The 72,089-nt window shown below is 34.6% G+C and overlaps 2 protein-coding genes across 2 annotated transcripts; both read right to left on the bottom strand.

The window, feature by feature from the left end:
- Window positions 1-33,229: 33,229 nt before the first annotated feature.
- On the bottom strand, window positions 33,230-41,956 carry LOC142224367 (uncharacterized). Its single transcript, XM_075294138.1, has 2 exons — window positions 41,729-41,956; window positions 33,230-34,630 (listed from the first exon to the last, which is right to left on the bottom strand). The coding sequence occupies exon 2, from the start codon at window positions 34,626-34,628 to the stop codon at window positions 33,666-33,668; it is 963 nt and encodes a 320-aa protein (XP_075150253.1). The 5' UTR covers window positions 34,629-34,630; window positions 41,729-41,956; the 3' UTR covers window positions 33,230-33,665.
- On the bottom strand, window positions 34,689-39,995 carry LOC142225157 (uncharacterized). Its single transcript, XM_075294933.1, has 2 exons — window positions 38,073-39,995; window positions 34,689-37,781 (listed from the first exon to the last, which is right to left on the bottom strand). The coding sequence occupies exons 1-2, from the start codon at window positions 39,993-39,995 to the stop codon at window positions 34,689-34,691; spliced, it is 5,016 nt and encodes a 1,671-aa protein (XP_075151048.1).
- Window positions 41,957-72,089: the final 30,133 nt, after the last annotated feature.

The raw sequence follows: 72,089 nt of genomic DNA, 5'->3' as shown, positions 1-72,089 counted from the left end.
TTAGACTTTTACAAGAATATTGGATAGATTTCGCCAAGATAGATGGTCAATTGTGGGTTGTGAGACATTATTTGGCAAAATTGGCCGACATTTACACAAGTCGGGGCCTTATCTAAATCTCAGCCATTCTATGGAAAGCCTGACAATACAGTATGTAGGATTTGACTAGACAATGAGGAAACCATCACAGTATTTTGCCCATATCTGCTTTATAGGGAAAGGTTTGAAGGTTAAAGGTTGGCTGATAAGTCCCCGGTCTGACATATAGATGGCGTCGCTAGTATTAAATGCATATTATTTTTATATATTACCAAGCTTCAAATGATTCGTGTCAAAATTTGAGATAGAGCGTCTTTTCTGAAACAACTTTTGTTATTGTGAAAAAAATGGAAAAAAAGGAATTACGTGTGTTGATAAAATACTGTTTTCTGAAGGGAAAAAATACGGCGGAAGCAAAAACTTGGCTTGATAATGAGTTTCGGGACTCTGCCCCATGGAAATCAACAATAATTTATTGGTATGCAAAATTCAAGTGTGGTGAAATTATCACGGAGGACGGTGAACGCAGTGGACACCCGAAAGAGGTGGTTACCGACGAAAAAATCAAAAAATCCACAAAATGATTTTGAATGACCGTAAAATGAAGTTGATCTAGATAGCAGAGGCCTTAAAGATTGTTGGTCATATAATTCATCAATACTTGGATATGCGGAAGCTCTGTGCAAAATGGGTGCCGTGCGAGCTCACATTTGACCAAAAACAACAACGTGTTGGTGATTCTGAGCGGTGTTTGCAGCTATTAACTAGTAATACACCCGAGTTTTTCCGTCGATATGTGACAATGCCTCCATCACTACACTCCTGAGTCCAATCGACATTCGGTTGAGTGGACAGCGAACCGTCTCAGAAGCGTGGAAAGACTCAAAAGTCCGCTGGTAAAGTGATGGCCTCTTTTTTTTGGGATGCGCATGCAATAATTTCTATCGATTATCTTGAGAAGGGAAAAACCATCAACAGTGACTATTATATGGCATTATTGGAGCGTTTGAAGGTCGAAATCGCGGCAAAACGGCCCCATATGAAGAAGAAAACAGTGTTGTTCCTCCAAGACAACTCACCGTGCTAGAACGATGGCAAAAATTCATGAATTGGGCTTCGAATTGCTTCCCCACCCACCGTATTCTCCAGATGTGGCCCACAGCGATTTTTTCTTGTTCTCAGACCTCAAAAGGATGCTCGCTGGGAAAAAATTTGGCTGCAATGAAGAGGAGATCGTCGAAACTGAGGCCTATTTTGAGGGAGTACTACCAACATGGTATCAAAAAATTGGAAGGTCGTTATTTTTTTTTATTTTATTTATTTAATAATTTGTAAAACTAGTACAAAAAGATGATACATCTTATAAATTACAGTACTAGATTCATGTTCTATCAGAAATAATGTGTAAATGTGTTGGTGTAGGAGGAAACATATAAATATTAATAAAGGGTGATTCTTTTGAGGTTAGGATTTTCATGCATTAGTATTTGACAGATCACGTGGGATTTCAGACATGGTGTCAAAGAGAAAGATGCTCAGTATGCTTTGACATTTCATCATGAATAGACTTACTAACGAGCAACGCTTGCAAATCATTGAATTTTATTACCAAAATCAGTGTTCGGTTCGAAATGTGTTTATCGACAAATTTTGTTCAGCGATGAGGCTCATTTCTGGTTGAATGGCTACGTAAATAAGCAAAATTGCCGCATTTGGAGTGAAGAGCAACCAGAAGCCGTTCAAGAACTGCCCATGCATCCCGAAAAATGCACTGTTTGGTGTGGTTTGTACGCTGGTGGAATCATTGGACCGTATTTTTTCAAAGATGCTGTTGGACGCAACGTTACGGTGAATGGCGATCGCTATCGTTCGATGCTAACAAACTTTTTGTTGCCAAAAATGGAAGAACTGAACTTGGTTGACATGTGGTTTCAACAATATGGCGCTACATGCCACACAGCTCGCGATTCTATGGCCATTTTGAGGGAAAACTTCGGAGAACAATTCATCTCAAGAAATGGACCGGTAAGTTGGCCACCGAGATCATGCGATTTGACGCCTTTAGACTATTTTTTGTGGGGCTACGTCAAGTCTAAAGTCTAGAGAAATAAGCCAGCAACTATTCCAGCTTTGGAAGACAACATTTCCGAAGAAATTCGGGCTATTCCGGCCGAAATGCTCGAAAAAGTTGCCCAAAATTGGACTTTCCGAATGGACCACCTAAGACGCAGCCGCGGTCAACATTTAAATGAAATTATCTTCAAAAAGTAAATGTCATGGACCAATCTAACGTTTCAAATAAATACATTTTATGCGTTTTTTTTTTAAAAAAAGTTATCAAGCTCTTAACAAATCACCCTTTATAAATATAAATATGAAAAATTATTTAATATAACATTTTTTTTTTTTTTTTTTTAAATTGAATATTTCGATAAGTTAGCAATATTTTATATTGTGAACAGATTGTTCAACAGTTAAGAAAATATTTTAAATAATTAATTTTTAAAGCGGATAGCATTGCTTGTAGTTTGCAGTTTGAAGGGTAAGGAGTTCCAAAGACGAGTAGTGTATATGAAGAATTGCCTTTCGGATACTAGTGATCGTATCATAGGATGTATTATTTTCAGTCCTCTGTTCGAACGGGCAAACTGGATACAGTTATAGAGGTTTGGTGGGCTTTTAGTATAAACTATTTTATGAAGTTGAACCAGACATTTTACTTTCAACAGGTTTTCGAATGTAATATTGAATATTTTATAAGCATACTCTGATATTCGGTCATAGCGTCGCTTGTTGAAAATATATCGAGCAATGTTGTTGTAGGCAATTTTTAATTTTTGGGAGTCTGAATAGTTTGAGCTTGCAAAGATTTCACATCCGTACAAAAGTTTTGGAATTAGATATGTTTTTGCTAACAACATTCGAATGGGTTGCGGCGTACTTGTCCGAACAGACCATAGATTACGTAGCATTCCGTGAACATTTCCGACTGCGCTAAGAATATGATCTGACCATGTAAGTTTTGAATTAAATATTATTCCCAAATTCTTATGCGATTGAACAAAATCAATTGCAACATTTTCAATGCATAGTCTGGTAGAGATACATTCAATTTCCACTGTTTTAGTTTTTGCTATAGCCAAATATTTAGTTTTTGAGGGATTTAAATGGAGACCATTATTACGAGCCCAATTTTGTATGAGATTTAGGTCTGAGTTTATATCATTTATGCATGATTCAATAGTGTGTATGTGGGCACTTGTGTAAACTTGTACGTCATCAGCATACATATGTAAGTTACATGTTTGTGGTATTTCCGTCAAACCATTGATATAAATAGTGAAAAGAATTGGACCAAGGATTGATCCCTGAGGAACTCCTCGGGATATTTTATTAGGCATAGATCGTTTGTTGTTTAAAAACACTATCTGTGAGCGGGATTTAAGATATGATGATATTAGCTTGCAAGCGTTTTCAGAAAAAAAAGAATAATTTCTAAAGTTTGGATAGCAGTATTTTATGGTCAACCGTGTCGAACGCTTTGCTATGATCGAGAAGTACTAGAAATGATACCATTTTTTCATCAAGTCGTTGCCATATGGTTTCTACAACTTTGGTGAGCGCTGAAATACAGTTTCTTTGCTTCCGGAATCCAGATTGTTTTTCAGATAGAAGTTTAAGTTTGTCCATGTATTTTATTATCTGCTCATTCATTATGCGCTCTAAAACCTTTGAAAGAAAGGGTAATATTGCAATTGGTCTGAACTCATTTTTAGATTTAGGAGGTGGTATATAATCGTTGTATCACTCTTGAAGGGAACTATGTTGAATAATTAAAACGAATTTTGGTAGACCGGGGACTTATCAGCCAATCTGTTATCTAAATCTGAACCGATTGGGCTGATATTTTGTATATTTTACAAGAGCCCCAAAATATTTGGTTGTGCGAAATTTTAAGCAAATACGTTAATAAATACGGCACTTATGACCAGATCGGTAAGACTCGGTGGCAAATTTGAGGAGGTCGGACTTAAACTGTGAGCTGTACTTTGCACCCAAAATTACATATACATACAGACAGACAGACAGACAGACGGACATCGCTAAATCGACTCAGAATTTAATTCGAAAACGATCGGTATACTAAGCGCTGGGTCTCAGACTTTTCCTTCTTGGCGTTGCATACAAATGCACAAACTTATTATACCCTGTACCACAGTAGTGGTTAAGGGTATAAATACAGTTTGCGCGGCTGATATTTTGTATATTTTACAAGAGCCCCAAAATATTTGGCTGTGCGAAATTTTAAGCAAATACGTTAATAAATACGGCACTTATGACCAGATCGGTAAGACTCGGTGGCAAATTTGAGGAGGTCGGACTTAAACTGTGAGCTGTACTTTGCACCCAAAATTACATATACAGACAGACAGACAGACAGACGGACATCGCTAAATCGACTCAGAATTTAATTCGAAAACGATCGGTATACTAAGCGCTGGGTCTCAGACTTTTCCTTCTTGGCGTTGCATACCAATGCACAAACTTATTATACCCTGTACCACAGTAGTGGTTAAGGGTATAAATACAGTTTGCGCGGCATTGTATGCGTGCCAAAATCTGTTTGGGTAACACTGGGGAATGAAAACCTCCCTCATCCGCAGGCCTTTTACAGCAGTTGTACAACCGGTAGCTACCTATGGATGCCACGTCGGAATTATATGCGGATATTATTTATATTTGCTCGATCCAAGAAAATTTCGATAACTTTTTGACCACATTTTTTTTCTGGATTATTCTACAATGTTATGTCCAACATTAAAAACATTAAACTATCTCAATTCGGACAATATTTAATTTGTGGTGCCCACATAGCTCACATGTCTAAGATTGACAATACGGTCATATCGTCGATTCAACTGGAGCCAATAGTACACAAAGGTAAAAATCCAAACTGTCTATGAGTATTATGTATCTTCCCTGAGGTTTTATTTTTTCGAAGAATTTCCTGGATTTTTTATAGCCTGGAAAATCTAGCTGAAACCATTCAATTCATTTAAGGTTGCCAATGGTATCAAATGTACTGATACAACATTGAAACATTCTTGTTTTTGTGAACGCTATACAATACAGGTATGCTGGTAGGCATGACTACTATATGGAAAAGCTTTATTTCACACACACACACATACAAAGATGCACATACACTTATACCATTAAATTTGAACCAATACTCGTACTATTGCCATTGTACTTCAGTCCAATGGAAATTTATTTTATGATTATTTTGCGTGAGGTAATATTTATTTGCCATGGGAATATGAAAGAAGAGTAACAGAAAGAGAGAGAGGGAGAAAAAGAGTGAAAGGCAGTAGATTTTTATCCCATTCAGTAAATGCGGAATCTGGAGTAGAATAAGTACATAGCTACTGCACTGGCTAATGGTACGAAACTGGTCTACTGGCTAGCATCATCGTCATCATCGCCATCATCATCATCATCGTCGTCGTCGTCGAGCGAAACTTTGCGGCAATTACAATGAAAAAAAAAATGGGAAAACCAATCCCTTTGCCTCCGATTCAAGGTAAATGCTTGAAGTGCCTCGCCGCACTTTCTGAGGTCGAGCAATAAATCTGTGCATGTCAGCGTATTATTGTGTTCGATTTATTTGTGGCCAAAAACTGAACTGGAAATATTGATGATGAATGATTTGGCCATTGAGTAATAGCGCGGGATGATGATGATGATGAGGAGGATAGGACTATGATACTCAAGCCATAGACCTGAAGAGGCTGTAGTCTTGGCCACGTAGAAATCGGGGTGGCGTAATAAAATGATTTGAATCTTTAATGGAACATAAAGCTTTCTTGCTTACGCAGCAGAAAAGATTAATCGTACTAAGATGAGAGTTATTATGCTTGCTGACTGATTTGCTTCCCTACCTATCAACCTATCTACCTATATTTCATACTTGATGGCCTCCAGGAATGACATTGTATGTAGGAGAATTGGTTTTGGTTCTGTAGCTGACAGCAACAGTATTGACTCACTGTTTACCGCTGACAAATGCGAAATTATATTTTGATGTATTAAGAAGAATTCCATTGGAAATCAAAGATGATGGCAGTGAAAATATATTGGAATTTATTCTGGGTTGATAAGAAGCTGCACGTGGTTAATCCCATTCCATTTTCTACTTTCCCAAGTTTTAATATTATCTAAAAAAGAAAAATTGGCATAAAATTGTTTATGAAAAAAAGAGAATATGATCATCACCAAAAAAGAAAAAAAGGTTTAAAAACAATAAAACAAATAAAAAAAGTCGAAAGTTGGACTAGGCTGAATGTTATGTACCCTCCACCATGAATTGCGTTGAAAGTTCTACTAAAGACTGTCATCTAAAATAGAATTATTTGCATTGTTACCGATGCCAATTTATATTAAACCTTCTTAACATTGTCCTCTAAATTATAAGTTAGTCCATATGGATACTACACAGAAAAAAATATCACCAAAATATTTCCAATTAAAAAGTTAATTGAAGTTGAAATTTTTTTCAATTAATAAATTAATTGGTACAATTAACTTTTTAATCAAGATAGAAACATTAAGTTAATTAAGTCAATGATTGAACATTTTAAAATTTTTAATTAAAAAGTTAATTGATACAATTAACTTTTAATCAAATTCGGAAGACTAAGTCAGTTTATGATGATGATGAACATTTTTTTTAAATTTTTAATTAAAATTTTTTTCAAACAATCAATTGTTAATCCAAATAAAATTTTTAAGCCAATTCAGAATGTAATTGAAAATAGTTACCTTTTTTTAATTAATAAATTTAATGAGTTTTGCAATCAACATCAATTAAATTTTTAATTGAATCAATTAAAAAATTAATTGAAATTTGGCAATGAAATCAATTAATTTTTTAATCAAGAATTTTGTCTATGCCCAATTAAAACTGTGATTGATACTATCATTTTCGTGATTGAAGACATTTCAATTAAAAAATTAATTGGATCAATTAATTTCGTGATTGAATCAGAAAAATTTTTTTTGTGTGTATGTTAAAGATTTGCCAGAAATAAATTCCTATATAAGCCTCTTTAGTTTTTGACCATTTCATAGGAAGGAGTCAAAAAATAATTATGAGCCGATATAAACCACTATTCGCATGGTAATTAGAGAGGCAAATTTAACCCGTTCGGTTGAAATTTGTTCCTTTATGAGGCTTCCGAAGTTAAATATTGGGAAGTGGGTTTATATAGGAGCTATATACATATCATTTTGAAACGATATGAAAAATATTTTGCACGGTTGTTAGAGTGCGCAGACGTACGTAATACACAAGGTCTGTCCAGAGGCTCCGTAGATCAAATATTGGAAACGATTTATATCTGGGCTATATGTAATTATGGACCGATATTGACCAATTTGTTAGAGGGCATTTACGAGCATCACTCATCTAATTTCAACTGGATCAGATGAAATTTTCTCCTACAAGAAGTTCCGGAGGTGATATCGTGGGATTGGTTTTTATGGTCCGATATTGACACACTTGGTTTTTATCGACTTGGCTTTTATGGTCCGATATCGACTCACATTATCACCACGACCCAGAATATATCTACTTCATGGGGTCTGCGACCAATCTTTTGTTGCGTTACAAAAGGAATGACAAAGATCGTATACCCCTATCCTTAGGTGGAAGTATCAAAAATCTTTCCTTGTTCCAAAGATTTAGTCATTAAGCTAATGATATTGGCATTGATTCCAAGCCAATGAAGCGGAGAATTGACAAAAGGATATCCTTAAGCCACAAATCTCTTTTAAATTTCCAAATTCAGACTAGAAACTTCGCAATAGTTTATTTATGATTTATCGCTTGATATATATGTATTCGAAGTTTAGGAAAATTAGAGTCATTTTTACAACTTTTCGACCAAGCAGTGGCGATTTTACAAGGAAAATGTTGATATTTTGACCATTTTTGTTGAAATCAGAAAAACATATATATGGGAGCTATATCTAAATCTGAACCGATTCCAACCAAATTTGGCACGCATAGTTACAATGCCAATTCTATTCCCTGTGCAAAATTTCAACTAAATCGGAGTTAAAAATTGGCCTCTGTGGTCATGTGAGTGTAAATCGGATGAAAGCTATATATGGGAGATATATCTAAATCTGAACCGATTTCAATAAAATTTGGCACACTTGAGTACACTACTAATTGTACTTCTAGTGCAAAATTTCAACCAAATTGGGGTAAAACTCTGGCTTCTGGGACCGTATTAGTCCATATCGGGCGAAAGATATATATGGGAGCTATATCTAAATCTGAACCGATTTCAATAAAATTTGGAACACGTGACTGTAGTACTAATTGTTCTTCTTGTGGAAAATTTTAAGCAAATTAGGGTAAAACTCTGGCTTCTGGGGCCATATAAGTCCATATCGGGCGAAATATATATATGGGAGCTATATCTAAATCTGAACCGATTTCTTCCAAAATCAATAGGGTTCTATTCTGAGCCAAAACACATACTTGTGCCAAATTTGAAGTCGATTGGACTAAAACTTCGACCTAAACTTTGATTACAAAAATGTGTTCATAGACAGACGGACACACGGACATGGCTATATCAACTAAGGAGCCCACCCTGAGCATTTTTGCCAAAGACACCATGTGTCTATCTCGTCTCCTTCTGGGTGTTGCAAACATTTGCACTAACTTATAATACCTTGTTCCACATTGCACAAACTTATTATACCCTATACCACAGTAGTGGTGAATGGTGTACATATGGCAAATATAAAGCTAGAGCAATTTTAATGCAATTGTACAAAATAGAATTTCTGATTTATCAGACGATTCATATGTATTCGAGATATATGACAAGTTGAGTAGTTTTTACAATTTTTGCTACTTAGCAGTGGCTGTTTTAAAAGGATATTGGTTAGTAGAACTCACCAAGATATGTGGTCAATTGTGGGTTGTAATATATTATTTGGCCAAGTCGGGCGATATTTCCACAAGTCGGAGCCTTATTTAAAACTCAACCGTTCTGTGGAAAATCTGGCATTACAGTGCGTAGGATATGACTAAGATATGGGGAAATCATTACAGAATTTTGTGTAAAATGTGGGTATTTTGGCCATATTTGCATAAACCGGAATAACAAATATATTGAGGCTTTATGTAAATTTTAATCAAATTAGATCAAAATTGACACACTTAAATATAATATTAAATACGTTCTCTGTGGAAAGTACCGAGTCAATTGGAGGAAAATCCCATTGAAAATGGGTCTTCAAATATGATACATTCTACCATATTTGCACAACTCTGGCGTACATATATATCTAAATCTGAACCGATTTTGACTAAATTTGGCATGTATAGTTAGAAAAATAGTTCTGTTATCTCTGCAAAATTTCACGTAAATCGGAGTATAACTTTGGCCTCCATGGTCATATGACTGTAAACTCAACGATACTATTAAGCGTACTCTTTGTACAAAATTTGAAGCAATTCAGGGCAAACCTCTGGCTTTTGAGCCCATATAAGTTAAAATCGGACGAAAGATATATACAGGAGCTATATCTGAATCTGAATCGATTTCTACCAAATTTGGCAAACTCAACGATACTATTAAGCGTACTTTTTGTGCAAAATTTGAAGCAAATCAGGGCAAAACTTTGGCTTTGGGGTCATAGAAGTGCAAGTCGGACGAAAGATATATATGGGAGCTATATCTAAAGTTGAACCGATTTTAACCAAATATAGAACACTTAAGGATACTATTAAACGTACTCCTTGTGCAAAATTTAAACAAATCAGAGAAAGCCTCTGGCTTTTAAAGCCATATAAGTGTAAATCGGACGAAAGATATATATGGGAGCTATATCGAAATCTTAACCGATTTGTTCGATATTTTGCATATTTTACTAGAGTCCCAAAACATTTGGCTGTGCGAAATTAAAAGAATAAACGTTGATAAATACGTCAGTTAGGACCAGATCGGCGATAAATATATATGGCAGCTATATCTAATTCTGAACCGATTTTTCTTTCAAAATCAATGTCGATTGTCTTTGAGCCAAAGTGAAATTCTGTGCCAAATGTGAAGACGGTTGCGCTTAAACTGCGAGCTGTACTTTGTACACAAAATTACATATACTCAGAATTTAATTCTAAGCCCATCGTTATACTAAAAGATGGGTCTACGACTACTATTTCTGGGCGTTACATACAAATGCACAAACTTATTATACCCTGTACCACAGTAGTGGTGGTGTATAAAAGATTTACATGGGTGCGTATTACTAATGTAGTTGCCTTGTCCTACAGTACACATACGCTAGGTGGTACAAATGTTTTGGTAGTTTGCTTAACCCTCTGTATCATAGTGTAGATTGTAGGCAATATACCGTTCGAATGCCTCAAAATTAATGGAAATAACTTCTTTAGCTCAATCACGCACTGTATCCCGTGGTTTACATACTGAGCTAATAAACTTGCAAAAATAGAACAATTATGTGGCACTATTTGCTGGAAATTGACATTTCTTTATTGACTATTGGTATTTACGAAAAAGTGCCGATTTGCTGTGACTTCAAAACATAATAAAAAATTGTTGTGCTTGTGTTTTGTGTGTAATCTTGATAAATTGGAGAGGTAAGTGTTTGAGCTTTATTGCAGAATGTTTTTTTTTAACAATTTTTACGTTTTTTTTTTTTTTGTTTTTGGTGGCAAATAATATTTGGCAACACTACCAATTTGTGAGAGTTTCTCTTCAAATAATAAAAATAAAAAAAAATCATACAAATCGGAGTTCATGAGTGATAGAGGGTTAATTGTAAAGGTTGATTTTTTAAGAGATAAAAAAAGACTAATGAAAAAATTGGTGTTGGGATTTCTTTCATTAACATATTTTATTTTTGAAAATTTTGTTTTTATACCCTCCACCTTAGGATGGGGGGTATATTAACTTTGTCATTCCGTTTGTAACACATCGAAATATTGTTCTAAGACCCCATAAAGTATATATATTCTGGGTCGTGGTGAAATTCTGATTCGATCTGAGCATGTCCGTCCGTCCGTCCGTCCATCGTCTGTTGAAATCACGCTAACTTCCGAACGAAACAAGCTATCGACTTGAAACTTGGCACAAGTAGTTGTTATTGATGTAGGTCGGATGGTATAGCAAATGGGCCATATCGGTCCACTTTTACGTATAGCCCCCATATAAACGGACCCCCAAATTTGGCTTGCGAGGCCTCTAAGACAAGCAAATTTCATCCTATCCGGCTGAAATTTGGTACATGGTGTTGGTATATGGTCTCTAACAACCATGCAAAAATTGGTTCACATCGGTCCATAATTATATATAGCCCCCATATAAACCGATCCCCCGATTTGGCTTGCGAGGCCTCTAAGAGAAGCAAATTTCATCCGATCCGGCTGAAATTTGGTACATAGTGTTAGTATATGGTCTCTAACAACCATGCAAAAATTGGTCCACATCGGTCCATAATTATATATAGCCCCCATATAAACCGATTCCCCGATTCGGCTTGCGAGGCCTCTAAGAGAAGCAAATTTCATCCGATCCGGCTGAAACTTGGTACATGGTGTTAGTATATGGTCTCTAACAACCATGCAAAAATTGGTCCACATCGGTCCATAATTATATATAGCCCCCATATAAACCGATCACCAGATTTGACCTCCGGAGCCTCTTGGAAGACCAAAATTCATCTGATTCAGTTGAAATTTTGTACGTGGTGGTATATGATATTTAACAACCATGTCAAAAGTGGTCCATATCAGTCCATAATCATATATAGCCCCCATATAAACCGATTCCGAGATTTGGTTTTGGAGCCTCTTGGAGGAGCAAATTTCATCCGAGTTAGTTGAAATTTGGTACGTTGTGCTAGTATATGGCCGTTAACAACCATGCCTAACTAGGTGCATATCGGTCTATAGTTATATATAGCCCCCATATAAGCGACCCCCGTATTGCAATTCTGGCTCCCTACGTACCGTGCAAAAGTCCATATCGATTTGTAATTATTTGTAGACTTACCTACACCTTCTTTTTTGTCTAATGTATACCACGTATGGACTAACACACAATTTAGAAAACGAATTAAGATACCACAACCCAAGTAATTCGATTGACGCAATCCATGGTGGAGGGTACATAAGATTCGGCCTGGCCGAACTTACGGCCGTTTATACTTGTTTTTTCTCGGATATTTCGATACACGTCTCGTGATCGCCTACAGCAACAAATTTACTATCAAATATCAAAATTTTAACAATTTAACAAAAGGAACATTCACAAAACTCGACTACAAATATATAGACTCCACCAGGACTAAAATAAAAAAAGATTTTCTGCCCACAAGTCCGACCAAAAAAATGAAAGAGGACTTTGAAACACATTGGCCACTACAGGACATATTCCAAATTTCAAGAATGTTTAAATATTGACAATCGAACAGGACAACAAGCTCCCATAGTACTCCCACTGACGAATGTATGAATTACAAAATGTTTAAATTGCGCGAGATGAATACCGAAGGTATATTGTAAAGCTCGACCGAAGCTTCAGCTTCGGCCAAAAACCGATAATCGGACACACGTTTGTCATGATAATATCAAACTACTGAATTTTTAATACTAAAAAGTCTGTTATTTCTAAAATCATATTATAGGACATGCACTGAATTACCTTATATATGGGAACTGTATCTAAATATTAACCAAATTTGGCACATATTGCTATAGATTCAAGTCTACTCTCAGTGCAAAATCCAAGTAAGTCGGAATGAAACTTTGACTTCCGGTGCTCGGGCGTACGATATATAGCTGCTACATCTAAATCTGAACCGATATCAACCATATTTGTCATACCTGACGAAACCATTAGTTTTACCCTTTGTGCAAAATTAAAAGCAAATTATAGTGAAACTCTGGCATGTGGGGCCATTTGAACGTATATCGGGCAAAAGATATATTTGACAGCTATATCTAAATCTTAGTCGATTTTGATCAAATTTGGCAAACATTGAATATTAATTATATTATGTCTTTAAAATTTCACATAAATCGGAGTAAACCTCTGGCCTCTTTGGTCCTATGAATGTAAATCGGGCGAACGACATATATGTGGCTGCTATATGTAAATCTCAATCCATTTCAACCAAATTGGCATACTAGGCGACACCATCAGCTGTACTTCTTCTGCAAAATTCCAAGCAAATCGATATGAAATTCTGGTCTCTGGGGCCATATAGATGCATATCGGGCGAAATATATATGTGAGAGCTGTATCTAAATCTGAACCGACTTGGCTGATATTTTGCATGTTTTACGGGACTTGCAAAACATTTGGAGAAGGTCGGTTCATAAACACGTCAATTATGAATGAAATTGGTCATTGATATATGTGACAGGTATATCTAAATCTGAACCGATTTTTTCCAAAATCAATAGCGGTTTTCTTTGACCCGAACAAAGACCCTATGCCAAATATGAAAATGATGGACCTTAAACTGCTAGGTGTACTTTGCACACAAAAATACATATATAGACAGACAGACATAAGGACATTGCTAATTCAACTCAGAATTTAATTCTAAGTCGATCGGTATACTAAACTATTGTTCTCAGACTGCTCTTTCTTGGCGTTACATACAAATGCACAAATTTATTATATCCTGTACCACAGTAATGGTAGGACGAACATCACCGTTTTGATTCTGATTAAAATCCCATGTGCTAGAAAATATTCTGGATTAGTTGGATATTCTGCACATCTTTGAATCCCATTTATATTGTTGCAGCAATAAATATACTCTAGAAACTACAGTTCGCCCCTCATATATGTGGAATATGAAAGGGACAAATTTCGTTAAAGGTCATCATGCCAATTAGTGAGACTTACCAACTTACAAAAAAAAAACATACCACTACTACATTGTTAACATAAGTATAAACAATTACGAACATGTTAAACTATTAAAACAACTATTTTATATGTTGTATAGTGCTAAAATAGAATATAAAAAAAAAGAAAAGAACAGTGATAACTTTTGTAAATATCTGTTGTGAACAATTCACCCAAGCTAATCCACAACCACATTTTGTATACAGAGCCATTTGAGCGCCTTTATTGACTAAAGCTACAATCAAAGGACATTTAATGCTGAGTCATTTTGTTTTTGTTACATGTGTGTGTGTGCAAGTAGTAGGGCAAAAAGACCAAGTTTGACAACTAAAATATTTATTTAATAAAACTTAATTTAACAACATGTCAGTTAACACAAATACATTGGCATACATAAGGGGTCTAAATAAATACTAAAATAGACCATATATGAAATGGTCTGGCATGTTATGCTCGTATACAGAAATGAAAAGTAATGAAACAAAAACAATCATAATATATCTGATTAGTTGCACTGTGCAATAGATGGCATAGAAAATGGTATTCTCACTTGTGCATTAGAAACAAGATATAATGGAAAAAGTTCGCAGTAACAATCAAATTCCGAGGTAAACTAAGACTCGAATCAGATGCTCGCCACCAAATTATGTCGTAGTAATGGTTATATAATGACTTTATCTAGCGGTGTTTGTCCGTCATCCTAACTTTCGAATCAGACGAGGGTCACATTGGATCACTTTTAGGTATAGCCCCATGTAAACTGAATCCCAGTTTTGTATTCCAGAGCATCCTGGTTCCAATATAGTACGTGCTGTTAGTACGTGTCTGCTAAAAACCATATAAAATAATTCGACCAATATTTACTTTTGAGCAAAGTTGACCCGATGGGGTTTAAATTTAATATAAACAAGTATATACGGCCGTAAGTTCGGCCAGGCCGAAGCTTATGTACCATCCACCATGGATTGCGTAGAAACTTCTTCTAAACGCTGCCATCCACAATCGAATTACATGAGTTGGGGTAACGCTTACCGATGACAAGGTATCTTAAAACCTCCTAAAACTTGCCGATGGCAAGGTATCTTAAAACTTCCTAACACCGTCTTCTAAATTACAAGGTAGTCCATACGTAGTATATATTAAACTAAAAAAGGCCTATTAAATACGTATATAATTAAGTTTAAAGTTTCTATAAAAATAAAATTTTCACAACATTTTCTATAGAAGTAAAATTTAGAAAAAATTTTCTACAGAAATAAAATTTTGACAAAATTTTCTATAGAAATAAAATTTTGACAAAATTTTCTATAGAAATAAAATTTTTACAAAATTTTCTATAGAAGTAAAATTTTGACAAAATTTTCTATAGAAATAAAATTTTGACAAAATTTTCTATAGGAATAACATTTTGACAATGTTTTCTATAAAACTAAAATTTTGGTAGATTATTTTTGGCTCGAGTGGCAACCTTGAATATGAACCGATATGGACCAATTTTCGTGTGATTGGGGATCGGCTATGTATAACTATAGACCGTTATGGACCAATTTTGGCATGGATATTAGCGGCCTTATACTAACACCACGTTGCAAATTTCTACCGGATCGGATGAATTTTGCTCCTCCAAGAGGCTCCGGAGATCAAATCTGGGGAACGGTTTATATGTGGGCTATATATAATTATGGACCAATTCTTGCGTGTTTTTTATAGACCACATTCTAACACCATGTTCCAAATTTCAACCGTATCGGATGAATTTTGTTCCTCCAAGAGGCTACGGAGGACAAATCTGGGAATCGATTTATATGGGGGCTATATATAATTATGGACCGATATGGACAAATTTTTGCATGGTCATTAGAGAACATATACCAACACCATGTACCAAATTTCAGCAGAATCGGATGAAATTTGATTCTCTTAGAGGCTCCACAACCCAAATCGGGGGATCGGTTTATATGGAAGCTATATATAATTATGGACCGATGTGGACCAATTTTTGCATGGTCATTATAGAACATATACCAATACCATGTACCAAATTTCAGCAGAATCGGATGAAATTTGTTCTCTTAGAGGCTCCACAAATTTGAAATTTGCTTCTCTTACAGCGATCGCAAGCCAAATTTGGGGGTCCGTTTATATGGGGGCTATACGAAAAAGTGGACCGATATTGACCAATTTCTGTATGGTTGTTAGATACCATATACTTACAGCATGTACCAAATTTCAGCCGGATCGGATGAAATTTGCTTCTCTTAGAGGATCGGCAAGCCAAATTTGGGGGTCCGTTTATATGGGGGCTATACGTAAAAATGGACCGATATGACCCATTTGCAATACCATCCGACTTACATCAATAACAACTACTTGTGCCAAGTTTCAAGTTGATAGCTTGTTTCGTTCGGAAGTTAGCGTGATTTCAACAGACGGACGGACGGACATGCTCAGATCGACTCAGAATTTCACCACGACCCAGAATATATAGGGTGATTCTTTTGAGGTTAGGATTTTCATGCATTAGTATTTGACAGATCACGTGGGATTTCAGACATGGTGTCAAAGAGAAAGATGCTCAGTATGCTTTGACATTTCATCATGAATAGACTTACTAACGAGCAACGCTTGCAAATCATTGAATTTTATTACCAAAATCAGTGGCAGAAAATCCGCTTTTTTATCGACAAATTTTGTTCAGCGATGAGGCTCATTTCTGGTTGAATGGCTACGTAAATAAGCAAAATTGCCGCATTTGGAGTGAAGAGCAACCAGAAGCCGTTCAAGAACTGCCCATGCATCCCGAAAAATGCACTGTTTGGTGTGGTTTGTACGCTGGTGGAATCATTGGACCGTATTTTTTCAAAGATGCTGTTGGACGCAACGTTACGGTGAATGGCGATCGCTATCGTTCGATGCTAACAAACTTTTTGTTGCCAAAAATGGAAGAACTGAACTTGGTTGACATGTGGTCTCAACAAGATGGCGCTACATGCCACACAGCTCGCGATTCTATGGCCATTTTGAGGGAAAACTTCGGAGAACAATTCATCTCAAGAAATGGACCGGTAAGTTGGCCACCAAGATCATGCGATTTGACGCCTTTAGACTATTTTTTGTGGGGCTACGTCAAGTCTAAAGCCTTCAGAAATAAGCCAGCAACTATTTCAGCTTTGGAAGACAACATTTCCGAAGAAATTCGGGCTATTCCGGCCGAAATGCTCGAAAAAGTTGCCCAAAATTGGACTTTCCGAATGGACCACCTAAGACGCAGCCGCGGTCAACATTTAAATGAAATTATCTTCAAAAAGTAAATGTCATGGACCAATCTAACGTTTCAAATAAAGAACCGATGAGATTTTGCAAATTTTATGCGTTTTTTTTTTTTTTAAAGTTATCAAGCTCTTAACAAATCACCCTTTATATACTTTATGGGATCTTAGAACAATATTTCGATGTGTTACAAACGGAATGACAAAGTTAATATACCCCCATCCTATGGTGGAGGGTATAACAAGTAAGTAAAGTCTAAAGTCGGGCGGAGCCGACTATATCATAAATCGTATTTCCATATTTAAGAAAATTAAGGGGTAGATGTTTATGGGAGTTTTTATCACAATCGGAAGAGAAATGTCTTATATTGAGAGCTATAGTTGATTCTGAAACTACAGTGTTAGTATTCCATACTGAGTCCGTTTTTAAACCCTGCACCACTTTTTTGCTTAGACGCATTTCTCTAATATAAAGTTTTTTTCCTTGTCCAAAAGTCGATAAACTTTTCATTGAAGTCGTATTGTCCTTATAATTAAGTATTTTGACTTAAAAATGGGTATCATACATGAAAAAAAAAAATTGGGCTAGGTCAACTTGTCTTTAAAAATTCAGAAAAATTCTTTAAAATTAATAAAATTGTCTTTAAATTTGTTGTCTTTGTGCATCTTGACTACAAAGCAAAAAATTTTTCAAATATAGGACATGTTTTTCAACACTTTTTTTACTTTTTTTTAAGACGTTTTTTACTTACTTAGCACAATTTCTACTGGAAGTCGAGTGTAAATTTGGAGAATAAAGTTGTCGTTAATTCGGGTTTAAAAGACTTTGATAGAATATTAAGAAAAAAAGCTGAAAAAATGAAAAATTAAAATGTACACAAAACCCAAATTTAAAAGAGAATTGTGTCCTAAAAGTATCCTTACTTTTATTCTCCGCTTCTTTGGCTCGGAATCAATACCAAAATTTGTATAGTAAAGACAAAATCTTTGGAACCGGCATGCTTTTTTTAGTGTAGATCCACATTTTCGATACCATATCTAATTGGTCTGATGTGTTGGGTGCTAAGGTTTTGTTTCCCAATACATAAATTTAAATCGGGATCGATCTGAAAAAAGTTGTTAGATTTCTACAAAATCTATCGACTTAAAATTTAAGTCGGCTAATGCCATGGGTTGGAACGCTATGTTGGTTAAAAAAAAATATATGAAACATTTAAATCTGCAGAAATTTTTAGGCAACACCGCAAAGGTGTATTTATGATTTATCGGTCGATAGATATGTATTAGAAATAAAGGAAAATTTGAGTCACTTGTACAAGTTTTCGACTTAGCAGTGACGATTTTATAAGAAAAATGTTGTTATTTTGGCAATTTTTGCCGAAATAGTCGTGCCTTTAGAAGAACTTCCAAATTTTTGGCTGGGTCAGTGCATAAAAATAATATTTTTTTTAATGAAAAATAGGTTTGATTGATTCAACTAAAAAATTGTGCGAAAATAAATAAAATTTCTCATTCCATTAACTTCTTTCCTATGTAACAAGAGTTTGCTATTTATATTCTACTACTGGTGAATTGCAGGCTGGAGCAGTGTAATCCGCAAATGTTTTGGTCTAGTTGAGTTCCACGCCGTATTTTTGTTAAGCTCCATTCTGGGTGCAGGGTATGGAAATATCCACACGATAGAAAATATTTAAAATGATTTTATTCAAATTCTTTTAAATCCACTGTACTACACTCCACGTAGAATTGGAGTTAGTCATTTGAAGTGTGTTCATAAAATACAAAACTAATAGGAGCCAATAATGGTCATTACCTTGAACAACCCAACTCGAGTAGAAACAAAAACAGAATGAAAATTCCAACGCTATGATAAATATGCTGTCTGTTTGCAAGTGCACAAATTTTGTGATTAATATTAGGAAAAAATGTTGGAAAATTATAATTTTTTCAGTTGAGCAAAGACAACATCAAAAACGGAAAAACAAAACAAATGTTAGTACTTTGAGACAATAAAAACTACTATATAAAATAGCGCATTGCGAAAACTTTTATCTGAAAAATCGTTGGAAATCAGGCGATTTTCATATTAGCGTTTAATGTTGGTCATGGTAAAAGAATAATGAAAAATATTATAAAACTGCATGCAATTTAAAAACATTTTACAATTTAATAACATAATTACAAAAAAAAAATCACTGCAAAAAATTTGCTGAGGAGCTAGAAGAAAAGACGATGATAATAAACTGTCCTCTAAATATCAATGCTGGTCATTAAGGACTATAAAATCAGACGATTGAACCATGTTCTGGCGGTGTAACAGAGGCTCAGCGGTCATTTCTTATCGAAGAAACTGTATCGGAATCTAGAATGAAATGGGCTTTAAATAGCTTTGGACCATTCAAATCCCCCGGACCTAATGGAATTACTGCGGCGGAGTTACAAGCAGTGACTGATAGAATTATCCCTTGGTTGACGGTTATATATAAAGGATGTATAAACTTAGCATATAATCCATAAAAGTGGAGAGAAACAAAAGTCGTTTTCATACCTAAAACGGGAAAAGCCTCTCACTCAAGTGCGAAGGATTTCCGACCAATCAGCTTCACGGATGGAAAATGCCGTACTATAGTAGTTTTTTCAATACTTTTTCATCCTGGTCAGTACCGTAGTACCACCGCAAATAATTTAGTACCTTTTGTTTAGACATTTTTGAGCCGATTTCAGATTTATTGTACAATAGTTTTGACAAAATATTTTAATATTTTGAGAAACTCTTTAACAAACTTATTTGCTAATAGTATTTTTAAAATTTGGCAAAACAGACAAGTCATGCGGGAAGAAAATCTCGATTTTGTAAAAAATACTTTCTAGATGAGAAGTTATCGATCGCTTACGAAAATAATACGAACCAAAAAATATTATTTTGCAAAAATGTATTTCTTCAGAATGTTTTGTCAATTTTTTATTTCTACGGTCACTAGGGGTGTTCCCGGGAATTTACCGGTTTTCGCTGTTGCTTTCCCGCAAATTAAGTGTGCCAATTCCGAGGAATTATTTTACAATACAATGCGGTTGCAACCAACTCCAGGTTTCTAAACAGTTCGTTTGATAACCGAGATATTAATTACATTTCAGTGTTTAAGAGCTTACAAAATCATGTTAAGTTAGGTTAGGTGGCATCCCTATAGGTTAGGTTAGGTGGCGGCCCGATGTATCATGCTCACTTATACTATTCAGTCCATTCTGATATAATTGAGTGCTGCCCGATTCCATGCTTAGCTCAATGACAAGGGACCTCCTTTTTATAGCCGAGTCCGAGCGGCGTTACACAATGAAGTGAAATATCACCAGCATTACTGAGAAGGGATAATCCACCACTGAAAAATTTTTTGTTGTTCGGCCGAAGAAGGAATCGAACCCATGACCCTTTGTATGTTAGGCGGGCATTCTAACCATTGCACCACGGTGTCTCAAAATTTTGTCAAAATTTTACTTCTATAAAAAATTTTGTCAAAATTTGATTTCTATAGACAAATTTGTCAAAATTGTATTTCTATAGACAATTTTGTCAAAATTGTATTTCTATAAAAAATTTGGTCAACATTTTATTTCTATAGAAAATTTTGTCTAAATTTGATTTCTAAAAAAAATTTAATTTCTATAGAAAATTTGTGAAAATTTTATTTCTACAGAAAATTGGTCAACATTTTATTTCGACAGAAAATTTTGCCAAAATTTTATTTCCGTAATAAATTTTACCAAAATCTTTTCTATAGTATATTTTTGCCAAAATGTTATTCAAGATTTATGTTTCAAAATTTTGACAAAATTTTTTTTCTATAGATAATTGCTATTAAAAATTTGTGAAAAGCCGCTTAGTCGGATAGCAATATTTTGTAAAATCGACCAAAACATCGGAAATTCTACCAATCTACGAAACGATAAAAAATCTACCACACAATTATCACCGGGGGAACTAGGGTTCCGGTGGCCATTCGAAGGTGTATGTTTTCATAAATAAGGTAAACAATTTATTCACACATGGAGGGCTCCAACGTTAACAACTTTAGTTTTTCACAGAAAAATACAATACAAGCAAACTATCATTCTTGCATTCCATCAAAAAACAAAAAAAAAAAAAATATCTACAGAAATAAAATTTTGTCAAAATATTCTACAGAAATTTTATTTTTAGAAAAAATTTGAAAATTTGACAAAATTTTCTATAGAAATGAAGTTTTTTAAACATTTTCTATAGAAATAAAACTTTGACAAAAATTTCGTAGAAATACAATTTTGACAAAATTTTCTATAGAATTTTTTTGACTAAATTTTCTATAGAAATAAAATGTTGACAAGAGTTTCTATAGAATTTAAATTGTGACAAAATTTTCTATAGAAATATAATTTTGACAAAATTTTCTATAGAAATAAAATTTTGACAAAATTTTCTATAGAAATAAAATTTTGACAAAAATGTCTGTAGAAATAAAATGTTGATAAAATGTTCTATAGAAATAAAATTTTGATAAAATGTTCTATAGAAATAAACAAAATTTTCTATAGTAATAACATTTTTACAAAATAGTCTATAGAAATAAAATTTTGACAAAATCTTGTAAAGAAATAAAACTTTGTATAAAATAAAATGTTGATTATATTTTTTACAGAAATTAAATTTTGACAAAGTTTTCTTCAGAAATAAAATCTTGACCAAATATTGTATAGAAATAAAATTTTGACAAAATTTTCTATTGAAATAAATTTTTGACAAAATTTTCTCTAAAAATAAAATTTTTGGCAAAATTTTCTATAGAAATAACATTTTGATAAAACTTTCTATTGAAATAAAATTTTGGTAAAATTTTCTATAGAGATTAAATTTTGACAAAATATTCTACAGAAATAAAATTTTTATAAAATCTTCTATAGAAATAAAAATATATTCTATAGAAATAAAATTTTGACAAAATTTGCTATAGAAATAAATGTTGACAACATTTTTTATAGATTTCGACCATTCTTAGTAGACGCGTCCTGTTGATATGTACGTCTTATATACCCATGGTTTGCGGCAAAATGTTTGTCTACCCAGAGTTTCTACTATACTGTCTTTCAGGAATATTTCCGATAATATTCGGCATTTATGATAATGGGCCGGGGCGACATTACCATTTGCGGCGCTGGGCCTCTGGTGGCCAATCGAAGGTGTAAGATTATAGCTGACTTCTTTGGCAAGTAAAGCACGTCATTTTGTTTGTTCACAAACTGCTCAATTTGGAATGGCGACTTACCGAAGGTTACCAAATTTAATAATTGGTCAAGCGAAGCAACCATTTGGCTCTTTCTAGTTTAACTTTTTTTGTGTATCATTCTTGCATTTTTATACAGAGTATAAGAATGGTGATTAGAGTATAATAAGTTTGTCAATCCGATTTCTGACTATATAAATTACTAGCGTAACCCGGCCCGCTTCGCTGCGCCTTCCGAAGCGTATTTGTAGGAACATTTTGCGTGGACTTAGTCAACAATATCCTTCGTGCTGAAAACAAATTCGAAAAGATTTGAATTCTTTCAAACAAATAGGACTACTTGTTTTTTTGGAAAATCGGACTACTTGCATATGTAAAACGGTTCGTCTTAAAAAATGTCGGGGAGAGGGTGTACCCTTTCCTCCAAATTTTTTTAATAATGTTCTGTATTCAAGAAGTTGGACAATCTTCTATATTACTTGTGAATTTTTTAGTGGTTTGTCAAGGAAAGGTATCCTTCTCCTCAACATATCTGAAAATTAAGCACTATATTATAATAACATACAAAGAATTACTGTTTCCCATCCAATAAATCGGAAAATGCAAAAGTAGTAAAAAATTTTACCACATTAACATTTGCTAAAATGTTGGAAAATGATGCATCCTCTACGTTGGCTCCCAATTTCATGTAAATTTAAGTTCTTTACTAAAAAGAAGTCTGGCAGAAGCTTGTGCAAAAATAATAAAATTATGTACCGAGTTCCCATTTACGGACAACCGTCTACTTTCAATTTAAGAAAAAAAAAAAACGGACAAAAGGGAAACCACCTTCGCTCCACTCCCACCTGATATCGGACTATCACGTACCTTATATTAATTTCACAACTACTCAATGGTCCCTATAAATTCTATCGAAGTAAATCGACACAGTTTATTTCAATCCCAACCAGATATCGAAAAATCATATACTAATTTAAAAATCATGTATAAATTTAATCACCTCCTCCCACGTTCCCTGTAAATTTCAAGTAGATCGGAGATGTTTAAATTTTGCTCTATTGTTTTAAAGGGACGTCACTTTCCCCTATACAATATCGACAAACACCGTAGTGAATAGCACCCCTAACCTTCCCTGAAAATTCTTGAAACTTTCCTTCAAGTGTGGGGCAAGGAAGGTTGCCTCTTCGTTCATAACCTTCCCCCGCTGCTTTTGTAAATTTCAAGAAAACTTAAGAATTTTTGTTTTTTGCAGTTTTTTTCGACCAAATATCAAAAAGTGATGTAGCGTATCTTTTGTAAAAGTCCTAGAAAATGTCAAGCAAATTATAAGCCTAAAAGGGCGGCCTCTCTTCCGTCCAAATATCACAAAATCAGGTATCAACTATTAATATCGTAACCTCTCCCCAGTCTTCTGTAAATTTGGTAAAGTTTAATGGTTTCTCTGTATGTAACATACTTAAGAGAAGCGGATGTCTCCCTATGCCCTTTTATTTTTCCCCGACCAAATATTAAAAAATCAGGAACCTGATATAAATTTCATAACCTCGCCCATTTTTTCCGTAAAATTTCAGTCGGGGGAGTTTAGTTTTGTTTTCACTGTACTTTAAAAAAAAAGTCGGGCAAATGGGTGGTCCTCCTCCCCGACCAAATATCGAAAAATAATGTAGCGGATTTTTGTCTAGATGCCAACCCCAACATTCAATGAAAATTTCAAGCAAATCGCATAATTTTGTTCCAAGTTTCAAAAAGTAGGGCAAGGGGGAGGTCCCCCTCCCCATCCACATATGAAATCATCGGGTACCCCATATTAATTCCATATCCTCACCACATGTTCTCTGTAAATCGCAGATAATTTAGAGAATTTTAGTTTTTTCACTGTACTTAAAAAAAAAGTCGAACAAAGGGAGGCCCCCCTCCGCCACCAAATATCGAAATAAAAAGTAGCGGATCTTTGTCTAGATGCCAACCCCAATCTTCAATGAAAATTTCAAGCAAATCGGTCAACTTTGGTCTAATTTTCAAAAAGTCGGACAAAGGGGAGGTTCCTCTCCGCGACCATATGTCAAAAAATGAGGTACCCTATTTTCAGCACATGAGTGCACCCCACGATCTCTGAAAGTTTCAAGTAAATCAGTTCAGCCGTTTTCGCGCCAACCCGGAACATACAAATAAACAAACAAACAAACAAACAAATAAACAAACATAATTTGAATTTTATATATATAGATATATAGCCATGATCAGAGAGAAATCATCGTTTTTAGTCTGTACCATGGCCAAATTTGAAGATGGGCTATATTCATGCAGGTTTTGATATAGCCCCTATATATACCGATCTGTCGATTTCAATGCTAGGTCTTTTACCCACAGCATTTTTTTCGGTTTGCCTGAAATGGGAAATCTAGAAGATTTTTGTGTCCACAAATAGATATTCCAACTGTTCGATTTGGCTGATATTGAAAATCTAGATGTGTTTTAGGTCCTCAAATACATTTTCCGAATAGGGTGTGTGTCGATTCAACTTTTGTTTATGTTAGTTCATTTTTTCTTAGACAACTACAGGCTATGAAAATTCAGTAGGGTACCATATTGTAAATTCTATATAATGAAGTTTCAAATCATATGAATGTTATTATTTCATCGATTTTTTTGCACGCTAAAATGGTTCAGAAGTGCTGTAGTGTGCGAAATTTGAACTAAATTGTATTCCACATTTTGAAATTTCCACAAAGCGTTGGTAAAACCAAGAAAATTTAATATCCTGTTGTACTTTTTAACTGCTATTCTCGAAATTACACAATCTCATAGAAGAAACTATTAACTAAAAGTAAATAATAAAATCATTGGCGCCACATGATGACCATTTTAATTATACCGAAGTTTATTCGTACTATTTTTGGGAATCGTACGAAAATTTCCTTTTACTTTAGTTTATATTGAACTTATGTGTACGGTCATTGAATTTTATACCCCCGTTTAGTTCATAAACTCTTTGAGATATACTTAATAAAGTACGATTTCATTGATCTGCGGAAAATTGCGAAAAGACTAATAAAATTTAGCTACTACCAAAGATTTTTACCGATAAAAAATAAGTTAAATTAGCGTTAGTTTAACTACAGATTTTTTTGTGTAACTTTAAATTTGTTACAATATATAACAGCCACGCTTTAAATGAATGTTATGTGCTTTGTATTTCAAATAAAAATAAAGACAGATTTTATCGGCATCCAAAATGGTCCAATATAAACACTATATTCGTTTCTTATGGGTTCATATAGGGACGGATGTGGGCCAGATTCGCAAGTTTTCCAAATCGAAATGAAAATATGTCTTCTAGGTCTCCAAGATTTTCAAAAGGCCTCTACTTGAAGTTTATTTTGCGAAAATATTATAAAATATGTATACTTACGTAATTGTTTGTATTTCTAAAACAAGTCGGATTATTTTCGACACGATAACACCATTTCATTTTAACATACGGGAAAATCAATTCTCCCAATCGAACAAACCATTTGCCATTCCATTTTTTTCAATTGAAGATTCTATTTAGTTTATTGCCTTGAAAGTGAAGAAATAACCCTACTTAAACCTTATTTATTATTTAATTTCTATTTAAAGTTTTGCCAGTATCAATAGTTTCTCACTGTATCGATGGCATGATGCTAGCCTGAGCTCTTATAAGAATTCTTATGTAATGTTAAGATTTTGCAGCCGATAAAGTTACACTCTCTCTCTCTTTCCCATTGCAATATTGCGATTAAGGATTCACTCTCAGCCTTATGGTGCATGTCAGAGTACGTGTGCGGATGCGGATGCATTGCAGATATAGCCAATGATTGTATGTGTGTGCGTGATAGCGTATCTGTGTTAAATTTACTATGCATTTAGAAAAGGAAGTGAAAGCAAAAAAAGGGAAACGGAAATGCAACCTCATGTACACTTTGCAGAATTTGAAAGGATATCACCACTGAATACCATGTTCCTTGTATTCGCATGTACAGTGGGTTACCATTAAACATGGAAGTGTGTAATGTTTTCGGTGTGTGTGTGTGGGTATATGGGTGCATATGCTACTGTTCGGAAGACTTCATGTCTGTTCTAGGTGTAGCATGAGTAGTGCATTGAGTGAATTATATTGAGCTTAAAGCAGTTTTCACTACAAACAGCTTATCGTGCGTGACAGCAACACAAAATACACTGCTTATAGCATGCCAAATACAAGAAAAAATTCTACTGCTACTACGTATAAACTCTATTACAATCAATTCAAAAGGAACATTTGAAGGAAAGTCGTAGAAATTAAGGTGGTATAGAAATATCGATAATACTTTTAGAGAATATTTTATACGAGTATGGGCTTTAATAAGTGAGCTTTTGAGGCCATATAAGTGGATTTATCGTCATATGGAATACGATATAAACACTTTGTGTATGAAAACCTACATAAAAAAAAATTTGGTTGTATTTGGAAGTAAATAATAAAAGCTATAAACGTTGGACACTCGAGATGAAAACTCCGCAATAACGTAGCATACCAAAGCCAATTCTGTTCATCATCGGTTTATACAGAGAAGTCTAAAAATAATTATGAACCGATGTGAAACAATTTTCACACGATAATTAGACAGCAAATTTCAACGAGGATGAAACCATATGCTAACATTTTGTAAAATTCTTCAAAGATTTTTTTATTACTTTGTTTTAAAATATTATTTAAAGTATTTAAAAAAAAACTTTTGTGTGTATAAATACCTCTTGAAATTTATTTCTGTAGAAATTTTTTTCAACATTTTATGTCTATGGAAAACTATCTCAGCATTTTATTTCTATAGAAAATTTTGTCAGTGTTTTTCAATAGAAAATTTTGTCAAATTTTGTTTTCTAATGAAAATCTTGTCAAAATTTTATTTCTAAAAATCAAAAACCTTCCGAATTTTAAAAACATCATAGTTTGAAGTTTGTCGTCAAAGAATTTCTATGAAAGATTTTTTTTTATTTTTATGGAAAATTTTGCAATTTGTTTTTTCTATAGAAAATTTTTGTTTCTATAGAAAATATTGCACAATTTATTTCTATAGAAAATTTTGTAAAAGTTTGTTTTCTGCAGAAAATTTTGTAAAATTTTATTTCTGTAGAATATTTTGTCAAAATTTTATTTCTATAGAATATTGTGTCAAAATTTTATTTCTGTAGACATTTTTGTCAAAATTTTATTTCTATAGAATATTTTGTCAAAGTTTTATTTCTATAGAAAATTTTGTCAAAATTTTATTTCTATAGAAAATTTTGTCGAAATTTTATTTCTATAGAAAATTTTGTCAATATTTTATTTCTATAGAATTTTTATACCCTGCTCCACACTGTGGAACAGGGTATTATAAGTTAGTACATATGTTTGCAACACCCAGACGGAGACGAGCTAGACACATGGTGTCTTTGGCAAAAATGCTCAGGGTGGGCTCCTGAGTCGATATAGCCATGTCCGTCTGTCCGTGAACACATTTTTGTAATCAAAGTCTAGGTCGCAGTTTTAGTCCAATCGACTTCAAATTTGGCACAAGTATGTGTTTTGGCTCAGAATAGATTTAGATATAGCTCCCATATATATCTTTCGCCCGATTTACACTCATATGACCACAGAGGCCAATTTTTTGGTCCGATTTAGTTGAAATTTTGCACAGGGAGTAGAATTAGCATTATCGCTATGCGTGCCACATTTGGTTGAAATCTGTTCAGATTTAGATATATCTCCCATATATAGCTTTCGCCTGATTTACACACATATGATCACAGAGGCCAATTTTTAACTCCGATTTAGTTGAAATTTTGCACAGGGAGTAGAATTAGCATTGTTGCTATGCGTGCCAAATTTGGTTGAAATCGGTTCACATTTAGATATAGCTCCCATATATAGCTTTCGGCCGATTTACACACATATGACCACAGAGGCCAATTTTTAACTCCGATTTAGTTGAAATTATGCACAGGGAGTAGAATAAGCATTGTTGCTATGCGTGCCCAATTTGGTTCAGATTTAGATATAGCTCCCATATATATGTTTTTCTGATTTCGACAAAAATGGTCAAAATACCAACATTTTCCTTGTAAAATCGTCACTGCTTAGTCGAAAAGTTGTAAAAATGACTCTAATTTTCCTAAACTTCTAATACATATATATCGAGCGATAAATCATAAATAAACTTTTTCGAAGTTTCCTTAAAATTGCTTCAGATTTAAACGTTTCCCATATTTATACCCTTCACCACTACTGTGGTACAGGGTATAATAAGTTTGTGCATTTGTATGTAACGCCAAGAAGGAGTAATCATAGACCAACCTTTTAGTATACGGATCGGCTTAGAATTAAATTCTGAGTCGATTTAGCGATGTCCGTCTGTCTGTCTGTCCGTCTGTCTGTCCGTCTGTCTGTCCGTCTGTCTGTCTGTCTGTTGATGTATTTTTGTGTGCAAAGTACAGCTCGCAGTTTTAGTCCGATTGCCCTAAAATTTGGTATAGGGTCCTGTTTCGGCTCAAAGACGATCCCTATTGATTTTGGAAAAAATCGGTTCAGATTTAGATATAGCTGCCATATATATTTTTCGCCGATCTGGTCATAATTGGCGTGTATATCAACCGATCTTTCTCAAATTCCGTACATCCGAATATTTTATGGGTCTCGAAAAACTTGCAAAATACCAGCCAAATCGGTTCAGATTTAGATATAGCTCTCATATATAGCTTTCGCCCGATTTACACTCATTTGCCCAAAGAGGCCAATTTTTAACTCCGATTGAGTTGAAATTTTGCACAGGGAGTAGAATTAGCATTGAAACTATGCGTGCCAAATTTGGTTGAAATCGGTTCAGATTTGGATATATCTCCCATATATAGCTTTCGCCCGATTTACACTCATATGACCACAGAGGCCAATTTTTTGCTCCGATTTAGTTGAAATTTTGCACAGGGAGTAGAATTAGCATTGTAGCTATGCGTGCCAAATTTGGTTGAAATCGGTTCAGATTTAGATATAGCTCCCATATATATGTTTTTCTGATTTCGACAAAAATGGTCAAAATACCAACAATTTCCTTGTAAAATCTCGCCACTGCTTAGTCGCAAAGTTGTAAAAATGACTCTAATTTTCCTAAACTTCTAATACATATATATCGAGCGATAAATCATAAATAAACTTTAGCAAAGTTTCCTTAAAATTTCTTCAGATTTAAATGTTTCCCATATTTTTTACTAACATTGTGTTCCACCCTAGTGCATTAGCCGACTTAAATTTTGAGTCTATATATTTTGTAGAAGTATATCAAATTCTTCCAGATCGAGTGATATTTAAATGTATGTATTTGGGACAAACCTTTATATATAGCCCCAAACACATTTGACGGATGTGATATGGTATCGAAAATTTAGATCTACAAAGTGGTGCAGGGTATAATATAGTCGGCCCCGCCCGACTTTAGACTTTCCTTACTTGTTTTTTACTAACATTGTGTTCCACCCTAGTGCATTAGCCGACTTAAATTTTGAGTCTATAGATTTTGTAGAAGTCTATCAAATTCTTCCAGATCGAGTGATATTTAAATATATGTATTTAGGACAAACTTTTATATATAGCTCCCAACACATTTGACGGATGTGATATGGTATCGAAAATTTAAATCCACAAAGTGGTGCAGGGTATAATATAGTCGGCCCCGCCCGACTTTAGACTTTCCTTACTTGTTTTTCTTTATTATTTTAATAGAAAATTTTGTCAATATTTTATTTCTATAGAAAATTTTGTCAAAATTTTATTTCTATAGATAATTTTGTAAAAATGTTATTTCTATAGAAAATTTTGTAAAAATGTGATTTCTATGGAATATTGAAGTACTTCTTAGTTGGGGAGGAATACTTCGAAAATTCTATCAAGACATCAAGAATTCTACCTAACAACCAAACAATTAGAAATCTTCCATTTTTGGTAGAATTCTTCTAACTGTGGCATCCGTTTACGGGAGTCAATTCTTGGTATCGGTTTATATTGCGCCTATACCTAAAAGTTGTCCAATATTGCCCCACTACTTGTGCAAGTTTCAAGTCGATAGATTGTTCCGCTCGGAAATTAGCGTGATTTCCACAGAAGGAAGGACCGGCATCGCTAGATCGACTCATAATTTCAGCACAACCAGAATTGAAACAAGTAAGGAAAGTCTAAAGTCGGGCGGCGCCGACTATATTATACCCTGCACCACTTTGTAAATCCACATTTTTGATACTATATTCAATCCGTCAAATGTGTTGGGTGCTATATATAAAAGTTTTTGTCCCAAATACATACATTTAAATCTGACTCCATCTGAACAAAATTTATAATCTATAGACTTAAAATTTAAATCGGCTAATGCCTTGGGATGGTACACTATGTTAGTAAAAAAAATATGGGACACATTTTAATCTGAACCAATTTTGAGGCAACTTCGCAAAAGTGTATTTATGATTTATTGGCAGATAGATATGCATTAGAAATAATGAAAAATTTGAGTCACTTTTACAAGTTTTCGACTTAGCAGTGGCGATTTTATAAGGAAAATGTGGGTATTTTGGTCATTTTTGCCCATATCGGAAAATCATATATATGGAAGCTATATAGAAATCTGAACCGATTTCAACCAAATTTGGCACACATAGCTACAATGGTAATTCTACTCCCTGTGCAAAATTTCAACTAAATCGGAGTAAAAAATTGGTCTCTGTGGTCATATGAGTGTAAATCGGGCGAAAGCTATATATGGGAGCTATATCTAAATCTGACCCGATTTAAACCAAATTTTGGAATGTTATTTCCACTTCCTGTGCAAAATTTCAAGTAAATCGGAGTAACAGATTGGCCACTTTGGCCATATGAGTGTAAATCGGGCGAACGATATATATGGGAGCTATATCTAAATCTAAACCGATTTCAATAAAATTTGGCACACTTGACTACACTTCTCATTGTACTCCTAGTGCAAAATTTCAACCAAATTTGGGTAAAACTCTGGCTTCTGGGTCCATAAAAGTGCATATCGGGCAAAAGATATATATGGGAGTTATATCTAAATCTAAACCGATTTCTTCCAAAATCAATAGCGTTCTATTCTGACCCAAAACAGGAACTTGTGCCAAATTTGAAGGCGATTGGACCTAAACTGCGACCTAGACTTTGATCACAAAAATGTGTTCACAGACAGACGGACGGACAGACGGACGGACGGACAGACGGACAGACGGACATGGCTATATCGACTGAGGGACCCACCCTGAGCATTATTGCCAAAGACACCATGTGTCTATCTCGCCTCCTACTGGGTGTTGCAAACATATTATAATACCCTGTTCCACTGTGTGGCGCAGGGTATAAAAGCACAGATTAAATAAATTAAATACCGATAGAAGCTAATCCTGTTCATCATTGGTTTATACAGAGAAGTCTATAAATAATTATGAACCGAAGTGAAACAATTTTCACACGATAAATAGGGAGCATATTTCAACGAGGATGAACCCATATGATAACATAACTCATAGTAAAAATAATCTATCAAATTTGAAGAAAATTCTACCAAAAATCTCCTAAATTTAAAAAAAATCTTAGTTTGAAGTTTTTCATCACAGAATTCTTTTATTAATTTCCATTAATTTCTATTTTAGCTAAGTATTTGCTATATAATATATAATATGATCTCTCCTGTTGCCAAAAAACTTTTGTGTGTATAAATACCTCTTGAGAAAATTTTGTCAACATTTTATATCTGTAGAAAATATTGTCAATTGTTGTTTTTTTTTTTAAAGAAAATTTTGTCAATTTTTTTTTTTTTTAAATCAAAAAACTCCCGAATTTAAAAAAATCTTACTTTGCAGTTTTTCATCAAAGAAGTTTTTAAAACTTTATTTTAGATGCTTATTTAATTAGTTGCAATATTATATATTATGATCTCTCCTATTGCCGAAAAAATTTTGGATGTAAAAAATTTTTGATTTCTATAGAAATTTTTGTTAACATTTTATTTATATAGAAGATTTGTTCAAAATTTTATTTCTAACGTATAGAAAATTCAGTCAAAATTTTATTTCTATGACAAAATTTATTTTTTTAGAACAATTTTTAAAAGTTTGTTTACTATAGAAAATGTTGTGTTTTCGTTCAAACCTTAGTTTTTTCGTTTTGAATGCCAAAAGACACGAGTTTAGTTCTGGTTCAAATTCCCGCTTAGATTTTATTTGAATTCAAAGGTAAGTATAGGGTGAGTACAAGGTAAGTATAAGGTAAGTATAAGGTAAGTATAAGGTAGGTATAAGGCAATTGCAATGTTCAACTTTCACAAAATTTTAATATTTTACAGTACATTACAAAGTTGTAAGGTAAGTAGCAATGGGTTGTGTTAATGTAAGTATAATTTTTCTTCCAGGTGTATTGATTTATAACAATTCACAAAGCCTTGTAAGTATGATTTAATTTAATATGAGGATAACAATGGTTTTAACGGTAGATCAAATGAAATGTAGGAGCAATATTTACAAATATTTATTTACACAAAATGTGCAATATTAGGTTAAAATTTCATTTTTGGTTTTAGTCCAGGTTTAACTTATTTTATCACAATTATTTTATGATTTTACAAGTTTAGTTTTAGTCTGTTTTTACACGTATTTCATTTAATGTGATTTTGATTTTTTCACAATGTTCTGTTTTATACACTTTTAGCTGGTAAGTATTATATTGTTTTATTATTCCTTTTTTTTACTTTTTACAGGGTTTTTCACTTTGATATTTTAGTATAATTAACTTTCCACTTCACGGTCACGGGGGGATGCGGTTTTAATAAACGATCAAAAAGAACTGAACTGAAGATTTATCAAACGTCACTGCAATCGTCATTGTTGTCATTATTCAGCAAATGGACAACAACAACAACTGCAGTGAGACGGTGTAGTGGCCACTCATACACTGATCGATATGTCAATCAGCAAACCGCTATGTACAGTGTTGAGTAAATTTATAGCAACCCCCATATTTACAATACTGACTAAATTTTTAGCACAACGCTAAACATCCAGCCCCCCCGTGACATGTGTGACTCAAAGTGAATTTTATGATGATTTTATTCTCTCGGCATGTTTCTGATGGGCCCAGCGAACACATATCCAAGATTGGTTTGATATGCATGAACGTCTCCAAGGCCGGTAAACACATGACCATCTCTTCTCAAAGCAGGATACACGTCGGCACCAAGTTCTAGATCAATTGGGGAATTTGAGCGTGGGTCCATGTCGGCGAGAGTGTCGGTTGCCAGATCTCTTGTAGGGTCATCAATTATTGGGTCAGAATAGGGTCGGGTCGGAAGTTCATTGGTAATCAGTGCATTTACTCGCAAAGCCCACGTGCCACTGGTACTTCGAGGCATTAATCTGAATGTTGTAAACCTCTGGCCACGGTAATTGAATGATCGAAGCCCAATACGACGGAATGTTGAGTAGGCGATTCTTGACATAGTTGTTGACTGGCTTATTAACGCTCTTACTGTAGTATAGCGATCGACATCATTTTCTGAAATTCGTACCATGGCAGTAGGCACGAAAACTAAGTCCCACCTGAATGGAGCATTGTCCACCGGTGGTAACGCATCTGCAGCTGGTTGTACCACTACGGAAGCTGGAGGGCCAAATAGATGGGCTGGTCGCAACGGGTCTTCAAGTTGTGGGGCCCCATGCAAAAGAGTATGGTGACGCAGATTACACTGGCGACACCCACTCAGCGACTGACAATCTGGGGCTAAATGACTTCTGGCCAGGCAATTTCGGCAATACCCTCGTCGTTCGACCGTTTCATATCTCTGCCTTGCCGATTTTTCTCTAAAACGAGGACATGAGCTAATGGCATGATCCTCTTGGCAGAGACCGCACGAGTACTGCCAGCTGGTTGGTCGGCCACGCCAGTCAACATGATTGTCACCGCGATTAGTGGATCGTTGTCGTCGTACTGCCGACTGACGCTCCCTAGATCTGTCTTGCCGACCTCTACGCTCAACGCCCTGGTTTTCCACTGCTGGTAAATATGCTGCCATGTCTGAAAATAAAAAATGCTGCGAGTACCATGCTAAGCTGACTATAGAGCACACGCATAGTCAGGCGGAAAATAGTTTGACAATTTTGGTGATGGGTCTACTTATTGTCCCTCTAGATGTTCGTATGTCAACTACTCGAGTATTTTGGTCTGTTCCTGGATAAGTTTTTTCGATACGACCCATTGCCCATTCGGTTGGAGGAAACCTGTCATCTTTGATGACAACGAGATCATTTTCTTTAAGATTGTCTTGTTGGTATTTCCATTTGGTTCGACGGTGCAAATCATTGAGATATTCTGACTTCCACCGCATACAAAAATATTGTGATATAATTTTGAGGCGTTGCCATCGGTTTGCGAGAGTTACATCCTGGCCAGAAATATCGGGCTCTGCCGGAGCCAACATGGAGTTACCGATTAAAAAATGGCCAGGAGTCAAAGGTGAAAAATCATTAGGGTCGTCGCTCGCTTTATGTAAAGGCCTAGAATTCATGCAAGCTTCTATACGAGCTAGAATCGTGGACAATTCTTCAAAAGTGAAGCTCATACTGGGAATAAATTTTCGTAAGTGGGTTTTCAGAGATTTCACACCAGCTTCCCACAAACCGCCCATGTGGGGGGCGCCAGGGGGTATAAATTTCCAGATAAGATTATTATTAGAATACAGTTGCAAAGTTTGGGTCTGAAGTGTTTTTAGAAACTGAAGGCGATCTTTTCGGAGAAGTTCTGCAGCTCCAGTAAAATTCTTCCCATTATCGGAGTAGATACATGACGGACAACCTCTTCGAGCAATAAATCGCGAAAAAGCCGCAAGAAAAGATTGAGACGATAAATCACTTGTGACTTCCAAGTGAACAGCCTTTGTTGCAAAACATACGAAGATACATATATAGCCCTTTGTTATCAAACAGACCCTCGTTTTATAGTTCTTAATATTGAAAGGCCCTGCAAAATCCACCCCTGTGTTAGTAAATGGTCGGGAAAGAAAGGTACGTTCAGGTGGAAGTGAGGCCATTATCTGAGATTGTGTGTGTCGTTTAAATAAAATGCAAGTCTTACAGTTATGTATCACTTTCTTCACCAAAGGTTTTAATCGGAATATCCAGAATTCCGATCTCAAAACACGAGTCATAAGTTGATTACCACCATGAAGAGTAACTTTATGAGTAAACTCTACCAAAAGTTGTGTGAACCGAGCATCATATGGCAAAAGAATAGGATGTCTTTCATTATAACTTAGAACGGGTGACTGTACAAGTCGTCCGTTGGACCGCATAACCCCGTGTGAGTCAATAAATGGATTCATTGTTAGCAAACTACTGGTAGACGGAATTTTGATATTATTTACTAAATTCGTGTACTCATGTGCCAAATATTGACTTTGAGTCATAATGAGCAACCGTCGTTTTGTTTCTTGAATTTCTTCTGGAGCTATCTCCTGGGTCGAAATTCTAAGATGTGATCTATTTTGCCCAGTGTTTCTCCAAAACCGTAAAACATAACTCATTACCCTGTAAGCGCGTGGTAGTGAAGAGAATCGCTCCAAAGGGTCTTCAAAAGTGGAAGCAGTTAAAACCTTCACAGTCTTTGATTCTAAATTTGTGTCTCCCAAAATTTCAAATTTCGGCCATCTGTCTCTAGGTAACTTCAACCATTGTGGCCCATGCCACCATAAATGATGTGATTCTAATTCAGAAGGCGTACAACCTCTACTAGCCACATCAGCTGGGTTATCTTTGGAGTCAACATGTTGCCATTTATCATTGCCAACATTTTCCAGAATTTCAGAAACACGATTTCCCACAAATGTACTCCACGCACAGGGAGGCTTCTTTAACCACGCTAACACGATTGTAGAATCTGTCCAAAATTGAGTTGAGTAATTTGAGATTTGAAGATTTGTAATGGTTGTTGATGCTAATTTAGAAAGCAAAACTGCTCCGCACAACTCGAGTCGGGGCAAAGAAATCTTTTTAATTGGAGCCACGCGGGTCTTAGCAGCAATCAGATGAGTTTCAACTTTGTGATCTTGGAGTTCGACCCTAATATATAAAGCTGCCCCATATGCACTCTCGGATGCATCGCAAAAACCGTGAATCTCTATTTTTGAACTAGGGATAAATTTAATCCATCTAGGAATTTTGACAGAATTAATAGCGCCGCTATTTTTTACGAAATTTTGCCAATTCATGAGAGTAATTGTCTTTAAAGGGTCATCCCAGTCGATTTTGTCCAGCCATATTTGCTGCATAACCAATTTGGCTATCACAATTGCTGGAGCTAACCATCCACACGGGTCAAATAATTTTGCAATAGAAGATAAAACTTCTCTTTTGGTGTAGTTTTGCCTAACATCCATGGTTGGCTGATTAAATGTGAAATAATCCCCCGATATGTTCCACCTAACTCCTAGTGTCTTGGTTGATGAATCCTCAGATAAATCCAGCCAATTAAGTGGAAGCACTTGTTCGGAAGGCAAATCTTGAATAACGTTGTGATTATTAGACGACCACTTCATTAGCTGAAAACCCGCAGAGTCCAAGGCTAGAATTAGCTCTTTACGAGATTTAATAGCGTCTTCAACAGTGTGCGCGCCAGCTAAAACATCATCAACGTATAAGTTCTCCCGTATAATTTTTGACGCAAGCGGATATGTGTCTGCCACATCTTCTGCAAGTTGAAGAAGTGTCCGGATTGCAAGGAATGGAGCACAGTTAACTCCAAAAGTGACTGTTAAGAGTTCAAAGTCTTCTAAGGGGTCTGTGGGAGATTTTCTAAAAAGTATACGCTGATATTTTGTCTGATTTCTGTCGAGCAGTATTTGTCTGTACATCTTTGTGACATCCGCACTATAAACATACTTAAAGAATCTCCATTTCAAAATTTGTAATACAAGATCTTGCTGGAGAATGGGTCCCGCAAACAAATTATCATTGAGACTTCGCTTGTTTGACGAAGGGCATGAAGCGTTGAAAACCACCCGAAGTTTCGTTGTCAACCGATCAGGCTTAATTACCGCATGATGCGGCAAATAATAATTCGGAGTCTTAGCGATTTCTTGATGCGAAATTTTTCTCATGTGTCCAAGCTCCACATATTCTAAAATTGTTTGGTCATATTGTGCCTTTATATCAGGGGTCTTCATTAACTTCCTCTCCATTCGGAAAAATTGTGCCATTGCGATATTTCGAGAATTTCCTAACTCTTCACAACTTTTAAATGGGAGGGTCACAATATATCTGCCCTGTTCATTACGCTTTGTAGTGTTTTTGAAGTTTAATTCGCAAAATGCATCATCTTCTGATCTCAAAATCTTTTTTGGGATTTCCTCCACCTCCCAAAAACGAGTGAGAATATTTTCAATGGAAACAGTGTTATGTAAAGAAATTCGGTGCTTGTTCCCCTTTTCTTGAATTATTGGACCACCAACAATCCACCCAAAAACAGTATGTTGAGCCAATAAAGAACCCATTGATTTCATAGGAGTATCAATATCAAAAATTAAGGGTCCTATATCCATTCCAATTAGAAGATCAACGGGTTGACTGATGTAGAATTTTGGATCTGCCAATTCAAGGTTGACAACATCCCTAAGTTGTGATAAATCTAGGTTTTGTGCTGGTAAATTTGAGGGAAGGGTCCGCAAAACAGGAGCCCAAACTTCTAAATGAAAACTAGGGTCTAGACGAGAATGTAAATTGAAAAGACAAGCTTTTGTAGAAGTTTCTGCCAACATCTCACTAACTCCTGTAATATGTACTAAATTTCGTCTAGTTGGCAAACACAGTTTATTTTTAAGTTTTTCAGATATGAAAGTGGATTGAGATCCAGAGTCAATGATCGCTCTGGCATCAAACAATTGTCCGCGAGATTCGATTTGGACCAAAGCCGTGAAAAGTAATGTACCCCGGGGATGATACGCACAAGTTTGATCATCTTGAAGGGTCAAAGTTGTAATGTTGTTTTCCATGTTTGGAGTGGACTGTATTTGTGTTGTTAAAGCCGAAGCACTAATACTAGGTCGTACTACGTCTCTTATTGGGTCATGACTACTAGATTGGATTTCGGTTCCCTTGTGTAACATTGTGTGATGCCGCATGTTACATTCCCGACAAGTGTAATTGCTTTTACAGTCTTTAATGCCATGATTGGACGAAAGACAATTATAACAAAGATGTGAAATTTTAACCACATGAATTCTGTCGTTCACAGTTTTTTCAATAAACTTCGGACAATCCCGAATAAAATGCCTTTCTTTACAAAGTGGACAAGTTTGTCTGTTTTGATTTTGTTTTCCGGACGACAATTTGGAATCGAACCTATTTTTACCCCCGGTGTGTTGGGTTTTTCGTGAGACGTTCGTTTGAAAACTATTGATAAATTTCCCTTTATCTGGTTTATAACGATGGCTTTCGGACTTATCCTGGTTTTGCCTACTGAAAATTGGCTTTATATTTCCCACTGACTCGAGAGTTTTAAATTTATGAGTCAAAAAAAGATCGAATTGATGCCAAGTTGGAAGAGTCTTGCAATCCTCTAAAGAACTTTCGAATTCTTCTAGAAAGGGTCTTGGCAATTTTGCAGAACAAAGATAAATTAAGATTGGGTCCCATTGCTTGACTTCTATATCCAATGTTTCTAAGGTTTGAATACAAGTATTTACTGTCCGTTGCAGCTTTTGAACCGATTGACTTGAATCGACAGAAACATTTGGTAAATTAAAAATTATTTTCAATTGTTCATTAACCTGCATTCTTTTGTTCTCGTAACGATCTTTCAAATTTTTCCATGCCAATGTAAACCCGTCGTTTGTGAGTGGAACATTATTAATTATTTCCCTTGCTTCACCAGATGTTTTTTGGGTCAAGTGGAAAAGTTTTTCGACATTGCTGAGTCGAGAGTTGTTAATATAGATGGCGGAAAATAAATCCCTAAAAGATGGCCACGCTGAATATCCCCCTCTGAAAATGTCTGTGTCACAGGGAGGCAGTCTTAATGCTGTTGAAAAATCACTAGTAGTAGGAGGGGTCCCAAACGATTGCCTTTCTTCCTTTTCTTTGGAAACCTGATCTTTTAAGGCGATTATATCCGCATTAATTGCACTCAGAACACGTTTATATGACGACATTGCCTCACTATAGTGGGTACGAAGTTTTGATTTGTCAATTGCCTGTTCATCCCCTTGTGGAACGTAATCGCGACAATCCAAATATGATTTTTTAACGTTTGTCCATAGGGTCTCAACTTCTGCTCTTAGGGCTTCAAGTTCCCGAATGTTTTCAGTAGTTTTTGCCACAGCATAAATGCTCTCAAAATCATTTAAATCATTAATGCTGTTGGCAAATTTTTCTCGAATAATTTTCTCCATTTTACTCAGTTTGGGGTCTTAAGTCAAAAATTTCGATACGGCAAAACTTTGCAAAGATGAACAAACTGATAAGTGTATGCGAAATTTAACTGCTTACTAAAAATTTTCGAACAATTTTGAAGAGTTATTCGCAAAAAATAGTAACGCTGTATTTGTATATATAGGAAGAAAATTGCGTTATATAATCAATTACTTTCACAAATTTACAAAACTTTCGAAGCCAGAAGAAATATCATCATCGGGTCAGTTCCAGAATAAGGCAACAATAATGACAGAAACATTCGAAATTCACAATAGCCGTCAATAATGAACTTCAAAATATCAATTACATTATCTCAGGAAAAACGAGTTGATTTTCAATAAAAATGACTTGGGTTATTTTGTATGTGACCACCGTAAAGTCAGACAACAAGTTTCGACATTTGACATACGTTTTTTACACAATGAAATTTTCCTCAAGAACAAACATGGTATTTGTATCACTCTGTAAATTAATGGGTCGAGTTATCAGCATACGAAGATTTTACAGACAAGATTACCAACGGATACCATCAGAAAATCAAACTAAAATTTACGGAATTTTTGCCAAATCTTAAAATCCCATAAGTAATTTCACAGAAAAGTGAATATTGCCAACCGATTCCAAATTTAAATAAGAGTCTTCATCCAAAGGAAATTTTTAAAAATTTCAAATATTAAAAATAATTTTGCTAAAATTTGCATTCGGATGTATGGGGAACGTTGTGGAAAAATTATTTGAAACGTTCAATAATATGGTCGTAGATATTAATCCCAAAATCTGGCTTTATAAAATTTTTGACTTAGTTCATTTAAGCAAATTAATGGTAGAATTTATCTCAATTGGACTTAAGTCATTTTGTCAAATACCGAATGGAAATATGTATACGAGGGGGCATTATCGAAGTTTGTATATGTAGCCGCTTCGAAAGTGTCAGTTCTCTCTCCACCAAAAAATTATATAAAGTATATATTTTTTTTTTAACAAATCAAAAACCGCTCATATAATTGGGTCAAAGTAAACAATTTTCACACTTCGAGTCGTTATCAACCATAAAAATTTTCCGTTGCGAAACATAGAATACTTTCATGTGAAATCAAATTATTTTTTCAACAACAAATAAATGTGTGTACAAAGCAAATTCACCACAATCAAAAAAAATATGTTAATAAATTTCCAGCATGAAATGACATAATCCAGAATAATGTTAAGGTAAATTGTATTAGTATGAGCTTCTAAAACGGGTCAAATAAAATAAATAGCAGAAGTTATGTATTGGTATTCCAGGATACAATTTTCCGTAGAATAAATTTGTATGAGTCTTTCCCCAAAATGGTTACACAAAATTTCCAAGGGTAAGTATGTATTGTAGTTTTCAAAATTGTATGGGTGTTCAAAAACTTTTCCAGGGGTAAGTGTACGTATATTTCTCAAAGTGTAACTTTCGCACAAAAAATTCGAAAAAAAAGTCGCGAATTTTTTAAGACGTAATCTTCAAAAGGTAAGTATGTGTCTCAAAGTTGTTGTAGGTCAGTAGACCGCATCATAAAATTCACCAAAAATTCTCCACTAGATTTAACAAGCATAGCATACATGGGTCAAGCACAGATCGCAAATCTTTAATTATTTGCATCGGAAAATGAGTCAATAAATGCGTCGCCCAAGTATTCTCTTCTTGTTGTTGTGCATATAAAAAACCAAAATGGGTACTCACTTTGTAGCTGGTATATGTGTGTATATGTGTTGTCGTGTAATGTTGTGTGTATTGGTTCTCGGCGCCAAATGTCTGTCCTCCAATATGTTGTGTGGCTGAATAACTCTTACCGTTGTAACGGTTCCAAAATCGTCACAAAATTTCCAAAAAGTTCCTTTTTTTTTTTTTTAGATTTAAATTTTGTTGTTGTTATTTATTGCCGTACCGAACCGCTATTTATGTTCTCAAATTTTGTTTAAATGTAAACTTTTTGCTTTCACTTGATTTCGTTTTTTATGTTGTTTTTTTTTTTTTTTTTTTGATCTTGGCGAACCTCACAATGTTTTTGAATTTGATTGACTTTTCAATGTCTTCACTTCCACTTACACCCTTTGCAATTTGATTTTTCCCTTAAAACGTTTTGAGACACTCTTTATTTTTTTGAGTTAAATTTCCACAAAGCACACTGTCCAATTTTAAATTGTTTATTTTTACACAATTCGGTTCGAATGGACCATCATGTTTTCGTTCAAACCTTAGTTTTTTCGTTTTGAATGCCAAAAGACACGAGTTTAGTTCTGGTTCAAATTCCCGCTTAGATTTTATTTGAATTCAAAGGTAAGTATAGGGTGAGTACAAGGTAAGTATAAGGTAAGTATAAGGTAAGTATAAGGTAGGTATAAGGCAATTGCAATGTTCAACTTTCACAAAATTTTAATATTTTACAGTACATTACAAAGTTGTAAGGTAAGTAGCAATGGGTTGTGTTAATGTAAGTATAATTTTTCTTCCAGGTGTATTGATTTATAACAATTCACAAAGCCTTGTAAGTATGATTTAATTTAATATGAGGATAACAATGGTTTTAACGGTAGATCAAATGAAATGTAGGAGCAATATTTACAAATATTTATTTACACAAAATGTGCAATATTAGGTTAAAATTTCATTTTTGGTTTTAGTCCAGGTTTAACTTATTTTATCACAATTATTTTATGATTTTACAAGTTTAGTTTTAGTCTGTTTTTACACGTATTTCATTTAATGTGATTTTGATTTTTTCACAATGTTCTGTTTTATACACTTTTAGCTGGTAAGTATTATATTGTTTTATTATTCCTTTTTTTTACTTTTTACAGGGTTTTTCACTTTGATATTTTAGTATAATTAACTTTCCACTTCACGGTCACGGGGGGATGCGGTTTTAATAAACGATCAAAAAGAACTGAACTGAAGATTTATCAAACGTCACTGCAATCGTCATTGTTGTCATTATTCAGCAAATGGACAACAACAACAACTGCAGTGAGACGGTGTAGTGGCCACTCATACACTGATCGATATGTCAATCAGCAAACCGCTATGTACAGTGTTGAGTAAATTTATAGCAACCCCCATATTTACAATACTGACTAAATTTTTAGCACAACGCTAAACAGTTGTCAAAATTTTATTTCTATAGAAAAATTGTCAAAAATGTATTTCTATATAAAATTTTGTCAACATTTTATTTCTATAGGACATTTTTCAAAATTTTTTTCTATAGAATATTTTGTCAAAATTTTGTGTCTATAGATTTTTTTTTTTTTTTTTTTCAAAATTGTATTCCTATAGAAAATTTTGTCAAGATTTTATTTCTATAGAAAATTTTGTCAATTTTTTTTCTGTAGAAAATTGCATTTCTATAGAAAATTTTGTGAAATTTTTATTTTTATAGAATATTGAAGTACTTCTTAGTTGGAGAGGAATACTTCGAAAATTCTATCAAGACATCAAAAATTCTACCTATTTTCCAAACAATAAAAAATCTAGAAAGAGACAATTCGTGGTATCGGTTTATATGGTGGCTACTTAAAAGTTGTTGTTGCCAATCTGACCTACCTCAACAACAACTGCATGTGCCAAGTTTCAAGCCGATATTTTGTTTTGTTCGAAAATTGGTGTGATATCCACAGGCAGAAGGGCGGACATCGCTTAATCGACTCATAATTTCACCACGACCAGAATTTAAACAAGTATATACGGCCGTAAGTTCGGCCAGGCCGAATCTTATGTACCCTCCACCATGGATAGCGTAGAAACTTCTACGAAAGACTGTCATCCACAATCGAAATACTTGGGTTGTGGACCACTTTTGGCATGGTTGTTAAATATCATATACGATCACCACGTACCAAATTTCAAGCAGATCGGGTGAATTTTGCTTCTCCAAAAGGCACCGGAGGTCAAAGCTGGTTTATATGAGAGCTATATATAATTATGGGCTGATAGGAACCAATTCCTGCATGGTTGTTGGATACCATATACTAACATCACGTACCAAATTCCAACCGAATGGGAAGAATTTTGCTTTTCCAAGGGGCTCTGGAGGTCAAATCTGGGGATCGGTTTATATGGGGCCTATATATAATTATGGACCGATTTCGACCAATTTTTGCATGGGAGTTTGAGGCCATATATTAACACCACGTTCCAAATTTCAACAGAATCAGATGAATTTTGGTCTTCCAAGAGGGTCCGGAGGTCAAATCTGGTGATCGGTTTATATGGGGTCTATATATAATAATTGTGGACCAATTTTTGCATGGTTGTTAGAGACCATATACTTACAGCACGTACCAAATTTCAGCCGGATCGGATGAAATTTGCTTCTCTTAGAGGCCTCGCAAACCAAATCGGGGGATCGGTTTATAGGGGGGCTATATATAGTTATGGACCGATGTGGACCAATTTTTGCATGGTTGTTAGAGACCATATACTAACACCATCTACCAAATTTCAGCCCGATCGGATGAAATTTGCTTCTCTAAGAGGCCTCGCAAGCCAAATCGGGGGATCGGTTTATATGGGGGCTATATATAATTATGGACCGATGTGGACCAATTTTTGCATGGTTGTTAGAGACCACATACTCACACAATATACCAAATTTCAGCCGGATCGGATGAAATTTGCTTCTCTGAGAGGCCTCGCAAGCCAAATCGGGGGATCGGTTTATATGGGGCTATATATAATTATACACCGGTGTGGACCAATTTTTGCATGGTTGTTAGAGACCATATACTAACACCATGTACCAAATTTCAGCCGAATCGGATGAAATTTGCTTCTCTTAGAGGCCTCGCAAGCCAAATCAGGGGATCGGTTTATATGGGGGCTATATATAATTATGGACCGATGTGGACCAATTTTTACATTGTTTTTAGAGACCATATACTAACACTATGTACCAAATTTCAGCCTGATCGGATGAAATTTGCTTCTCTTAGAGGCCTCGCAATCCAAATTTGGGGGTCCGTTTATATGGGGGCTATACGTAAAAGTGGACCGATATGGCCTATTTTCAATACCATCCGACTAACATCAATAACAACTACTTGTGCCAAGTTTCAAGTCGATAGCTTGTTTCGTTCGGAAGTTAGCGTGATTTCAACAGACGGACGGACGGACGGACATGCTCAGATCGACTCAGAATTTCACCACGACCCAGAATATATATACTTTATGGAGTCTTAGAGCAATATTTCGATGTGTTCCTATGGTGGAGGGTATAAAAATGTATGGGTCGGAAACTTGTATTTCGATGAGTTATAACCATTACAAAGTTGGGTGATGAAGGGTGTAAACGAAGCATTCCTCAGGTTTGTCGAAATTTAGTAATATAAATGATTGGTGACGAACTTGCAGATCCAGATTATTGGTTTCAAGACAGTTTTGCAGATGATGAATTAAAAGATTAAAATTCATTTAATTGCGTTGATCTTATTTGTTTTTTCTTTTTTATTATTGTTTTACAGTTGGTTGTGAAAAAGGTGTATTTTATGTTTTTGTTTCTTTTTGTAATACGCTTTTCTAAGTTATGTTTATACGGATTTCTTAGTTTTGAAGTATATATACATACATACATATTTCTAGAGAATATTTCTCTCTACCTTAGTTAAAATATAATTTATGTTCAAAATACATTTAGAAATGTGTCCATGTACGGCAAAGAATCTGAAGGCTAGGCAATAATATTACCTATTACAGATGTTTTTCTATTGAGTAAAATCTGTGAAGCTTTTAGTATTTACTATTGTTGTGCAGGAAGAGAAGAATGGTATCACGAAATTAATTAAATTACATTTAATAGAAACTATTTTACATTTACTACACTCAAAAAAAAGTGAACTTTCTATTTCACTAAAGCCAATTTAACTTTCGTTTAGTTCATGGAATTATTATGTTTGGTGAAAATTTCCTCTACTCTAATAATTTTTTGTGTACGTTAGTTAAATTAACTAAAACCGAGGAAAAAAATATACACAAATGAAGGATAAAGATTAACTAAATTCGTGTCTTCCACAAAATAGTTCAATATTTCTTTAAATTTGTAAATTTTACTACAAATGCGTTCATCATGAACTTCGTATGTCACTAAAGACATTCTTGCAATTTTGAACTCCAATTTTTTCCTTCAAACTACAAAATTTTCTTTAACAAGTGAAAAAACTTAATTATGTCTAATAAATTTTCTTGAATTTGTCGAAAAATATTTGCTTATATTTATGACATCGGCGTGATGCCAGCGTTTGTAATACTGTTTAGTTAAAATTTTCCAAAAATATTCAAAATTTTCTAAAATTAACCGAAATTTTTCTTCCTGGTGGGTTCACTGTTTTTTCAGTGTATGGATATATGTATTTTATAAACATTTATGAACCAAATGTTGCTTAACGCCATGAGATTATAGGGTAATGGCGCAAAGCACATTTCAGGCACTCAAAATTTTTTATATGATTGCTTTTGTTGTTTCAATTAGGAGAGCATGTGATAATCCATAAGATCATGTCGACTTCGCTTCGACTTGAAGGTAGTCGATTTTATTTTTGATTTAATTATTGATTTACTCTGCTAACAGTACAGCTGGATCTGACTTTCGAGTAGGAAAGTACAGTCGAAGCTCTGTTTAACGAATAACGTATTTAGCGAAAATCCAATTTAACGAACGTCCAAATTCTTAAGATTGAGTATTCTAAATAGCGAACGAATAACAAAATTTACGTTCGATTTTACGAAAAAGAAAAATCCGACTTCACTGAGTTTAGTTGTAATTACGCGATGGTCTGTGTATTGAAACGAATGTTTCCAAATAAACATTCTTTAGACAAAAATCAATATTTTGTCCTAACATTGCAATATGTACATTTCAAACACAACAAGGAAAACAAAGAGGTAGTTCGACAGACACCAAGAGATGAGAGATTCCATGAAATGCCTGGAAAACGGTATACAATGCCCTGCCATTGAATACGGTTTTCGTAGAATAGATTGCTAGAAATAAAATTTGGAGAAAAAGTTTTACAGAAGTTAAAAGACAAAATTTTCTATAGAAATACAATTTTGACCACTTTTCCTATAACAAAAAAAAAAATTTTGAAAATTTTTTCTATAAAAATAAAATTTTAACAAAACTTTCAATAGAAATAAAACTAAAAAAAATTTTTATAGAAATAAAATTTTGACAAAATTTTCTATAGAAATAAAAATTTGACAAAACTTTCTAAAGAAATAAAATTTTGAAAAAAAAGTTACAAAATTTTAAAAAAATGTTCTATGCAAATATAATTTTGACAAAATTTTTTATAGAAATATAATTTTGGCAAAATTTGCTACAGAAATAAAATTTTGACAAAATTTGCTATAGAAAAATAAAAAAATTGAAAAAATGACAAATACAATTTTGAAAAAATAAAATTCTGACAATATGTACTATGGAAATAAAATTTTGACTTAGCTTACTATAGAAACAAAATAAAATTTGACAAAATTTTCTATAGAAATCAAATTTTGAAAATTGTTTCTATATGTTTTGTTTTGTTATAGTTGGTTTGTATTTGTTGTTTTGATCTCAGCTTTAAAACCATTACTTTGACTAAACTACAAGAACTGCCTGAATTTATTCTGATAATTGGTTGATAGTTTTGCTGCAAGTAGAGGATGCTGATGAGGAATGTGGTAATTCCGAAACGTGCGTCCATCCAACCATCTTGCAGCCTATAGGGATTTGCTCAAATAAATTTGACAAACATTTTTTTCCTCTGTTGGTTAAGCTACACTTGTAGTTTAGCCAATGTATGGTTTTAAGCTGAAATCAAAAAATTCTGAGTCGCATGCCCGTCCGTCTGTCTGTTGAAATTAGAGTGATCAAAAAAGCTTTTTAATACCCTCCACCATATGATGGGGGTATATTAACTTTGTCATTCCGTTTGTAACACATCGAAATATTGCTCTAAGACCCCATAAAGTATATATATTCTGGGTCGTGGTGAAATTCTGAGTCGATCTGAGCATGTCCGTCCGTCCGTCTGTTGAAATCACCCTAACTTCCGAACGAAACAAGCTATAGATTTGAAACTTGGCACATGTAGTTGTTATTGATGTAGTTCGGATGGTATTGCAAATGGGCCATATCGGTCCACTTTTACGTATAGCCCCCATATAAACGGACCCCCAAATTGCTTGCGATTGCTCTAAGAGAAGCAAATTTCATCCGATCCGGCTGAGATTTGGTACATGGTGTTAGTATATGGTCTCTAGCAACCATACAAAAATTGGTCTACATCGGTCCATAATTATATATAGCCCCCATATAAACCGATCCCTTGATTTGGCTTGCAGAGCCTCTAAGAGAAGCAAATTTCATCCGATCCGGCTGAGATTTGGTACATGGTGTTAGTATATGGTCTCTAGCAACCATACAAAAATTGGTCTATATCGGTCCATAATTATATATAGCCCCCATATAAACCGATCCCCCGATTTGGCTTCCGGAAACTCTAAGAGAAGCAACTTTCATCGGAGCCGGCTGAAATTTGGTATATGGTGTTAGTATATGGTCTCTATTGAACACGCAAAAATTGGTCCACATCGGTCCATAATTAAATATAGCCCCCATATAAACCGATCACCAGATTTGACCTCCGAGCCTCTTGGAAGACCAAAATTCATCTGATTCAGTTGATATTTGGTACGTGATGTTAATATATGGCCTCATATGCATGCAAAAATTGTTTGAAATCGGTCAATAATTATTTATAGGCTCTATATAAACCTATCCCCAGATTTGACCTCTGGAGTTCCTTGGAAGAGCAAAATTCATCCGATACGGTTGAAATTTGGTACGTCATGTTAGTATATGGTAAAAACCAACCATGCAGGAATTGGTTCATATCAGTCCTTAATTATATATAGCACCCATATAAACCTATCCCCAGATTTGACCTCCTGTGCCTTTTGGGGAAGCAAAATGCATCCGATCTGGTTGAAATTTGGTACGTGGTGGTAGTATATGATATTTAACAACAATGCCAAAAGTGGTCCATATCAGTCCATAATCATATATAGCCCCCATATAAACCGATCCCGAGATTTGGTTTTGGAGCCTCTTGGAGGAGCAAATTTCATCCGAGTCAGTTACAACCATGCCTAACAAGGTCCATATTGGTCAATATTTTTATATAGCCCTCAGATAAATCGATCTCCAATCACACAAATATTGGTCCATATCAAGTTCATAATTCTATATAGCCCACATAAAAGCGACGCCCCTATTTCAATTTCCATGTTGTTTCGTAATTATTTGTAGACTTACATATACATACATTTTTTGTCTAATATATACCACGTACACGCTCACAAAAAATCGCTTCTGTAACATATACTCCCAAACATATTTTGCTTCAAGCATATACATTTTTGGGTATTGCCCAAACATTTATATGTTTGATCTCTTCCAATATATAATATGTTTGAAAGCATATTGGTCTAAACAATATATGTTTGGGTAGTCTAAGTTCCAACCATTTTGTATTTTTGCATCCAAATTCAATAATGTTGTCTTCCAAAAAACAATATGTTATTTTGTGAACATATAATATGTTTGGAAGCATTTTGCACCCAAAAATATTATATGCTTAAAAAATTCTCCCAACAATATTGTGCTCAAAATTTTATTTATTTATTCATATATTTACAATCATAATGAATTATGAAAATAAACAGGTAATATAGGTGCTAACAACATAGGTTTGCGACCTGAATGCTCAAAATTTTGTTTCTGCCTAATTGTATATTCCCCCACATCTTTCTCACTTCCACGACATTTTTTAGTTCTTAGCACCTCTTTCTGTAATACAAACATTGTAGAAGAAATTATTCAATTTTTTTATTTTAATTTTACCTTTTGCCGGACGGGGATTCGAACAGCGGACCGCACTGTTTGTAAAGATCAAAGAAGTAGCTGATCAATTGCCCAAGGAAAAATAAAATGTTAATTTTGTAATAACAAGCAACAACCACCAACTTAATTCAATATCGCTCCCTGTTAAATAGCGCTCCTAGCTACTAAACACATATATGTTTATAGGCTATTTCTAAATTAATATATGTTTGAATCCAAGCATATTATATTTACAAACATTTTATGTCCCAAACATAATATGTTCTAACATATTAACATATATGTCCCAAACATGTTATGCTAGTTTATGAACATTATATGCTTGCACTCAAAAAATTGTGTTTAAAAATTTGTGTTCCAAACATATAATGTTTATAGCCAAACATATGAAAAACAGTCTTTTTCATCCATGTATGGACTAACTCACAATTTAAAAAACGATGTTAAGAAATTTTAAGATACCACAACCCAAGTAATTTGATTGTGGAATACAGTATTTCGTAGAAGTTTCTACGCAATCCATGGTGGAGACTACATAAGATGCGGCCTGGCCCAACTTACGGCCGTATATACTTGTTTTTTTTTTTTTTGAAAGTCAGTTTTTCTCGGTTCTAAAAAACCGGACCATATATAAAACCATCATGACCAGTCTAACAGGTTTTTCCCCTAAAAGTAGCAACAACGCTTAATTTAATATAAATGAGGGAAAAAAAACTTCAATGTTAAATTATATGGCTGTAATTGCGGTAACAATACCGTAGATAAACATTAAAATGTAAGATTTTTTTTTTTGAAATGTTATGTTAGTGACGGTGTTGAGTAGTCTCGACAACTAAAAATTTTCTTGTGCATTTGGATTTCGAAGTATCATTTTGTTGTTTTTCAAAAAACTCACAAATAGAGCTCTTTTTGTTCAGAAAGGTACACCAAGTTAAGTCGAATAATAATGACGTAAAAAATATAGATTTTGTTGACAAAATATACGCTCCTAATTGAACAAGCAAGATTTACTTATATTTCATTGAAATATCTCTAGGCTTCCTTCAGAAAACCAATGTATTTTATTTAACATCTTGGACGAATACTAGTTTCGAAGTGTTTAGAAACAAAACCGGCAATAGTGCAAAACAAAAAACCGGTCCACCGGTTTTCACCGACCGGTTTTGATCACTCTATTTGAAATCTCGCTAACTTCCGAACGAAAGCGGTTGTTATTGATGTAGGTCGGATGGTATTGCAAATGAGCCATGGTATAGCCTACATATAAAGTGACCCACAGATTTGGCTTGCGGAGTCTCTTGGAGGAGAAAAATTCATCCGATTCGGATGAAATTTTGTATGTGATGTTAGTATATGGTCTATAACAACCATGCAAAAATTGGTCCATATCGGTGCATAATTATATAGCCCCCATATAAATCCCCAGATTTCGGTTTTCACCGACCGGTTTTGATCACTCTATTTGAAATCTCGCTAACTTCCGGACGAAAGCGGTTGTTATTGATGTAGGTCGGATGGTATTGCAAATGAGCCATGTTATAGCCTACATATAAACTGACCCACAGATTTGGCTTGCGGAGTCTCTTGGAGGAGAAAAATTCATCCGATCCGGATGAAATTTTGTATGTGGTGTTAGTATATGGTCTATAACAACCATGCAAAAATTGGTCCATATCGGTGCATAATTATATATCCTCCATATAAATCCCCAGATTTGACCTCCTGAGCATTTTGAAGGAGTAAATTTAATCCGATTCGGTTGAAATTTGGTACGTTTTGCAAGGATATAGCCGCTAACAACCTTGATGCATATCGGTCTATATTTATATATAGCACCCAGATAATCCGACCCCAATCACAAAAAAAAATGGTCCATATGACTTCGATCGATTGTACAATTGTAGATTGTAGACTTAATTGAAGTTTCTACGCAATCCATGGTGAAGGATACAACAGGCCGAACTTGTGACTATATACGAGTACTTGTTCATCTTAATGTAACAAAATGGCTTCATCAGGTTTGAAATTCCCATTTAAAATCTTCCCTAAAAAAAAAAAACTCAGAAGCAAATGACTTTGGGGGATAGTAAACACTATAATAGAGGTCAATGAAAAAAATTGAAGTTGCTGTCATTTTAGGTTTTAGGTGTGTTTGCATACACTTTGTGTCAGCTACCCTGTACTTATGTTCAAATTATTTTATGAATAACATATTCCAAACATGTTGGGTAAATTTAACGAACACTTCAAAAAATTTTATTTTCTACTTAATTTATTAATCATATCGTTAAATACAAATATTTCATTTAGCTTTGTTAACCTAAAACTTAATAAATCATTTATGTATATAATAAAAAAAAATTCCATTTAATTGTGTATAAATACAAGACAAATATTTGTGTTAGAACTTAATTTACGGCTCTTGCCAAAAATACAAATAAAAAAAACAAAAATATTTCAGCATAATGAGCAAGAAAAACCAACTCTTACCCAAATATTAACAAAAAACTAGTATATATGGCCGTAAGTTCGGCAAGGCCGCATATTATGTACCCTCCACCATGGATTGCGTAGAAACTTCTACTAAAGACTGTCATCCACAATCGAATTACTTGTTGCGGTAACACTTGCCAATGGCAAGGTATCTTAAAACTTATTAACACCGTATTCTAAATCCTAAGTTAGTCCATACAGGGTATATATTAAACAAAAAAAGGCCGATTAAATTCGCATATAAGTCAGTTTGACAAAATTTTCTTCAGAAGTAAAATTTTGACAAAATTTCTATAGAAATAAAATTTCGACAAAATTTTCTATAGTAATAAAATTTTGACAAAATTTTCTAGAGAAATAAAGGTTAGGTTAGGTTAGGTTATGTGGCAGCCCGATGTATCAGGCTCACTTAGACCATTCAGTCCATTGTGATACCACAGTGGTGAACTTCTCTCTTATCACTGAGTGCTGCCCGATTCCATGTTAAGCTCAATGATAAGGGACCTCCTTTTTATAGCCGAGTCCGAACGGCGTTCCACATTCTAGTGAAACCACTTAGAGAAGCTTTGAAACCCTCAGAAATGTCACCAGCATTACTGAGGTGGGATAATCCACCGCTGAAAAACTTTTTGGTGTTCGGTCGTAGCAGGAATCGAACCCACGACCTTGTGTATGAAAGGCGGGCATGCTAACCATTGCACCACGGTGGCTCCTAGAGAAATAAAAGTTTGGTAGTTTATATTTGGCTATATGGACCAATTTTTGTGTGATTGGCGATCGGCTATATATAACTATAAACCGATATCGATCAATTTTTGCATGGTGTTTAGCGGCTATATACCAGCACAATGTACCAAATTTCAACCGAATGGGATGAATTTTGCTTCTCCAAGAGGTTCCGGAGGTTAAACCTGGAGATCGATTTATACGAGGGCTATATATAATTATGAACCGATATGGACCATTTTTCGCATGGTTGTTAGAGACCACATAATAACACCAAGTACCAAATTTCAACCGGATCGGATGAATTTTTCCAAGAGGGTCCGCAAGCCAAATCTAGGAGTCGGTTTATATGGGGGCTATACGTAAAAGTGGTCCGATATGGCCCATTTGCAATTCCATCCAACCTACATCAATAACAACTACTTATGCCAAGTTTCAAGCTTGCTTCCTTCGGAAGTTAGCGTGATTTCAGTTAGTTAGTTAGTGGACGGACGGACATGCTCAGATCGACTCAGAATTTCACCACGACCCAGAATATATATACTTTATGGGGTCTTAGAGCAATATTTCGATGTGTTATAAACGGAATGACAAAGTAATATACCCCCATCCTATGGTGGAGGGTATAAAAACTGCATTCATAGTTAAAAATTCACTTAATTATTTAAATTTTATTCTTCGAACTTGTTGGGTATGTGGTGGTATAGTGTGGTATTAGTTACACTTGCTAGAGTTTCCTAAGTGTGCAATTTTATCACTGCACTCCATCACACATTTCATAAAGCCGAGAGTTACCACACTTATAAACTATACATAAGTTTGTAGCACAAGGTTACACATACAAAGAGATAAAAAAAGAGAGAGAGAGAGCGAGAATACGAAGAGCAATAACATTCATTCATAGAAATCGTCTAAAGCCCCCCTCACAAACGTTCATCACAAGAAGTTTGTTGAATGTTTTTGCAGCTGCCGTTATGCTTAGAGCATCGAGTTTAAACAGTTCTATCTCTGTCATTCAAATATTTATAATGTTTGCAAAACTGTTCTCTATCTACCATTGGTTTACTTTCAGTTTTCTTTTCAACAGCGCAAAGAAGATGCCATAAGAAACGTTGATTTCCAACTACATTTCAGAGTACTTGTCAAATTGCATGAAAAACAAACACAGTGATGGTTGGATTTTCCTAGGAATTTTGTGTCATTGCTTTGTGGGTTATTAGAAAAGACTTGATAGAATTTAAGGAAATGTAAGAGCGTGCGGAAACTGCAATAAAGAATTCATAAAATGTGTAATTATATATTCAATCTCAAAAAAAAAAAAAAGAAGAAGAAAAAACAAAGAAAATGTAAAAATTGGTATTTTTATGTATGTTCAAAAGTTATCTTTTAGAAATAACGAGGATTTGGTAATGCAATTATGAAGACTACATCAGATTCTTTATGCACTTAAAAAGTGAAGTGAAATCACGCTACCCCAGAACTTGGGCCAACATGCACGAAGCAAAACCGCCATTATAATTTTAAATCGTATAATTATTTCGGCTTTCATAAACATAATTCGTCAAATCGGGAGATCGGGCTATATGGCGGCTATCCCAAACATGGACCGATATCAATACAAATGTAACATATGTCTGTATAGACTAAAAATACACAGTCTACATTATGAAGAAGCTAAATGAAGGAAAGTATCGGTTAATACAGAAGCTAAATCCTGGATCTATATAGGCCAACTTCTAACTTCAAAATTTCATTGCAATAAATTCCTTATTGAATTCTATGAAGATATTAAAACAGACAGACACACAGTGAATCCCAATCTTTTTATACCCTCCACCATAGGATGGGGGTATATCAATTTTGTCATTCCGTTTGTAACACATCGAAATACTGCTCTAAGACCCCATAAAATATATATATTCTGGGTCGTGGTGAAATTCTGAGTCGATCTGAGCATGTCCGTCCGTCCGTCTGTTGGCTTGCGATTGCTCTAAGAGAAGCAAATTTCATCCGATCCGGTTGAAATTTGGTACATGGTGTTAATATATGGTCTCTAATAACCATGCCAAAAATTGGTTCATATCGGTCCACTTTTACGTATAGCCCCCATATAAACGGACCCCCAAATTTGGCTTGCGATCGCTCTAAGAGAAGCAAATTTCATCCGATCCGGCTGAAATTTGGTACATGGTGTTAGTATGTGGTCTCTAACAACCATGCAAAAATTGGTCCACATCGGTCCACAATTATATATAGCCCCCATATAAACCGATCCCCCGATTTGGCTTGCGGAGCCTCTAAGAAACGAAAATTTCATCCGATCCGGCTGAAATTTGGTACATGGTGTTGGTATATGTTCTCTAATGACCATGCAAAAATTGGTCCATATCGGTCCGTAATTATATATAGCCCCCATATAAATCGATTCACAGATTTGTCCTCCGGAGCCTCTTGGAGAAGCAAAATTCATCCGATCCCGTTGAAATTTGGAACATGGTGTTAGAATGTCGTCTCTAACAAACACGCAAGAATTGGTCCATATCGGTCCATAATTATATATAGCCCCCATATTAACCGTTCCCCATATTTGATCTCCGGAGCCTCTTGGATGAGCAAAATTCATTCGATCCGGTTGAAATTTGCAACGTGGTGTTAGTATAAGGCCGCTAATATCCATGCCAAAATTGGTCCATATCGGTCTATAGTTATATATAGCCGATCCCCAATCACACAAAAATTGGTCCATATCGGTTCATATTCATGGTTGCCACTCGAGCCAAAAATAATCTACCAAAATTTTATTTTTATGGAAAACATTGTCAAAATGTTATTTCTTTAGAAAATTTTGTCAAAATTTTATTTCTATAGAAAATTTTGTAAAAATTTTATTTCTATAGAAAATTTTGTAAAAATTTTATTTCTATAGAAAATGTTGTAAAAATTTTATTTCTATAGAAAATTTTGTCAAAATTTTATTTATATAGAAATTTTTTTCCAATTTTTATTTCTATAGAAAAATTTTTTCCAAATTTTACTTCTATAGAAAATGTTGTCAAAATTTTATTTCTATAGAAACTTTAAACTTAATTATATACGTATTTAATCGGCCTTTTTTAGTTTAATATATACTACGTATGGACTACCTTGTAATTTAGAAGACGGTGTTAGAAAGTTTTAAGATACCTTGCCATCGGCAAGTGTTACCGCAACCCAAGTAATTCGATTGTGGATGACAGTCTTCAGTAGAAGTTTCTACGCAATCCATGGTGGAGGGTACATAAGCTTCGGCATGGCCGAACTTACGGCCGTATATACTTTTTTTTTTTTTTGGAAATAATTCTGTAACTTTGGAACGGATAAAGATATCAACATATTTTTTCCTTTGTGAGAAAGCTGAGGTGTTTTCTTTAAGTTTGTGGGTCCTGTAGGCGTTAAAAGTTGATCACCTCTGGGGTATGCAATTTTGTTTAAGCTGTCAATTCCGCAATTATGATCTTATAAACCACTACAAAATATGTGTGCAAATCAAAGTGAAAAACCGGATGTGGTCAGAAACTAACAGGCCCAGAAGGCACAGTTTCACTTTGGTTTGATTGAAGGAATACAATTAGTAATATAGTCAAGTATGCAAAATTTGGTGGACATCGGTTCAGATTTACATATAGCTTCAGATTTACATATAGCTTCCGCCCGAGTTAAACACATATGACCTCCGGAGAAAAAATTTTTACTCGGATACCAAAGTTTCACGCCCACACATATTTCAAGTATATCGGAGTGAAATTTTGATTTACGGTCGACCTATGAGTCTAAATCGGGTGAAGGATGTATGTTGGAGCTATATCTAAATCGATACCGATTTCAACCAAATTTTACGAACTATCAGTTGTTTTTTTTCTCGACATTTAAACCAAATCAGAGAAAAACTTTTTTTTAGGGACCATATAAGCGCATATCGGGCGAAAGATATATATGGGAGCTATATTGAAATCTGAACTTTTTTTCCAAAGTCAATAGGATTCTATTCTGACATAAAATAGATACCACTGTGGCTTGAATTTTGTTGTTCACAGACAGACAGACATAGCTAAATCGATTTAGGGTCCTGAGCATTATAGCCAAAGATGCCATGTGTCTATCCCGTCTCCTTCTGAGTGTTGCAAATAAATGCAGGATCTATTATAAGATCGTGTTCCAAGGTGCAGCGTATAAAACTTGGAAATGTTTCCACAAACATTTCATTTTTAGACTATTCCGGTTTCCTTTAAATGTTTTCAACTTCCAATAAAGTTGGTTTGGACAAGCCTTGAAAAACGCACTACTTTGTCGTTTTAGTAAACAATTAAATTTGGGACCACTAAATGTCGCAAAAAATTAGCAAATCATTAAATAGGTAAGAAACCCAGTAAAATAAAATTATAAATTTTACTCTGTCATTGTTTTTACTTCCATATTAGTTCTTTTCAGAAAATTTTGCAAACTACAAGAGATATCAAATTTTTATTGAATTTAAATGGAAGTTTTAACCGGATCGGATGAAATGTACTCCTCCAAGAGGTTACGTAAGTCAAATCTTGGGATCGGGTTATATGGGGGCTATATATAATAATGCACAGATATGGACCAATTTCTCTTTCATAGTGCTTAGAGGGCATATACTAACATCACGTACCAAATGTCATCCTGAGTGGATAAAATTTGCTCCTCTAAAAAGCTCAGTAGCGTGATTTCAACAGACAGATCTACTCAGAATTTCTGCACAAAACAGGATGTATATGCTTAATGGGGTCTAAGCAGGGTTGCCAGTTTGGTCCGATCGGACCAAAATTGGTATAAAAAAATATTAATTTTTAAATTTGGTCCGATAATCGGAGCAAATGGAATTTGGTTAATTTTCGTCCATTTTTGTCAAATCGATAATTTTTCAAAAATTCCTATAGAAATAAAATTTTGACAAAAAATTCAATAGAAATAGAAGTTTGACAAATTTTCTATACAAATAAAATATTGACCAAATTTCTATAGAAATACAATTTTGTGAAAATTTTCTATAGAAATGAAATTTTGAAAGAATTTCCTAAAGAAATGAAATTTTGACAAAATTCTCTATAGAAATAAAATTTGGACAAAAATTTCTAATGAACTAAAATTTTAACAAAGTTTTCTACTAAAATGAAATTTTGACAGAATTTCCTACAGAAATGAAATTTTGACAAAATTCTCTATGGAAATAAAATTTGGACACAAATTTCTAATGAACTAAACTTTTGACAAAGTTTTCTACTAAAATGAAATTTTGACAGAATTTCCTACAGAAATGAAATTTTGACAAAATCTTCTATAGAAATAAAATTTTGGCAAAATTTTCTACAGAAATACAATTTTGACAAAATTTTCTACAGAAATAAAATTTTGACAAAATTTTTAACAGAAATAAAATTTTGACATAATTTTCTGCAGAAATGTTTAGTTTAGGCAGTAGCCGACTATCAAACCCTTTTTCGGGAGGTTCAAGTGTAGTTCACGTGGGGTTGAGTGAATTACCCGAATTTATTCTGATAATTGGTTGATAGTTTTGCTGCAAGTAGAGGATGCTGATGAGGAATGTGGTAATTCCGAAACAGCTGTACATCCAACCATCTTGCAGTCTATAGGGCTTTGCCCAAATAAATTTGACAAGCATACTTTTCCTCTGTTGGTTAACTAAGGTTGGTTGACTAAGCTTGTAGTTTAGTCAATGCATGGCTTTAAGCTGAGATAAAAAAAAAACAGAAATAAAATTTTGACAAAATTTTCTACAGAAATAAAATTTTGACAAAATTTTCTATAGGAATAAAATGTTAACAAAAATTTCTATAGAAATAAAGTTTTGACAACATTTGGTGAAAAGTTTCTATAGAAATGAAATTTTGACAGAATTTAATAATAAAACGAAATTTTGACAAAATTCTCCATAGAAATGAAATTTTTACAAAATAAAAAAAATTAAATTTTATCAAAATTTTCTATAGAAATTAAATTTTGACAAAATCTATATATATAAAATTCAATCTATGTTTGTTTATTTGTTTGTTTGTTTGTTTGTTTGTTTATTTGTATGTTCCGAGTTGGTTCCGAAACGGCTGAACCGATTTACTTGAAACTTTCAGAGATCGTAGGGGGCGTTCATGTGGTGAAAATAGGGTACCTCATTTTTTGACACCTGGTCGCGGAGGGGGACCTCCCCTTTGTTGGACTTTTTGAAAATTGAACCAAAGTTGACCGATTTGCTTGAAATTTTCATTGAAGATTGTTGGTTGGGTTGGTATCTAGACAAAGATCCGCTACTTTTTATTTCGATATTTGGTGGAGGAGGGGGGCCTACCCTTTGTTCGACTTTTTTAAAGTGCAGTGAAAAAACTATAATTCTCTAAATTATCTGAGATTTACAGGGAACATGTGGTGAGGTTATGGAATTAATATGGGGTACCTGATGATTTCATATGTAGATGGGGAGGGGGACCTCCCCTTTGCCGATTTTTTTTTTGGAAAGTACAAACAGAACTAAACTCCCCCGACTGAAATTTTACGGAAAAAATGAGTTATGAAATTTATATCAGGTTCCTGATTTTTTTCCTAATTTTTTAATAAAAATAAAAGGGCATAGGGAGACATCCGCTTCTCTTAAGTACATACAGAGAAACAATTAAATTTTACCGAGTTACTTGAGGACTGGGGAGAGGTTACGATATTAATAGTTGATACCTGATTTTGTGATATTGGGACGGAAGAGAGGCCGCCCCTTTTAGGCTTATAATTTGCTTGACATTTTCTGGGACGTTTACAAAAGATACGCTACATCACTTTTCGATATTTGGTCGGGGAGGAGGTCCTCCTCTAAAACTGCAAAAAAAATTTTAAGTTTTCTTGAAATTTACAAAAGCAGTGTGGGAAGGTTATGAACGAAGACGGTGTTTGTCGATATTGTATCGGGGAAAGTGACGTCCCTTTAAAACAATAGAGCAAAATTTAAACATCGCCGATCTTCTTGAAATTTACAGGGAACGTGGGAGGAGGTAATTAAATTTATACATGATTTTTAAATTAGTATATGATTTTTCGATATCTGGTTGGGGAAGGGGAAAATTGAAATAAACTTTGTCGATTTACTTCGATAGAATTTATAGGGACCATTGAGTAGTTGCGAAATTAATATAGGGTACGTGATAGTCCGACATCAGGTCGGAGTGGTGCGAAGGTGGGGAGAGGGTTCCCTTTTGTCCGTTTTTTTTTTTCTTAAATTGAAAGTAGAGGGTTGTCCGTAAATGGGAACTCGGTACATAATTTTATGATTTTTGCACAGGCTTCTGCCAGACTTCTTTTTAGTAAAGAACTTAAATTTACAAAAAATTGGTAGCCAACGTAGAGGGTGCATCATTTTCCAACATTTAAGCAAATGTTAATGTGGTAAAATTTTTTACTACTTTTGCTTTTTCCGATTTATTGGATAATATAGTGCTTAATTTTCATATATGTTGAGAAAAAGGATACCTTTCCTTGACAAACCACACTTAAAATTCACAAGCAATATAGAAGATTGTCCAACTACTTGAATACAGAACATTATTAAAAAAAAATTGGAGGAAAGGGTACACCCTCTCCCGCCATATTTGTACCTATAAACGAAAAATTAAGTAGTCCGATTTGTTTAAAAGAATTCAAATCTTTTCGAATTTGTTTTCAGCGCGAAGCATATAGTTGACTAAGTTAACGCAAAATGTTCCTCCAAATACGCTTCCGAAGGCGCAGCGAAGCGGGCCGGGTTACGCTAGTTTTCTATAAAAATTAAATTTTGTCAAAATTTTCTATAGAAATTAAATTTTGACAAAAATTTCTATAGAAATAAAATTTTGTGAAAATTTTCTATAGAAATAAAATTTTTACAAAAATTTTCTATAAAAATAAAGTTTTGCAACATTTTCTATAGAAATAAAATTTTGACAAAATCTTCTTTAGAAATTTAATTTTGATAAAATATCCTATAGAAATAAAAATTTGACAAAATTTTCTTTAGAAATAAAATTTTGTCAAAATTTTGTATAGAAAAAAAATTTTGACAGAATTTTCTATAGAAGTAAAATTTTGACAAAAATGTCTATAAAAAAAAGTTTGGACAACATGTTCTATAGAAATAAGTATAAAAATTTTCTATGGATGTAAAATTTTGGGAAATTTTTAACTTTTAAATTGTAATAATTTTATTTGGAAAAATGGTTCGCTAGTACGAATTTTGGAAAAATGTTGGTCCAAAATAAAAATTCATTGTGGCAACGCTGGGTCTAAGATCAATATTTCGATGTATTACAAATGTAGTGACAGAGTTAGTATACCCCACATTCTATAGTGGATCCAATTTTTCTGAAATTGAATATCTGGTGGTGTATTAGGTACAGCCTCCATATGATACGATATCCCGATTTGATTTCACGGACTTCTATACAGCATAAATGTATACGTATTTTTAATCCACAAATAAATGTGTTGAATATGGTGTGTATCGGTCTATATTTTGGTATAGCCAGCCCCCATTAAGAAAAACAAATAGATCGGTAGATCGGTTTAGTTTCATGAGCTTCTAGAGAGATGAATGTATTTAAGGTTCACAAAGACCTATATCGAACCTGGTTTTTATAGGTCCTTATTTTGGTGATTTAGTTTATAGATAAAAAATAACAGTTTTACTTTTTTTAATTTCATCAAATGAGCTTCCAGGGCATAATTTTTAATCAATGCAAAAGACCCGGAATCGGTGTACTTCGGTCCTATGACACACCCATGTAAAATGGTACAAATTTGTACTGTTTGGGGATTCAAACTACATATTTTCCTCTACCCGAAGCTACCATTGACTGTACGCTCATTTTGAGTTTATGGGGATTTATTGAAGTTTTATGGCATTATTTAATTTTTTCTTAGGGGCGTTATTTCGTGGAGCCTCTTTTAGAAACCTAACGCATTAAGAGTATATGAATATGCTCTATCCTTGAAAGTTTTCTTTTTGTGGAATTATGGACTAACATGGATCCTCGCCCGGAATCATATATGTATTGTAGAGATTATCATACCAATACTCCGATGTTTTGTAAATTTATAGGCTAAAGTGTTTTATTTCTTTTACGTAAAATCAGATAAATTTCGAAGTTTTAGTGCTAATTTTAGAGCCTTTTCTAATATTATTTAAAGAGAATCTTGACCACACAAAAATCATAATAAAATCGCATATCCTTTCCAGTATGACCCTTTGTATTGTAACAAATAGTAACAAAACTGCATAGATTGTCAGATGAAATGAGTTCTGAAAGATATTAAAAATTTTGTGTACATTGTTTTGTTTTTTTTTTTTTTGCATTCTATGTAAAGAATTGCCATAGCAAAGGAATGACTACCAAGAAAATTAATAATGCGAAAATTATAAACTTTTTTTTTATTATATCCACTCATTTTACTTTACTTGTTTGCCTAGAATGAGTTTCATTATCTTAAATTTGCAAAATAATTCTCATTTAAAGTTGTTCGACAGTGATGAACACGAAATTCATTCATTCATTGGGACACTTTTGTAAAATCTAGGATGCGGTTGTATGAACTCTCGACAGATACAAGCTATGAGTAGCATGTTACGCCTCAGGCATGGTAAGATAGTAGCGTTGAAACGCACTGTACCAAGAAACACTTACGAAAATGAATAAAGTCATGGGAAAAATCTTTTCATCTTGGTATGTGAGTTTTACAAACAAAAGACGCTTTTGAAAGGCACGAATACAAATGAGCCACTGACCTGCCGGCATTGAGACGAATCAGATACAAGTCACTGCAATGTAAACTTGGTATAAAATGCTAATAAAGGTGTTGTACATAAAGACAGTTGACCTCATTTTACTTGTCTCTACATGTATGGAATTTCGAAATGAAAAATGCGAAAGAAGATTCTATGTAATCATAAGAAGAGGTTGATGGCATTTGTGGTAATATTTTTTGCATGCAATATTAGCTTTATCGATTCTTAAAAGATTCTAAAATTCTATATGTATATACCATACATAACCACTATTGTATTATATGGTATTATAACAAGATTTATAGAACAGAGTATCTGATATGTAATGCAACAAGGTAAAGTTCTATACTTTTCCATTGTTATACCCTGAAACACTCTGTGGAACATGGTATTATCAGTTAGAGCATATGGTTGCCACACGAGTACAAAACGAGAGAGACACATGGTGTCCTTAGCAATAGTGTTCAGGACCGGCCTCTGAGCACGGTTGCCACTCATGAAAAAATTATGTAACAAAACATATGAAGGACATTTTACCAAAAATCTACCAAATTTAAAAAAAGTATATACGGCCGTAAGTTCGGCCAGGCCGAAGCTTATGTACCCTCCACCATGGATTGCGTAGAAACTTCTACGAAAGACTGTCATCCACACTCGAAGTACTTGGGTTGTGGTATCTTAAAACTGGTTGTTAATGACCATATACTAGCACAATGTACCAAATTTCAATTCACTCGGATGAAATTTGCTCCTCCAAGAGGCTCCAAAACCAAATCTCGAGATCGGTTTATATGGGGCTATATATGATTATGGACTGATATGGACCACTTTTGGCATGGTTGTTAAATATCATATACGATCACAACGTACCAAATTTCAAGCAGATCGGATGAATTTTGCTTCTCCAAAAGGCACCGGAGGTCAAACCTGGGGATCGGTTTATATGGGAGCTATATATAATTATGGGCTGATAGGAACCAATTCCTGGGTTGTTGGATACCATATACTAACATCACGTACTACATTCCAACCGAATGGGAAGAATTTTGCTCTTCCAAGGGGCTCTGGAGGTCAAATCTGGGGATAGGTTTATTTATATGGGGCCTATATATGATTATGGACCGATTTCGACCAATTTTTGAATGGGAGTTTGAGGCCATATATTAACACCACGTACGAAATTTCAACTGAATCAGATGAATTTTGGTCTTCCAAGAGGCTCCGGAGGTCAAATCTGGTGATCGGTTTATATGGGGGCTATATATAATTAGTGGCCGATGTGGACCAATTTTTCCATGGTTTTTAGAGACCATATACTTATACCATGTACCAAATTTCAGCCGGATCGGATGAAATTTGCTTCTCTTAGAGGCCTCGCAAGCCAAATCGGGGGATCGGTTTATATGGGGGCTATATATAATTATGGACCGATATCGACCAATTTTTGCATGGTTGTTAGAGACCATATACTAACACCATGTACCAAATTTCAGCCAGATCGGATGAAATTTGCTTCTCTTAGATGCCTCGCAAGCCAAATCTGGGGATCGGTTTATATGGGGGCTATATATAATTATGGACCGATGTGGACCAATTTTTACATGGTTCTTAAAGACCATATACTAATACCATGTACCAAATTTCAGCCAGATCGGATGAAATTTGCTTCTCTTAGAGGACTCGCAAGCCAAATCTGGGGATCGGTTTATATGGGGGCTATATATAATTATGGACCGATGTGAACCAATTTTTGCATGGTTGTTAGAGACTATATACTAACACCATGTACCAAATTTAAGCCGGATCGGATGAAATTTGCTTCTCTTAGAGGCCTCGCAAGCCAAATCGGGGGATCGGTTTATATGGGGGCTATATATAATTATGGACCGATGTGGACCAATTTTTGCATGGTTATTAGAGACCATATACTAACACCATGTACCAAATTTCAGCCGGATCGGATGAAATTTGCTTCTCTTAGAGGCTTCGCAAGCCAAATCGGGAGATCGGTTTATAAGGGGGCTATATATAATTATGGACCGATGTGGACCAGTTTTTGTATGGTTGTTAGAGACCATATACTAACACCATGTACCAAATTTCAGCCGGATCGGATGAAATTTGCTTCTCTTAGAGGCCTCGCAAGCCAAATTTGGGGGTCCGTTTATATGGGGGCTATACGTAAAAGTGGACCGATATGGTCCATTTGCAATACCATCCGACCTACATCAATAACAACTACTTGTGCCAAGTTTCAAGTCGATAGCTTGTTTCGTTCGGAAGTTAGGGTGATTTCAACAGACGGACGGACGGACGGACGGACGGACGGACGGACGGACGGACGGACATGCTCAGATCGAATCAGAATTTCACCACGACCCAGAATATATATACTCTATGGGGTCTTAGAGCAATATTTCGATGTGTTACAAACGAAATAACAAAGTTAATATACCCCCCATCCTATGGTGGAGGGTATAAAAATATTCTTTTTTGAAGTTATTGGTAACATTTTTGTGGTTACAATGAAAATATGTGTTTTTTTTCGAAGGAATTGTTTTATTATTTTATTTTAGAGGTTTATTTCAGTTCTTGCAGTATTATATATATCGCTTGAAGTGTAAATGTGTTAGATGTTTTACGATTAAATTGTATCAACAATAGATAGTTACTACGCCTTTGAAAATTGAGAACTTACTCACAATCGACCTTGTCCCAACATGAGAGATAAATATTTTGACTTAATGGACAATTTTGTCAATATTTTATTTCTATAAAAAATTTTGTTAAAATTTTATTAACAAAAAAAAAAAAAATAATAAATAAATAAATTTTAAAATAATCTTCTATACAAATAAAATTATAAAAGTATTTTTTACATAAATAAAATTTTAACAAAATTTCTTATAGAAATAAAAATTTAATAAAATTTTCTATAGAAATAAAATTTTTAAAAATGTTCTATAGAAATAAATTTAAACAAATATTTTATAAAGGAATAAAATTTTCTATAGAATAAAGTTTTGAAAAATGTGCTATAAAAATTAAATTTTAACAAAACTTTTTATGGAAATTAAAGTTTAACACAATTTTCTACAGAAATAAAATTTTGACATAATTATTTATAGAAATAAAATTTTAACACAATTTTCTATAGAAATTAAATTTTCAAAAATGTTCTATAGAAAATAACAAAAAAAAAATAAAATTTCAAAATAATCTTCTACACAAATAAAATTTTTACAAATAAAATTAGAATAACATTTTTTATATAAATAAAATTGTGACAAAATTTTCTACATAAATAAAAGTTTGACAAAATTTTAAATAGAAATAAAATTTAGATAAAATTTTCTATAGAAATAAAATTTTTAAAAATGTATATTTTCTAAAGAAATAACATTTTCTATAGAAAAAAATTTGAAAAATGTGCTATAAAAATACAATTTTAACAAAACTTTTTATGGAAATTAAACTTTAACACAATTTCCTATAGAAATAAAATTTTGGTCCAATTGGTCGAAATCGGTCAAAATTGGTCGAAATCGGTCAATAATTATATATAGGCCCCATATAAAACGATCCCCTCCGATTGACCTCCGGAGCCCATGGAAGAGCAAAATTCATCCGATTCGGTTGAAATTTGGTACGTCATTTGGTACAACCATGCAGGAATTGGTTCGTATCAGTCCATAATTATATATAGCCCCCATATAAACCAATCACCACATTTGATCTCCGGAGCCTCTTGGAGGAGCAAAATTCATCCGATTGGTTGAAATTTTGTACGTGGTGTTAGTATGTGGTCTCTAACAACCATGCCCATATTGGTCTATATCGGTCCATAATTATATATAGCCCCCATATAAAACAACCCTCAGATTTGGTTTTTGAGTCTCTTGGGGGAGCAAACTTCCGATTCGGTTGAAATTTGGTGAATTGTGTTAGTATGTGGCCACTAACATCCATGCCTAACTTACTCCATATCGGTCGTATATAGACCTCAGAGCCCTACTCACACTAGAATTGGTCTATATCGGTTCATAACTGTATATAGCCCCCATATAAAGAGACCCCCATATTTCAATTTTGGCTCCTAAATTACCGCGCAAAAGTTCATATCGGTTCGTAATTATTTGTAGACTTCCCTTTTTTGTCTATTGTATAGAATGTTTGGACTGACTTACAATATAGAAGACGTTGTTAAGAAGTTTTATTATACCTTGCCATCGGTAAGCATTACCATAACCCAAGTTATTCGCATGTGGATGACAGTCTTTAGTATAGGTTTCTACGCAATCCATGGTGGAGGGTACATAAGATTCGGACTGGCCGAACTTACGGCCGTATATATTTGTTTTCTTTTTTTAAATTTATTTCTCAAAAGCAAAAGATATAGGGATTAACATCAACTTTTATAAAGGGTGATGCGGTCAAAATTTGGTCAAGGGAAAACGCGTGTAAATCGGTGAAATCGTTTATTTAAAAAATCAAATTAAATTTCTTTTTCAAGTTCAATTAGTATAAAATTCAGGAAAAATATTCAGTTAGGCTTTCGCTTTTCCAAATCCGAATTGCCGGGCCTCACGCTTGACACCTGCCATCAGATTTTTTACAGCCACCTTGTCCACCTTCTTCGCCGCAGAAAGCCAGTTTGCCTTGAACTGCTGCTCGTCCTTAGCAGTTTTTTGGTCTTCTTTAGGTTCCGCTTGACAATAGCCCAGTATTTCTCAATTGGGCGGAGCTCTGGCGTGTTGGGAGGGTTCTTGTCCTTGGGAACCACCTGCACGTTGTTGGCGGCATACCATTCCATGGCCTTTTTACCATAATGCTGCTTTTCGAGCCACAGGTACAGATGGCTTGCCAAACCAGATATTTCTTTGCGAACTTTGACAGTTTTATGTGCTTGAAAATATCTGCTACCTTTCCCCTTCCTTTTGCCGTATAAAACTCCTGTCTCGGAAGCTGCTTTTAGTCGGCTTTGACGTAGTCCATTACCACACAGTCAAACTTCGTAAGCATCGTCGTGTACAGCCTCCGGGATGGCGCGGCATCTCGGAGAGAGAGGTTAGGGTTTCGCTTGAAACTACCGGCAACCCTCTTTGTCGTCTCAGCGGCTTACGGTTTTCGATTTTCCCCCGATCCAGACTTCTTGGCTGTCGACAAACGTTCCCCAAACACTTTAATTACATTTGTAACGGTTGATTTGGCAACTTTTAGCGATTTTGCCAGCTTTGCGTGCGAGTAGCTCGGATTTTCGCGATGCGCGAGCAAAATTTTGATACGCTGCTCTTCTTGCTTGGACGGCATTTTGACAACTGAAGAGTGAATTCCAAAATCAAAATAAGAGCAACATTCTACACACACCTTCAAAATGAGGTTTGTTCAGGTTTTTTAAATGCAAAATTGAAAGAAATACGTCAAGTTTATACTGACCAAATTTTGACCATATCACCCTTTAATCAGTCTAGATTTGTTGAAATTGGCTACCTCTGGCACAAATTATGGTTTTGCGGGATTTTCCTATGATTGACATCCCTAAAACACGATAAACCACTCGCCAAAGTTGGACGTAGCATTGGCACTTTCGAGGAAGGACTTATGAAGGTGCGAGTCGAGCTATGACTTAAATGACCATACAAAACCAAAACATTTGTACCACTAGGCGTATTATTATTACGTCAAGAAAACTACATTAGTTATACACACCCATGTACTAATTTATATAGCTCTATTCGCATATATTCCCATCAGTCTAGTATAGAGAATAATATATTTTCCATTTAGTTTGTATCACATCGAAATGTGGTATTATTACCATAAACAATGTGGCTGATATGTAATACAACAAAATAAAGCGCTATATTTATAAATACTTTTTTTATACCCACCACCATAGAATGGTGACGGGGGTATAATAAGTTTGTCATTCCGTTTGTAACACATCGAAATATCGATTTCCGACTATATAAAGTATATATATTCTTGATCAGGGAGAAATTCTAAGACGATATAACTATGTCCGTCTGTTCGTGCTGAAATTTTGCACAAACTCGTTTTTTGTCTGCAGGCAGGTCAAGTTCGAAGATGGGATATATCGGTTCAGGTTTTGATATAGTCCCCATATAAACCGACCTCCCGATTTGGGGTCTTGGGCTTATAGAAATCGTAGTTTTTATCCAATTTTCCTGAAATTTTAAATCTAGAGGTGTTTTATGATCATAAAGAAGTGTGCCAAAAATGGTGAGTATCGGTCCATGTTTTGGTATAGCCCCCATATAGACCGATCTCCCGATTTTACTTCTTGGGCTTTTAGAAACCGCAGTTTTTATTCAATTTACCTGAAATTGGAAATCTAGAGGTATTGTAGGACCACAAATACGTGTGCCAAAAATTGTGAGTATCGGTCCATATTTTGGTATAGCCCCCATATAGACCGATCTCCCGATTTTACTTCTTGGGCTTATAGAAACCGCAGTTTTTATTCAATTTACCTGAAATTGGAAATCTAGAGGTACTGTAGGACCACAAATACGTGTGCCAAAAATTGTGAGTATCGGTCCATGTTTTGGTATGATCCCCATATAAAACGACCTCCCGATTTGGGGTCTTGGGCTTATTGAAACCATAGTTTTTATCCGATTTGCCTGAAATTTGAAATCTAAAAGTATTTTATGACCATAAAGAGGTGTGCCAAAAATGGTGAGTATCGGTCCATGTTTTGGTATAGCCCCCATATAGACCGATCTCCCGATTTTACTTCTTGGGGTTATAGAAATCGCAGTTTTTATTCAATTTACCTGAAATTGGAAATCTAGAGGTATTGTAGGACTACAAATACGTGTGCCGAAAATGGTGAGTATCGGTCCATATTTTAGTATAGCCCCCATAAGAACGATCTCCCGATTTTACTTCTTGGGCTTATAGAAACCGTAGTTTTTATCCAATTTTATGACCATAAAGAGGTGTGCCAAAAATGGTGAGTATCGGTCCATGTTTTGGTATAGCCCCCATATAGACCGATCTCCCGATTTTACTTCTTGGGGTTATAGAAATCGCAGTTTTTATTCAATTTACCTGAAATTGGAAATCTAGAGGTATTGTAGGACCACAAATACGTGTGCCAAAAATTGTGAGTATCGGTCCATGTTTTGATATAGCCCCCATATAGACCGATCTCCCGATTTTACTTCTTGGGCTTATAGAAACCGTAGTTTTTATCCAATTTGTCTGAAATTCGAAATCTAGAGGTATTTTAGGACCATAAAGAGGTGTGTATCTCCCGATTTCTAGAAACCGTAGTTTTTATCTGATGTGCCTGAAATTGTAATTATTCTGGTATTTTAGGCTCACAAAAACGTGTATCGGATTAAGTTTTTATCGGTCTATTTGGTAATGCCTTCATATAGACCGACTTCACTTCTTGAGGGTGTAGAAGGCGCACTGAACATGAAAATTGCTTGAAACTCAATGTAAAATTTCCAGATTTTACTTCTACGGATTTAAAATTTCAAATCAAGACGTTATTTTTTAATTTTCTTGCACACTTACAAGAGACGTTAATGATTCCTCTAAAACTCAAACAAAAATGGTTCTTATAAATCCAGAATCTGATATATTCCTCATAGGTGAAATCTTTAAATTTATCTTGGGGAAGTGTCTTCAAGCCCTCCTGAAATTTCAAAGGAAACCTTAATATTTGGTTCATGGTGGTGGGTATTTAAGATTCGGCCCAGCCGAACTTAGTGCTGTATATACTTGTTTTTATACCCTCCACCATAGGATGGGGGTATATTAACTTTGTCATTCCGTTTGTAACACATCGAAATATTGCTCTAAGACCCCATAAAGTATATATATTCTGGGTCGTGGTGAAATTCTGAGTCGATCTAAGCATGTCCGTCCGTCCGTCCGTCCGTCTGTCCGTCTGTCCGTCCGTCCGTCTGTCCGTCTGTCCGGCTGTCCGTCCGTCTGTGGAAATCACGCTAACTTCCGAACGAAACAAGCTATCGACTTGAAACTTGGCACAAGTAGTTGTTATTGATGTAGGTCGGATGGTATTGAAAATGGGCCATATCGGACCACGTTTACGCATAGCCCCCATATAAACCGATCCCCAGATTTGACCTCCGGAGCCTCTTGGAGGGGCAAAATTCATCCGATCCGATTGAACTTTGGTACCTGATGTTAGTATATGGTCTCTAACTACCATGCAAAAATTGGTCCATATCGGTCCATAATTATATATAGCCCCCATATAAACCGATCCCCAGATTTGACCTCCGGAGACTTTTGGAGGGGCAAAATTCATCCGATACGGTTGAAATTTGGTACCTGATGTTAGTATATGGCCTCTAACAACCATGCAAAAATTGGTTCATATCGGTCCATAATTATATATAGCTCCCATATAAACCGATCCCCAGATTTGACCACCGGAGCTTTTTGGAGGAGCAAAATTCATCCGATCCGGTTGAAATTTAGTACGTGGTCTTAGTATACGGTTTTTAACAACCATGCAAAAATTGGTCCATATCGGTCCATAATTATATATAGCCCCCATATAAACCGATCCCCAGATTTGACCTCCGGAGCCTCTTGGAGGGGCAAAATTCATCCGATCCGGTTGAAATTTGGTACCTGATGTTAGTTTACGGCTTCTAATAACCATGCAAAAATTGGTCCATATCGGTCCATAATTATATATAGCCCCCATATAAACCGATCCCCAGATTTGACCTCCGGAGCCTCTTGGAAGAGCAAAATTCATCCGATCCAGTTGAAATTTGGTACATGGTGTTAGTATATGGTCTCTAACAACCATGCAAAAATTGGTCCATATCGGTCCATAATTATATATAATTCCCATATAAACCGTCCCCAGATTTGACGTCCGGAACCTCTTGGAGGAGCAAAAGTCATCCGATACGGTTGAAATTTGGTACATTTTGTCAATATATGGCCTCTAACAGCCATGTAAAAATTGGTCCATATCGGTCTTTAGTTATATATAGCCGATGACTTATTACACAAAAATTGGTCCATATCGCCAAAAATAATCTACCAAAACTTTATTTCCATAGAAAATTTTGTCAAATTTTATTACTATAGAAAGTTTTGTCAAA

This window comes from Haematobia irritans, chromosome 2 (genome assembly GCF_050003625.1).
Source record: "Haematobia irritans isolate KBUSLIRL chromosome 2, ASM5000362v1, whole genome shotgun sequence".
NCBI lineage: Eukaryota > Metazoa > Arthropoda > Insecta > Diptera > Muscidae > Haematobia > Haematobia irritans.
The sequence above is the reverse complement of the archived record's forward strand: the minus strand, read 5'-3'. Positions and strand labels throughout refer to the sequence as shown.

Coding starts and splice junctions, on each gene's coding strand:
- LOC142224367 (XM_075294138.1), bottom strand. CDS start 34,628: ATGGCAGCATATTTACCAGCAGTGGAAAACCAGGGCGTTGAGCGTAGA.
- LOC142225157 (XM_075294933.1), bottom strand. CDS start 39,995: ATGGAGAAAATTATTCGAGAAAAATTTGCCAACAGCATTAATGATTTA. Junction 37,782..38,072: donor CTTTATTGGCTCAACATACT/GTTTTTGGGTGG, acceptor TTCCGAATGGAG/AGGAAGTTAATGAAGACCCC.